We start from the raw sequence: 72089 nt of genomic DNA, 5'->3' as shown, positions 1-72089 counted from the left end.
TCGTCTGCAAAGCTATGTCGCGTGCTGCGGTATGCGGAGACACTAAAAGCACCATAGTAGAACACAGAAGAAGCTTCTAAGTTGATGTAATAGCCAGTAAGAAGTAGTACAATTCAAGTTTTAGGTATCGATTATTGACTTTTTACCCTCCTTTGGTGCCTTGGACATGAGCTAGGAACTTAAGATTTTGCATGAAAGGAGGACTAGCAGCCGCGTTGCACGGGAGAATGTGAAAAGCGTTCATATGTAGTAAAAACCTGAGAAATCCGTCCGTTTTCGTCATTTGTTATCGAATCGACTTAAAGCCAGATTGGCACATTGGCCGCTCTTCTCTCTGAAACGGTTACATTTATCGTCTGCAAAGCTATGTCGCGTGCTGCGGTATGTGGAGTCACAAAAAGCACCGTAGTAGAACGCAGAAGAAACTTCTAAGTTGATGTAATAGCCAGTAAGATGTAGTACAATTCAAGTTTTAGGTATCGATTATTGACTTCTTACCCTTCTTTGGTGCCTTGGACATGAGCTGGGAACTTAAGATTTTGCATGAAAGGAGGACTAGCAGCCGCGTTGCACGGGAGAATGTGAAAAGAGTTCATATGTAGTAAAAACCTGAGAAATCCGTCCGATTTCCTCATTTGTTATCGAATCGACTTAAAGCCAGATCGTCACATTGGCCGCTCTTCTGTCTGAAACGGTTACATTTATCGCCTGCAAAGCTATGTCGCGTGCTGCGGTATGCGGATACACTAAAAGCACCATAGTAGAACACAGATGAGGCTTCTAAGTTGATGTAGTAGCCAGTAAGAAGTAGTACAATTCAAGTTTTACTTATGGATTATTGACTTTTTACCCTTCTTTGGTGCCTTGGACATGAGCTAGGAACTTAAGATTTTGCATGAAATGAGGACTAGCAGCCGAGTTGCACGGGAGAATGTGAAAAGTATTCATATGTAGTAAAAACCTGAGAAATCCGTCCGTTTTCGTCATTTGTTATCGAATCTACTTAAAGCCAGATCGTCATATTGGCCGCTCTTCTCTCTGAAACGGTTGTACTTATCGTCTGCCAAGATATGTCGCGTGCTGCGGTATGCGGAGACTCTAAAAGCACCATAGCAGAACACAGATAAAGCTTCTAAGTTGATGTAATAGCCAGTAAGAAGTAGTACAATTCAAGTTTTAGTTATGGATTATTGACTTTTTACCCTTCTTTGGTGCCTTGGACATGAGCTAGGAACTTAAGATTTTGCATGAAATGAGGACTAGCAGCCGGGTTGCACGGGAGAATGTGAAAAGTGTTCATATGTAGTAAAAACCTGAGAAATCCGTCCTTGTTCGTCATTTGTTATCGAATCGACTTAAAGCCAGATCGTCACATCGACCGCTCTTCTCTCTGAAACGGTTGTACTTATCGTCTGCAAAGCTATGTCGCGTGCTGCGGTATGCGGAGACACTAAAAGCACCATAGTAGAACACAAATGAAGCTTCTAAGTTGATGTATTAGCCAGTAAGAAGTAGTACAATTCAAGTTTTAGTTATGGATTATTGACTTTTTCCCTTTCTTTGGTTCTTTACATGAGCTAGGAACTTAAGATTTAGCATGAGGGAGGACTAGCAGCCGCGTTGCAAGGGAGATTGTGAAAAGTGTTCATATGTTGTAAATACCTGAGAAATCCGTACGTGTTCGTCGTTTGTTATCGAATCGACTTAAAGCCAGGTCGTCACATTGGCCGCTCTTCTCTCTGAATCGGTTACATTTATCGCCTGCAAAGCTATGTCGCGTGCTGCGGTATGCGGATACACTAAAAGCACCATAGTAGAACACAGATGAAGTTTCTAAGTTGATGTAGTAGCCAGTAAGAAGTAGTACAATTCAGGTTTTACTTGTGGATTATTGACTATTTACCCTTCTTTGGTGCATTGGACATGAGCTAGGAGCTTAAGATTTTGCATGAAAGGAGGACTAGCAGCCGCGTTGCACGGGAGAATGTGAAAAGTTTTCTTATGTAGTAAAAACCTGAGAAATCCGTCCGTTTTCGTCAATTGTTATCGAATCGACTTAAAGCCTGATCGTCACATTGGCCGCTCTTCTCTCCGAAATGGTTACACTTATCGTCTGCAAAGCTATGTCGCGTGCTGTGGTATCTGGAGTTACAAAAGCACCATAGTAGAACATAGATGAAGCTTCTAAGTTGATGTAATAGCCAGTAAGAAGTAGTACAATTCAAGTTTAAGTATCGATTATTGACATTTTACCCTTCTTTGGTGCCTTGGACATGAGCTGGGAACTTAAGATTTTGCATGAAAGGAGGACTAGCAGCCGCGTTGCACGGGAGAATGTGATAGGTGTTCATATGTAGTAGAAACCTTAGAAAACCGTCCGTTTTCTTCATTTGTTATCGAATCGACTTGAAGCCAGATCGTCACATTGGCCGCTCTTCTGTCTGAAACGGTTACATTTATCGCCTGCAAAGCTATGTCGCGTGCTGCGGTATGCGGATACACTAAAAGCACCATAGTAGAACACTGATGAAGCTTCTAAGTTGATGTAGTAGCCAGTAAGAAGTAGTAGAATTCAAGTTTTAGTTATGGATTATTGACTATTTACCCCTCTTTGGTGCCTTGGACATGAGCTAGGAACTCAAGACTTTGCATGAAAGGAGGACTAGCAGCCGCGTTGCACGGGAGAATGTGAAAAGTTTTCATACGTAGTAAAAACCTGAGAAATCCGTCCGTTTTCGTCAGTTGTTATCGAATCGACTTAAAGCCAGATCGTCACATTGGCCGCTCTTCTCTCTAAAACGGTTGTACATATCGTCTGCAAAGCTATGTCGCGTGCTGCGGCATGCGAAGACACTAAAAGCACCGTAGTAGAACACAGATGAAGCTTCGAAGTTGATGTAATAGCCAGTAGGAAGTAGTACAATTCAAGTTTTAGTTATGGATTATTGACTTTTTACCTTTCTTTGGTGCCTTGGACATGAGCTAGGAACTTAAGATTTTGCATGAAAGGAGGACTAGCAGCCGTGTTGCAAGGGAGAATGTGGAAAGTGTTCATATGTAGTAAAAACCTGAGAAATCCGTCCGTGTTCGTCACTTGTTTAACGAATCGACTTAAAGCCAGATCGTCACATTCGCCGCTCTTCTCTCTGAAACGGTTGTACTTATCGTCTGCAATGCTATGTCGCGTGCTGCGGTATGCGGAGACACTAAAAGCACCATAGTAGAACACAGATGAAGCTTCGAAGTTGATGTAATAGCCAGTAAGAAGTAGTACAATTCAAGTTTTAGTTATGGATTATTGACTATTTAACCTTCTTTGGTGCCTTGGACATGAGCTAGGAACTTAAGATTTTGCATGAAAGGAGGACTAGCAGCCGCGTTGCACGGGAGAATGTGAAAAGTGTTCATATGTAGTAAAAACCTGAGAAATCCGTCCGTTTTCGTCATTTATTATCGAATCGACTTAAAGCCAGATCGTCACATTGGCCGCTCTTCTCTCTGAAACGGTTACATTTATCGTCTGCAAAGCTATGTCGCGTGCTGCGGTATGTGGAGTCACTAAAAGCTCCATAGTAGAACACAGATGAAGCATCTAAGTTGATGTAATAGCCAGTAAGAAGTAGTACAATTCAAGTTTTAGGTATCTATTATTGACTTTTTCCCTTCTTTGGTGCCTTGGACATGAGCTACGAAATTAAGATTTTGCATGAAATGAGGACTAGCAGCTGCGTGGCACGGGAGAATGTGAAAAGTGTTCATATGTAGTAAAAACCTGAGAAATCCGTCCGTTTTCGTCAGTTGTTATCGAATCGACTTATGGCCAGATCGTCACATTGGCCGCTCTTCTCTCTGAAACGGTTGTACTTATCGTCTGCAAAGCTATGTCGCGTGCAGCGGTATGCGGATATACAAAAAGCACCACAGTAGAACACAGATGAAGCCTCTAATTTGATGTAATAGCCAGTAAGAAGTAGTACAATTCAAGTTTTAGGTATCGATTATTGACTTTTTACCCTTCTTTGGTGCCTTGGACATGAGAAAGGAACCTAAGATTTTGCATGAAAGCATGACTAGCAGACCCGTTGCACGGGAGAATGTGAAAAGTGTTCATATGTAGTAAAAACCTTAGAAATCCGTCCGTGTTCGTCATTTGTTATCGAATCGACTTAAAGCCAGATCGTCACATTGGCGGTTCTTCTCTCTGAAACGATTGTACTTATCGTCTGCAAAGCTATGTCGCGTGCTGCGGTGTGCGGGGACACTAAACGCACCATAGTAGAACACAGATGAAGCCTCTAAGTTGATGTAATAGCCAGTAAGAAGTAGTACAATTCATGTTTTAGGTATCGATTATTGATTTTTTAGATGGCTTTGGTGCCTTGGACATGAGATAGGAACTTAAGATTTTGCATGAAAGGAGGACTAGCAGCCGCGTTGCACGGGAGAATGTAAAAAGTGTTCATATGTAGTAAAAACTAGAGAAACCCGTCCGATTTCGTCATTTGTTATCGAATCGACTTAAAGCCAGATCGTCACATTGGCCGCTCTTCTGTCTGAAACGGTTACATTTATCGTCTGCAAAGCTATGTCGCGTGCTGCGGTATGCGAATACACTAAAAGCACCATAGTAAAACACAGATGAAGCTTCTAAGTTGATGTAATAGCCAGTAAGAAGTAGTAAAATTCAAGTTTTAGGTATCGATTATTGACTTTTTACCCTTCTTTGGTGCCTTGGACATGGGTTAGGAAAGTAAGATTTTGCATGAAATGAGGACTAGCAGCCGCGTTGCACGGTAAAATGTGAAAAGTGTTCATTTGTAGTAAAAACCTGAGAAATACGTCCGTGTTCGTCATTTGTTATCGAATCGACTTAAAGCCAGATCGTCACATTGACCGCTCTTCTCTCTGAAACGGTTGTACTTATTGTCTGCAAAGCTATGTCGGGTGCTGCGGTGTGCGGGGACAGTAAAAACACCATAGTAGAACACAGATGAAGCCTCTAAGTTGATGTAATAGCCAGTAAGAAGTAGTACAATTCAAGTTTTAGGTATCGATTATTGACTTTTTAGCTGGCTTTGGTGCCTTGGACATGAGCAAGGAACTTAAGATTTTGCATGAAAGCAGGACTAGCAGCCGCGTTGCACGTGAGAATGTGAAAAGTGTTCATATGTAGTAAAAACATGAGAAATCCGTCCGTGTTCGTCATTTGTTATCGAATCGACTTAAAGCCAGATCGTCACATTTGCCGCTCTTCTGTCTGAAACGGTTACATTTATCGTCTGCAAAGCTATGTCGCGTGCTGCGGCATGCGGAGACACTAAAAGCACCATAGTAGAACACAGATGAAGCTTCTAAGTTGATGTAATAGCCAGTAAGAAGTAGTACAATTAAAGTTTTAGTTGTGGATTATTGACTATTTACCCTTCTTTGGTGCCTTGGACATGAGCTAGGAACTTAAGATTTTGCATGAAAGGAGGACTAGCAGCCTCGTTGCACAAGAGAATGTGAAAAGCGTTCATATGTAGTAAAAACCTGAGAAATCCGTCCGTTTTCGTCATTTGTTATCGAATCGACTTAAAGCCAGATCGTCACATTGGCCGCTCTTCTGTCTGAAACGGTTACATTTATCGCCTGCAAAGCTATGTCGCGTGCTGCGGTATGCGGATACACTAAAAGCACCATAGTAGAACACAGATGAGGCTTCTAAGTTGATGTAGTAGCCAGTAAGAAGTAGTACAATTCAAGTTTTACTTATGGATTATTGACTTTTTACCCTTCTTTGGTGCTTTGGACATGAGCTAGGAACTTAAGATTTTGCATGAAATGAGGACTAGCAGCCGAGTTGCACGGGAGAATGTGAAAAGATTTCATATGTAGTAAAAACCTGAGAAATCCGTCCGTGTTCGTCATTTGTTATCGAATCTACTTAAAGCCAGATCGTCATATTGGCCGCTCTTCTCTCTGAAACTGTTGTACTTATCGTCTGCCAAGATATGTCGCGTGCTGCGGTATGCAGAGACTCTAAAAGCACCATAGTAGAACACAGATAAAGCTTCTAAGTTGATGTAATAGCCAGTAAGAAGCAGTACAATTCAAGTTTTAGTTATGGATTATTGACTTTTTACTCTTCTTTGGTGCCTTGGACATGAGCTAGGAACTTAAGATTTTGCATGAAAGGAGGACTAGCAGCCGCGTTGCACGGGAGAATGTGAAAAGTGTTCATATGTAGTAAAAACCAGAGAAATCCGTCCGATTTCGTCATTTGTTATCGAATCGACTTAAAGCCAGATCGTCACATTAACCGCTCTTCTCTCTGAAACGGTTGTACCTATCGTCTGCAAAGCTATGTCGGTTGCTGCGGTGTGCGGGGACAGTAAAAACAGGATAGTAGAACACAGATGAAACCTCTAAGTTGATGTAATAGCCAGTAAGAAGTAGTACAATTCAAGTTTTAGGTATCGATTATTGACTTTTTAGCTAGCTTTGGTGCCTTGGACATGAGCAAGGAACTTAAGATTTTGCATGAAAGCAGGACTAGCAGCCGCGTTTCACGGGAGAATGTGAAAAGTGTTCATATGTAGTAAAAACCTTTGAAATCCGTCCGTGTTCTTCATTTGTTATCGAATCGACTTAAAGCCAGATCGTCTCAGTGGCCGCACTTCTCTCTGAAACGGTTGTACTTATCGTCTGCAAAGCTATGTCTCGTGCTGCGGTATGCGGATACACTAAAAGCACCATAGTAGAACACAGATGAAGCTTCTAAGTTGATGTAGTAGCCAGTAAGAAGTAGTACAATTCAGGTTTTACTTGTGGATTATTGACTATTTACCCTTCTTTGGTGCATTGGACATGAGAAAGGAACTTAAGATTTTGCATGAAAGCATGACTAGCAGACCCGTTGCACGGGAGAATGTGAAAGGTGTTCATATGTAGTAAAAACCTTAGAAATCCGTCCGTGTTCGTCATTTGTTATCGAATCGACTTAAAGCCAGATCGTCACATTGGCGGCTCTTCTCTCTGAAACGATTGTACTTATCGTCTGCCATGCTTTGTCGCGTGCTGCGGTATGCGGGGACACTAAACGCACCATAGTAGAACACAGATGAAGCCTCTAAGTTGATGTAATAGCCAGTAAGAAGTAGTACAATTCAATTTTAGGTATCGATTATTGATTTTTTAGATGGCTTTGGTGCCTTGGACATGAGATAGGAACTAAAGATTTTGCATGAAAGGAGGACTAGCAGCCGCGTTGCACGGGAGAATGTGAAAAGTGTTCATATGTAGTAAAAACCAGAGAAACCCGTCCGATTTCGTCATTTGTTATCGAATCGACTTAAAGCCAGATCGTCACATTGGCCGCTCTTCTGTCTGAAACGGTTACATTTATCGTCTGCAAAGCTATGTCGCGTGCTGCGGTATGCGGATACACTAAAAGCACCATAGTAGAACACAGATGAAGCTTCTAAGTTGATGTAATAGCCAGTAAGAAGTAGTACAATTCAAGTTTTAGGTATCGATTATTGACTTTTTAGCTGGCTTTGGTGCCTTGGACATGAGCAAGGAACTTAAGATTTTGCATGAAAGCAGGACTAGCAGCCGCGTTGCACGTGAGAATGTGAAAAGTGTTCATATGTAGTAAAAACCTGAGAAATCCGTCCGTGTTCGTCATTTGTTATCGAATCGACTTAAAGCCAGATCGTCACATTGGCCGCTCTTCTCTCTAAAACGGTTGTACTTATCGTCTGCAAAGCTATGTCGCTTGCTGCGCCATGCGGAGACACTAAAAGCACCATAGTAGAACACAGATGAAGCCTCTAAGTTGATGTAATAGCCAGTAAGATGTAGTACAATTCAAGTTTTAGGTATCGATTATTGACTTTTTAGATGGCTTTGGGTGCCTTGGACATGAGATAGGAACTTAAGATTTTGCATGAAAGGAAGACTAGCAGCCGCGTTTCACGGGAGAATGTGAAAAGTGTTCATACGTAGTAAAAACCTGAGAAATCCGTCCGTTTTCGTCATTTGTTATCGAATAGACTTAATGGCCGCTCTTCTTTTTGAAACGGTTACATTTATCGTCTGCAAAGCTATGTCGCGTGTTGCGGTATGCGGAGACACTAAAAGCACCGTAGTATAACACAGATGAAGCTTCTAAGTTGATGTAATAGCCAGTAAGAAGTAGTACAATTCAAGTTTTAGGTATCGATTATTGACTTTTTACCCTTCTTTGGTGCTTTGGACATGGGTTAGGAAAATAAGATTTTGCATGAAATGAGGACTAGTAACCGCGTTGCACGGTAGAATGTGAATAGTGTTCATATGTAGTAAAAACCTGAGAAATACGTCCGTGTTCGTCATTTGTTATCGAATCGACTTAAAGCCAGATCGTCACATTGACCGCTCTTCTCTCTGAAACGTTTATACTTATCGTCTGCAAAGCAATGTCGGGTGCTGCGGTGTGCGGGGACAGTAAAAACACCATAGTAGAACACAGATGAAGCCTCTAAGTTGATGTAATAGCCAGTAAGAAGTAGTACAATTCAAGTTTTAGGTATCGATTATTGACTTTTTAGCTGGCTTTGGTGCCTTGGACATGAGCAAGGAACTTAAGATTTTGCATGAAAGCAGGACTAGCAGCCGCGTTGCACGTGAGAATGTGAAAAGTGTTCATATGTAGTAAAAACCTGAGAAATCCGTCCGTGTTCGTCATTTGTTATGGAATCGACTTAAAGCCAGATCGTCACATTGGCCGCTCTTCTCTCTGAAACGGTTACATTTATCGTCTGCAAAGCTATGTCGAGTGCTGCGGCATGCGGAGACACTAAAAGCACCATAGTAGAACACAGATGAAGCTTCTAAGTTGATGTAATAGCCAGTAAGAAGTAGTACAATTCAAAATTTAGGTATCGATTATTGTCTTTTTACCCTTCTTTGGGGCCTTGGACATGAGCTAGGAACTTAAGATTTTGCATGAAAGGAGGACTAGCAGCTGCGTTGCACGTGATAATGTGAAAAGTGTTCATATGTAGTAAAAACCAGAGAAATCCGTCCGTTTTCTTCATTTGTTATCGAATCGACTTAAAGCCAGATCTCTTCTGTCTGAAACGGTTACATTTATCGTCTGCAAAGCTATGTCGCGTGCTGCGGTATGTGGAGTCACTAAAAGCACCATAGTAGAACACAGATGAAGCTTCAAAGTTGATGTTATAGCCAGTAAGAAGTTGTAGAATTCAAGTTTTAGTTATGGATTATTGACTATTTACCCTTCTTTGGTGCCTTGGACATGAGCTAGGAACTTAAGATTTTGCATGAAATGAGGACTAGCAGCTGCGTGGCACTGTAGAATGTGAAAAGTGTTCATATGTAGTAAAAACCTGAGAAATCCGTCCGTTTTCGTCAGTTGTTATCGAATCGACTTAAGGCCAGGTCGTCACATTGGCCGCTCTTCTCTCTGAAACGGTTGTACTTATCGTCTGCAAAGCTATGTCGCGTGCAGCGGTATGCGGATATACAAAAAGCACCACAGTAGAACACAGATGAAGCATCTAAGTTGATGTAATAGCCAATAAGAAGTAGCACAATTCAAGATTTAGGTATCGATTATTGACTTTTTACCCTTCTTTGGTGCCTTGGACATGAGCTAGGAACTTAAGATTTTGCATGAAAGGAGGACTAGCAGCCGCGTTGCACGGGAGAATGTGAAAAGTGTTCATATGTATTGTAAACCTGAGAAATCCGTCCGTTTACGTCATTTGTTATCGAATCGACTTCAAGCCAGATCGTCACATTGGCCGCTCTTCTGTCTGAAACGGTTACATTTATCGTCTGCAAAGGTATGTCGCGAGCTGCGGTATGCGGATACACTAAAAGCACCATAGTAGAACACAGATGAAGCTTCTAAGTTGATGTAATAGCCAGTAAGAAGTAGTAAAATTCAAGTTTTATGTATCGATTATTGACTTTTTACCCTTCTTTGGTGCATTGGACATGAGCTAGGAACTTAAGATTTTGCATGAAATGAGGGCTAGCAGCCGCGTTGCACGGGAGAATGTGAAAAGTGTTCATATGTAGTAAAAACCTGAGAAATACGTCCGTGTCCGTCATTTGTTATCGACTCGACTTAAAGCCAGATCGTCACTTTAACCGCTCTTCTCTCTGAAACGGTTGTACCTATCGTCTGCAAAGCTATGTCGGGTGCTGCGGTGTGCGGGGACAGTAAAAACACGATAGTAGAACACAGATGAAGCCTCTAAGTTGATGTAATAGCCAGTAAGAAGTAGTACAATTCAAGTTTTAGGTATCGATTATTGACTTTTTAGCTGGCTTTGGTGCCTTGGACATGAGCAAGGAACTTAAGATTTTGCATGAAAGCAGGACTAGCAGCCGCGTTGCACGTGAGAATGTGAAAAGTGTTCATATGTAGTAAAAACCTGAGAAATCCGTCCGTGTTCGTCATTTGTTATGGAATCGACTTAAAGCCAGATCGTCACATCGACCGCTCTTCTCTCTGAAACGGTTGTACTTATCGTCTGCAAAGCTATGTCGCGTGCTGCGGTATGCGGAGACACTAAAAGCACCATAGTAGAACACAAATGAAGCTTCTAAGTTGATGTATTAGCCAGTAAGAAGTAGTACAATTCAAGTTTTAGTTATGGATTATTGACTTTTTCCCTTTCTTTGGTTCTTTACATGCGCTAGGAACTTAAGATTTAGCATGAGGGAGGACTAGCAGCCGCGTTGCAAGGGAGATTGTGAAAAGTGTTCATATGTAGTAAATACCTGAGAAATCCGTACGTGTTCGTCGTTTGTTATCGAATCGACTTAAAGCCAGGTCGTCACATTGGCCGCTCTTCTCTCTGAATCGGTTACATTTATCGCCTGCAAAGCTATGTCGCGTGCTGCGGTATGCGGATACACTAAAAGCACCATAGTAGAACACAGATGAAGTTTCTAAGTTGATGTAGTAGCCAGTAAGAAGTAGTACAATTCAGGTTTTACTTGTGGATTATTGACTATTTACCCTTCTTTGGTGCATTGGACATGAGCTAGGAGCTTAAGATTTTGCATGAAAGGAGGACTAGCAGCCGCGTTGCACGGGAGAATGTGAAAAGTTTTCTTATGTAGTAAAAACCTGAGAAATCCGTCCGTTTTCGTCAATTGTTATCGAATCGACTTAAAGCCAGATCGTCACATTGGCCGCTCTTCTCTCCGAAATGGTTACACTTATCGTCTGCAAAGCTATGTCGCGTGCTGTGGTATCTGGAGTCACAAAAGCACCATAGTAGAACATAGATGAAGCTTCTAAGTTGAAGTAATAGCCAGTAAGAAGTAGTACAATTCAAGTTTAAGTATCGATTATTGACATTTTACCCTTCTTTGGTGCCTTGGACATGAGCTGGGAACTTAAGATTTTGCATGAAAGGAGGACTAGCAGCCGCGTTGCACGGGAGAATGTGAGAAGTGTTCATATGTAGTAGAAACCTTAGAAAACCGTCCGTTTTCTTCATTTGTTATCGAATCGATTTGAAGCCAGATCGTCACATTGGCCGCTCTTCTGTCTGAAACGGTTACATTTATCGCCTGCAAAGCTATGTCGCGTGCTGCGGTATGCGGATACACTAAAAGCACCATAGTAGAACACTGATGAAGCTTCTAAGTTGATGTAGTAGCCAGTAAGAAGTAGTAGAATTCAAGTTTTAGTTATGGATTATTGACTATTTACCCTTCTTTGGTGCCTTGGACATGAGCTAGGAACTTAAGACTTTGCATGAAAGGAGGACTAGCAGCCGTGTTGCAAGGGAGAATGTGGAAAGTGTTCATATGTAGTAAAAACCTGAGAAATCCGTCCGTGTTCGTCACTTGTTTAACGAATCGACTTAAAGCCAGATCGTCACATTCGCCGCTCTTCTCTCTGAAACGGTTGTACTTATCGTCTGCAATGCTATGTCGCGTGCTGCGGTATGCGGAGACACTAAAAGCACCATAGTAGAACACAGATGAAGCTTCGAAGTTGATGTAATAGCCAGTAAGAAGTAGTACAATTCAAGTTTTAGTTATGGATTATTGACTATTTAACCTTCTTTGGTGCCTTGGACATGAGCTAGGAACTTAAGATTTTGCATGAAAGGAGGACTAGCAGCCGCGTTGCACGGGAGAATGTGAAAAGTGTTCATATGTAGTAAAAACCTGAGAAATCCGTCCGTTTTCGTCATTTGTTATCGAATCGACTTAAAGCCAGATCGTCACATTGGCCGCTCTTCTCTCTGAAACGGTTACATTTATCGTCTGCAAAGCTATGTCGCGTGCTGCGGTATGTGGAGTCACTAAAAGCTCCATAGTAGAACACAGATGAAGCATCTAAGTTGATGTAATAGCCAGTAAGAAGTAGTACAATTCAAGTTTTAGGTATCTATTATTGACTTTTTCCCTTCTTTGGTGCCTTGGACATGAGCTACGAAATTAAGATTTTGCATGAAATGAGGACTAGCAGCTGCGTGGCACGGGAGAATGTGAAAAGTGTTCATATGTAGTAAAAACCTGAGAAATCCGTCCGTTTTCGTCAGTTGTTATCGAATCGACTTATGGCCAGATCGTCACATTGGCCGCTCTTCTCTCTGAAACGGTTGTACTTATCGTCTGCAAAGCTATGTCGCGTGCAGCGGTATGCGGATATACAAAAAGCACCACAGTAGAACACAGATGAAGCCTCTAATTTGATGTAATAGCCAGTAAGAAGTAGTACAATACAAGTTTTAGGTATCGATTATTGACTTTTTACCCTTCTTTGGTGCCTTGGACATGAGCAAGGAACCTAAGATTTTGCATGAAAGCATGACTAGCAGACCCGTTGCACGGGAGAATGTGAAAAGTGTTCATATGTAGTAAAAACCTTAGAAATCCGTCCGTGTTCGTCATTTGTTATCGAATCGACTTAAAGCCAGATCGTCACATTGGCGGCTCTTCTCTCTGAAACGATTGTACTTATCGTCTGCAAAGCTATGTCGCGTGCTGCGGTGTGCGGGGACACTAAACGCACCATAGTAGAACACAGATGAAGCCTCTAAGTTGATGTAATAGCCAGTAAGAAGTAGTACAATTCATGTTTTAGGTATCGATTATTGATTTTTTAGATGGCTTTGGTGCCTTGGACATGAGATAGGAACTTAAGATTTTGCATGAAAGGAGGACTAGCAGCCGCGTTGCACGGGAGAATGTAAAAAGTGTTCATATGTAGTAAAAACTAGAGAAACCCGTCCGATTTCGTCATTTGTTATCGAATCGACTTAAAGCCAGATCGTCACATTGGCCGCTCTTCTGTCTGAAACGGTTACATTTATCGTCTGCAAAGCTATGTCGCGTGCTGCGGTATGCGAATACACTAAAAGCACCATAGTAAAACACAGATGAAGCTTCTAAGTTGATGTAATAGCCAGTAAGAAGTAGTAAAATTCAAGTTTTAGGTATCGATTATTGACTTTTTACCCTTCTTTGGTGCCTTGGACATGGGTTAGGAAAGTAAGATTTTGCATGAAATGAGGACTAGCAGCCGCGTTGCACGGTAGAATGTGAAAAGTGTTCATTTGTAGTAAAAACCTGAGAAATACGTCCGTGTTCGTCATTTGTTATCGAATCGACTTAAAGCCAGATCGTCACATTGACCGCTCTTCTCTCTGAAACGGTTGTACTTATTGTCTGCAAAGCTATGTCGGGTGCTGCGGTGTGCGGGGACAGTAAAAACACCATAGTAGAACACAGATGAAGCCTCTAAGTTGATGTAATAGCCAGTAAGAAGTAGTACAATTCAAGTTTTAGGTATCGATTATTGACTTTTTAGCTGGCTTTGGTGCCTTGGACATGAGCAAGGAACTTAAGATTTTGCATGAAAGCAGGACTAGCAGCCGCGTTGCACGTGAGAATGTGAAAAGTGTTCATATGTAGTAAAAACATGAGAAATCCGTCCGTGTTCGTCATTTGTTATCGAATCGACTTAAAGCCAGATCGTCACATTTGCCGCTCTTCTGTCTGAAACGGTTACATTTATCGTCTGCAAAGCTATGTCGCGTGCTGCGGCATGCGGAGACACTAAAAGCACCATAGTAGAACACAGATGAAGCTTCTAAGTTGATGTAATAGCCAGTAAGAAGTAGTACAATTAAAGTTTTAGTTGTGGATTATTGACTATTTACCCTTCTTTGGTGCCTTGGACATGAGCTAGGAACTTAAGATTTTGCATGAAAGGAGGACTAGCAGCCTCGTTGCACAAGAGAATGTGAAAAGCGTTCATATGTAGTAAAAACCTGAGAAATCCGTCCGTTTTCGTCATTTGTTATCGAATCGACTTAAAGCCAGATCGTCACATTGGCCGCTCTTCTGTCTGAAACGGTTACATTTATCGCCTGCAAAGCTATGTCGCGTGCTGCGGTATGCGGATACACTAAAAGCACCATAGTAGAACACAGATGAGGCTTCTAAGTTGATGTAGTAGCCAGTAAGAAGTAGTACAATTCAAGTTTTACTTATGGATTATTGACTTTTTACCCTTCTTTGGTGCTTTGGACATGAGCTAGGAACTTAAGATTTTGCATGAAATGAGGACTAGCAGCCGAGTTGCACGGGAGAATGTGAAAAGATTTCATATGTAGTAAAAACCTGAGAAATCCGTCCGTGTTCGTCATTTGTTATCGAATCTACTTAAAGCCAGATCGTCATATTGGCCGCTCTTCTCTCTGAAACGGTTGTACTTATCGTCTGCCAAGATATGTCGCGTGCTGCGGTATGCAGAGACTCTAAAAGCACCATAGTAGAACACAGATAAAGCTTCTAAGTTGATGTAATAGCCAGTAAGAAGCAGTACAATTCAAGTTTTAGTTATGGATTATTGACTTTTTACTCTTCTTTGGTGCCTTGGACATGAGCTAGGAACTTAAGATTTTGCATGAAAGGAGGACTAGCAGCCGCGTTGCACGGGAGAATGTGAAAAGTGTTCATATGTAGTAAAAACCAGAGAAATCCGTCCGATTTCGTCATTTGTTATCGAATCGACTTAAAGCCAGATCGTCACATTAACCGCTCTTCTCTCTGAAACGGTTGTACCTATCGTCTGCAAAGCTATGTCGGTTGCTGCGGTGTGCGGGGACAGTAAAAACACGATAGTAGAACACAGATGAAACCTCTAAGTTGATGTAATAGCCAGTAAGAAGTAGTACAATTCAAGTTTTAGGTATCGATTATTGACTTTTTAGCTAGCTTTGGTGCCTTGGACATGAGCAAGGAACTTAAGATTTTGCATGAAAGCAGGACTAGCAGCCGCGTTTCACGGGAGAATGTGAAAAGTGTTCATATGTAGTAAAAACCTTTGAAATCCGTCCGTGTTCTTCATTTGATATCGAATCGACTTAAAGCCAGATCGTCTCAGTGGCCGCTCTTCTCTCTGAAACGGTTGTACTTATCGTCTGCAAAGCTATGTCTCGTGCTGCGGTATGCGGATACACTAAAAGCACCATAGTAGAACACAGATGAAGCTTCTAAGTTGATGTAGTAGCCAGTAAGAAGTAGTACAATTCAGGTTTTACTTGTGGATTATTGACTATTTACCCTTCGTTGGTGCATTGGACATGAGCAAGGAACTTAAGATTTTGCATGAAAGCAGGACTAGCAGCCGCGTTTCACGGGAGAATGTGAAAAGTGTTCATATGTAGTAAAAACCTTTGAAATCCGTCCGTGTTCTTCATTTGATATCGAATCGACTTAAAGCCAGATCGTCTCAGTGGCCGCACTTCTCTCTGAAACGATTGTACTTATCGTCTGCAAAGCTTTGTCGCGTGCTGCGGTATGCGGGGACACTAAACGCACCATAGTAGAACACAGATGAAGCCTCTAAGTTGATGTAATAGCCAGTAAGAAGTAGTACAATTCAATTTTAGGTATCGATTATTGATTTTTTAGATGGCTTTGGTGCCTTGGACATGAGATAGGAACTAAAGATTTTGCATGAAAGGAGGACTAGCAGCCGCGTTGCACGGGAGAATGTGAAAAGTGTTCATATGTAGTAAAAACCAGAGAAACCCGTCCGATTTCGTCATTTGTTATCGAATCGACTTAAAGCCAGATCGTCACATTGGCCGCTCTTCTGTCTGAAACGGTTACATTTATCGTCTGCAAAGCTATGTCGCGTGCTGCGGTATGCGGATACACTAAAAGCACCATAGTAGAACACAGATGAAGCTTCTAAGTTGATGTAATAGCCAGTAAGAAGTAGTACAATTCAAGTTTTAGGTATCGATTATTGACTTTTTAGCTGGCTTTGGTGCCTTGGACATGAGCAAGGAACTTAAGATTTTGCATGAAAGCAGGACTAGCAGCCGCGTTGCACGTGAGAATGTGAAAAGTGTTCATATGTAGTAAAAACCTGAGAAATCCGTCCGTGTTCGTCATTTGTTATCGAATCGACTTAAAGCCAGATCGTCACATTGGCCGCTCTTCTCTCTAAAACGGTTGTACTTATCGTCTGCAAAGCTATGTCGCTTGCTGCGGCATGCGGAGACACTAAAAGCACCATAGTAGAACACAGATGAAGCCTCTAAGTTGATGTAATAGCCAGTAAGATGTAGTACAATTCAAGTTTTAGGTATCGATTATTGACTTTTTAGATGGCTTTGGGTGCCTTGGACATGAGATAGGAACTTAAGATTTTGCATGAAAGGAAGACTAGCAGCCGTGTTGCACGGGAGAATGTGAAAAGTGTTCATACGTAGTAAAAACCTGAGAAATCCGTCCGTTTTCGTCATTTGTTATCGAATAGACTTAATGGCCGCTCTTCTTTTTGAAACGGTTACATTTATCGTCTGCAAAGCTATGTCGCGTGTTGCGGTATGCGGAGACACTAAAAGCACCGTAGTATAACACAGATGAAGCTTCTAAGTTGATGTAATAGCCAGTAAGAAGTAGTACAATTCAAGTTTTAGGTATCGATTATTGACTTTTTACCCTTCTTTGGTGCCTTGGACATGGGTTAGGAAAATAAGATTTTGCATGAAATGAGGACTAGTAACCGCGTTGCACGGTAGAATGTGAATAGTGTTCATATGTAGTAAAAACCTGAGAAATACGTCCGTGTTCGTCATTTGTTATCGAATCGACTTAAAGCCAGATCGTCACATTGACCGCTCTTCTCTCTGAAACGTTTATACTTATCGTCTGCAAAGCAATGTCGGGTGCTGCGGTGTGCGGGGACAGTAAAAACACCATAGTAGAACACAGATGAAGCCTCTAAGTTGATGTAATAGCCAGTAAGAAGTAGTACAATTCAAGTTTTAGGTATCGATTATTGACTTTTTAGCTGGCTTTGGTGCCTTGGACATGAGCAAGGAACTTAAGATTTTGCATGAAAGCAGGACTAGCAGCCGCGTTGCACGTGAGAATGTGAAAAGTGTTCATATGTAGTAAAAACCTGAGAAATCCGTCCGTGTTCGTCATTTGTTATGGAATCGACTTAAAGCCAGATCGTCACATTGGCCGCTCTTCTCTCTGAAACGGTTACATTTATCGTCTGCAAAGCTATGTCGAGTGCTGCGGCATGCGGAGACACTAAAAGCACCATAGTAGAACACAGATGAAGCTTCTAAGTTGATGTAATAGCCAGTAAGAAGTAGTACAATTCAAAATTTAGGTATCGATTATTGTCTTTTTACCCTTCTTTGGGGCCTTGGACATGAGCTAGGAACTTAAGATTTTGCATGAAATGAGGACTAGCAGCTGCGTTGCACGTGATAATGTGAAAAGTGTTCATATGTAGTAAAAACCAGAGAAATCCGTCCGTTTTCTTCATTTGTTATCGAATCGACTTAAAGCCAGATCTCTTCTGTCTGAAACGGTTACATTTATCGTCTGCAAAGCTATGTCGCGTGCTGCGGTATGTGGAGTCACTAAAAGCACCATAGTAGAACACAGATGAAGCTTCAAAGTTGATGTTATAGCCAGTAAGAAGTTGTAGAATTCAAGTTTTAGTTATGGATTATTGACTATTTACCCTTCTTTGGTGCCTTGGACATGAGCTAGGAACTTAAGATTTTGCATGAAATGAGGACTAGCAGCTGCGTGGCACTGTAGAATGTGAAAAGTGTTCATATGTAGTAAAAACCTGAGAAATCCGTCCGTTTTCGTCAGTTGTTATCGAATCGACTTAAGGCCAGGTCGTCACATTGGCCGCTCTTCTCTCTGAAACGGTTGTACTTATCGTCTGCAAAGCTATGTCGCGTGCAGCGGTATGCGGATATACAAAAAGCACCACAGTAGAACACAGATGAAGCATCTAAGTTGATGTAATAGCCAATAAGAAGTAGCACAATTCAAGATTTAGGTATCGATTATTGACTTTTTACCCTTCTTTGGTGCCTTGGACATGAGCTAGGAACTTAAGATTTTGCATGAAAGGAGGACTAGCAGCCGCGTTGCACGGGAGAATGTGAAAAGTGTTCATATGTATTGTAAACCTGAGAAATCCGTCCGTTTTCGTCATTTGTTATCGAATCGACTTCAAGCCAGATCGTCACATTGGCCGCTCTTCTGTCTGAAACGGTTACATTTATCGTCTGCAAAGGTATGTCGCGTGCTGCGGTATGCGGATACACTAAAAGCACCATAGTAGAACACAGATGAAGCTTCTAAGTTGATGTAATAGCCAGTAAGAAGTAGTAAAATTCAAGTTTTATGTATCGATTATTGACTTTTTACCCTTCTTTGGTGCATTGGACATGAGCTAGGAACTTAAGATTTTGCATGAAATGAGGGCTAGCAGCCGCGTTGCACGGGAGAATGTGAAAAGTGTTCATATGTAGTAAAAACCTGAGAAATACGTCCGTGTCCGTCATTTGTTATCGACTCGACTTAAAGCCAGATCGTCACTTTAACCGCTCTTCTCTCTGAAACGGTTGTACCTATCGTCTGCAAAGCTATGTCGGGTGCTGCGGTGTGCGGGGACAGTAAAAACACGATAGTAGAACACAGATGAAGCCTCTAAGTTGATGTAATAGCCAGTAAGAAGTAGTACAATTCAAGTTTTAGGTATCGATTATTGACTTTTTAGCTGGCTTTGGTGCCTTGGACATGAGCAAGGAACTTAAGATTTTGCATGAAAGCAGGACTAGCAGCCGCGTTTCACGGGAGTATGTGAAAAGTGTTCATATGTAGTAAAAACCTTTGAAATCCGTCCGTGTTCTTCATTTGTTATCGAATCGACTTAAAGCCAGATCGTCACATTGGCCGCTCTTCTGTCTGAAACGGTTACATTTATCATCTGCAAAGCTATGTCGCGTGCTGCGGTATGCGGATACACTAAACGCTCCATAGTAGAACACAGATGAAGCTTCTAAGTTGATGTAATAGCTAGTAAGAAGTAGTACAATTCAAGTTTTAGTTATGGATTATTGACTTTTTACCCTTCTTTGGTGCCTTGGACGTGAGCTAGGAACTTAAGATTTTGCATGAAATGAGGACTAGCAGCCGCGTTGCACGTGAGAATGTGAAAAGTGTTCATATGTAGTAAAAACCTGAGAAATCCGTCCGTGTTCGTCATTTGTTATCGAATCGACTTAAAGCCAGATCGTCACATTGGCCGCTCTTCTTTTTGAAACGGTTACATTTATCGTCTGCAAAGCTATGTCGCGTGTTGCGGTATGCGGAAACACTAAAAGCACCGTAGTAGAACACAGATGAAGCTTCGAAGTTGATGTAATAGCCAGTAAGAAGTAGTAAAATTCAAGTTTTAGGTATCGATTATTGACTTTTTACCCTTCTTTGGTGCCTTGGACATGGGTTAGGAAAATAAGATTTTGCATGAAATGAGGACTAGTAGCCGCGTTGCACGGTAGAATGTGAATAGTGTTCATATGTAGTAAAAACCTGAGAAATACGTCCGTGTTCGTCATTTGTTATCGAATCGACTTAAAGCCAGATCATCACATTGACCGCTCTTCTCTCTGAAACGTTTGTACTTATCGTCTGCAAAGCAATGTCGGGTGCTGCGGTGTGCGGGGACAGTAAAAACACCATAGTAGAACACAGATGAAGCTTCTAAGTTGATGTAATAGCCAGTAAGAAGTAGTACAATTCAAAATTTAGGTATCGATTATTGTCTTTTTACCCTTCTTTGGGGCCTTGGACATGAGCTAGGAACTTAAGATTTTGCATGAAAGGAGGACTAGCAGCTGCGTTGCACGTGATAATGTGAAAAGTGTTCATATGTAGTAAAAACCAGAGAAATCCGTCCGTTTTCTTCATTTGTTATCGAATCGACTTAAAGCCAGATCTCTTCTGTCTGAAACGGTTACATTTATCGTCTGCAAAGCTATGTCGCGTGCTGCGGTATGTGGAGTCACTAAAAGCACCATAGTAGAACACAGATGAAGCTTCAAAGTTGATGTTATAGCCAGTAAGAAGTTGTAGAATTCAAGTTTTAGTTATGGATTATTGACTATTTACCCTTCTTTGGTGCCTTGGACATGAGCTAGGAACTTAAGATTTTGCATGAAATGAGGACTAGCAGCTGCGTGGCACTGTAGAATGTGAAAAGTGTTCATATGTAGTAAAAACCTGAGAAATCCGTCCGTTTTCGTCAGTTGTTATCGAATCGACTTAAGGCCAGGTCGTCACATTGGCCGCTCTTCTCTCTGAAACGGTTGTACTTATCGTCTGCAAAGCTATGTCGCGTGCAGCGGTATGCGGATATACAAAAAGCACCACAGTAGAACACAGATGAAGCCTCTAAGTTGATGTAATAGCCAATAAGAAGTAGCACAATTCAAGATTTAGGTATCGATTATTGACTTTTTACCCTTCTTTGGTGCCTTGGACATGAGCTAGGAACTTAAGATTTTGCATGAAAGGAGGACTAGCAGCCGCGTTGCACGGGAGAATGTGAAAAGTGTTCATATGTAGTAAAATCCAGAGAAATCCGTCCGATTTCCTCATTTGTTATCGAATCGACTTCAAGCCAGATCGTCACATTGGCCGCTCTTCTGTCTGAAACGGTTACATTTATCGTCTGCAAAGGTATGTCGCGTGCTGCGGTATGCGGATACACTAAAAGCACCATAGTAGAACACAGATGAAGCTTCTAAGTTGATGTAATAGCCAGTAAGAAGTAGTAAAATTCAAGTTTTATGTATCGATTATTGACTTTTTACCCTTCTTTGGTGCATTGGACATGAGCTAGGAACTTAAGATTTTGCATGAAATGAGGGCTAGCAGCCGCGTTGCACGGGAGAATGTGAAAAGTGTTAATATGTAGTAAAAACCTGAGAAATACGTCCGTGTCCGTCATTTGTTATCGACTCGACTTAAAGCCAGATCGTCACTTTAACCGCTCTTCTCTCTGAAACGGTTGTACCTATCGTCTGCAAAGCTATGTCGGGTGCTGCGGTGTGCGGGGACAGTAAAAACACGATAGTAGAACACAGATGAAGCCTCTAAGTTGATGTAATAGCCAGTAAGAAGTAGTACAATTCAAGTTTTAGGTATCGATTATTGACTTTTTAGCTGGCTTTGGTGCCTTGGACATGAGCAAGGAACTTAAGATTTTGCATGAAAGCAGGACTAGCAGCCGCGTTTCACGGGAGTATGTGAAAAGTGTTCATATGTAGTAAAAACCTTTGAAATCCGTCCGTGTTCTTCATTTGTTTTCGAATCGACTTAAAGCCAGATCGTCACATTGGCCGCTCTTCTGTCTGAAACGGTTACATTTATCATCTGCAAAGCTATGTCGCGTGCTGCGGTATGCGGATACACTAAACGCTCCATAGTAGAACACAGATGAAGCTTCTAAGTTGATGTAATAGCCAGTAAGAAGTAGTACAATTCAAGTTTTAGTTATGGATTATTGACTTTTTACCCTTCTTTGGTGCCTTGGACGTGAGCTAGGAACTTAAGATTTTGCATGAAATGAGGACTAGCAGCCGCGTTGCACGTGAGAATGTGAAAAGTGTTCATATGTAGTAAAAACCTGAGAAATCCGTCCGTGTTCGTCATTTGTTATCGAATCGACTTAAAGCCAGATCGTCACATTGGCCGCTCTTCTTTTTGAAACGGTTACATTTATCGTCTGCAAAGCTATGTCGCGTGTTGCGGTATGCGGAAACACTAAAAGCACCGTAGTAGAACACAGATGAAGCTTCGAAGTTGATGTAATAGCCAGTAAGAAGTAGTAAAATTCAAGTTTTAGGTATCGATTATTGACTTTTTACCCTTCTTTGGTGCCTTGGACATGGGTTAGGAAAATAAGATTTTGCATGAAATGAGGACTAGTAGCCGCGTTGCACGGTAGAATGTGAATAGTGTTCATATGTAGTAAAAACCTGAGAAATACGTCCGTGTTCGTCATTTGTTATCGAATCGACTTAAAGCCAGATCATCACATTGACCGCTCTTCTCTCTGAAACGTTTGTACTTATCGTCTGCAAAGCAATGTCGGGTGCTGCGGTGTGCGGGGACAGTAAAAACACCATAGTAGAACACAGATGAAGCCTCTAAGTTGATGTAATAGCCAGTAAGAAGTAGTACAATTCAAGTTTTAGGTATCGATTATTGACTTTTTAGCTGGCTTTGGTGCCTTGGACATGAGCAAGGAACTTAAGATTTTGCATGAAAGCAGGACTAGCAGCCGCGTTGCACGTGAGAATGTGAAAAGTGCTCATATGTAGTAAAAACCTGAGAAATCCGTCCGTTTTCGTCATTTGTTATCGAATCGACTTAAAGCCAGATCGTCACATTGGCCGCTCTTCTCTCTGAAACGGTTACATTTATCGTCTGCAAAGCTATGTCGCGTGCTGCGGCATGCGGAGACACTAAAAGCACCATAGTAGAACACAGATGAAGCTTCTAAGTTGATGTAATAGCCAGTAAGAATTAGTACAATTCAAGATTTAGGTATCGATTATTGTCTTTTCACCCTTCTTTGGTGCCTTGGACATGAGCTAGGAACTTAAGATTTTGCATGAAAGGAGGACTAGCAGCTGCGTTGCACGTGATAATGTGAAAAGTGTTCATATGTAGCAAAACCCAGAGAAATCCGTCCGTTTTCTTGATTTGTTATCGAATCGGCTTAAAGCCAGATCTCTTCTCTCTGAAACGATTACATTTATCGTCTGCAAAGCTATGTCGCGTTCTGCGGTATGTGGAGTCACTAAAAGCACCATAGTAGAACACAGATGAAGCTTCAAAGTTGATGTAATAGCCAGTAAGACGTAGTAGAATTCAAGTTTTAGGTATCGATTATTGACTTTTTACCCTTCTTTGGTGCCTTGGACATAAGCTAGGAACTTAAGATTTTGCATAAAATGAGGACTAGCAGCCGCGTTGCACGTGAGAATGTGAAAAGTGTTCATATGTAGTAAAAACCTGAGAAATCCGTCCGTTTTCGTCAATTGTTATCGAATCGACTTAAAGCCAGATCGTCACATTGGCCGCTCTTCTCTCCGAAATGGTTACATTTATCGTCTGCAAAGCTATGTCGCGTGCTGCGGTATCTGGAGTCACAAAAGCACCATAGTAGAACATAGATGAAGCTTCTAAGTTGATGTAATAGCCAGTAAGAAGTAGTACAATTCAAGTTTAAGTATCGATTATTGACATTTTACCCTTCTTTGGTGCCTTGGACATGAGCTGGGAACTTAAGATTTTGCATGAAAGGAGGACTAGCAGCCGCGTTGCACGGGAGAATGTGAAAAGTGTTCATATGTAGTAAAAACCAGAGAAATCCGTCCGTTCTCGTCATTTGTTATCGAATCGACTTGAAGCCAGATCGTCACATTGGCCGTTCTTCTTTCTGAAACTGTTACATTTATCGTCTGCAAAGCTATGTCGCGTGTTGCGGTATGCGGATACACTAAAAACACCATACTAGAACACAGATGAAGCTTCTAAGTTGATGTAGTAGCCAGTAAGAAGTAGTACAATTCAAGTTTTAGTTAAGGATTACTGACTTTTTAAACTTCTTTGGTGCCTTGGACATGAGCTAGGAACTTAAGATTTTGCATGAAAGGAGGACTAGCAGCCGCGATGCACGGGAGAATGTGAGAAGTGTTCATATGTAGTAGAAACCTTAGAAAACCGTCCGTTTTCTTCATTTGTTATCGAATCGACTTGAAGCCAGATCGTCACATTGGCCGCTCTTCTGTCTGAAACGGTTACATTTATCGCCTGCAAAGCTATGTCGCGTGCTGCGGTATGCGGATACACTAAAAGCACCATAGTAGAACACTGATGAAGCTTCTAAGTTGATGTAATAGCCAGTAAGAAGTAGTACAATTCAAGTTTTTGTTATGGATTATTGACTATTTACCCTTCTTTGGTGCCTTGGACATGAGCTAGGAACTTAAGACTTTGCATGAAAGGAGGACTAGCAGCCGCGTTGCAAGGGAGAATGTGAAAAGTTTTCATATGTAGTAAAAACCTGAGAAATCCGTCCGTTTTCGTCAATTGTTATCGAATCGACTTAAAGCCAGATCGTCACATTGGCCGCTCTTCTCTCCGAAATGGTTACATTTATCGTCTGCAAAGCTATGTCGCGTGCTGCGGTATCTGGAGTCACAAAAGCACCATAGTAGAACACAGATGAAGCTTCTAAGTTGATGTAAAAGCCAGTAAGATGTAATACAATTCAAGTTTTAGGTATCGATTATTGACTTTTTACCCTTCTTTGGTGCCTTGGACATGAGCTGGGAACTTAAGATTTTGCATGAAAGGAGGACTAGCAGCCGCGTTGCACGGGAGAATGTGAAAAGTGTTCATATGTAGTAAAAACCAGAGAAATCCGTCCGTTCTCGTCATTTGTTATCGAATCGACTTGATGCCAGATCGTCACATTGGCCGTTCTTCATTCTGAAACGGTTACATTTATCGTCTGCAAAGGTATGTCGCGTGTTGCGGTATGCGGAGACACTAAAAGCACCTTAGTAGAACACAGATGAAGTTTCCAAGCTGAGGTAATAGCCAGTAAGAAGTAGTACAATTCAAGTTTTAGTTAAGGATTATTGACTTTTTACCCTTCTTTGGTGCCTTGGACATGAGCTACGAACTTGAGATTTTGCATGAAAGGAGGACTAGCAGCCGAGTTGCACGGGAGAATGTGAGAAGTGTTCATATGTAGCAGAAACCTTAGAAAAACGTCCGTTTTCTTCATTTGTTATCAAATCGACGTAAAGCCAGATCGTCACATTGGCCGCTCTTCTGTCTGAAACGGTTACATTTATCGCCTGCAAAGCTATGTCGCGTGCTGCGGTATGCGGATACACTTAAAGCACCATAGTAGAACACAGATGAAGCTTCTAAGTTGATGTAGTAGCCAGTAAGAAGTAGTACAATTCAAGTTTTAGTTATGGATTTTTGACTATTTACCCTTCTTTGGTGCCTTGGACATGAGCTAGGAACTTAAGATTTTGCATGAAAGGAGGACTAGCAGCCGCGTTGCACGGGAGAATGTGAGAAGTGTTCATATGTAGTAGAAACCTTAGAAAACCGTCCGTTTTCTTCATTTGTTATCGAATCGACTTAAAGCCAGATCGTCACATTGGCCGCTCTTCTGTCTGAAACGGTTACATTTATCGCCTGCAAAGCTATGTCGCGTGCTGCGGTATGCGGATATACTAAAAGCACCATAGTAGAACACTGATGAAGCTTCTAAGTTGATGTAGTAGCCAGTAAGAAGTAGTACAATTCAAGTTTTACTTATGGATTATTGACTTTTTACCCTTCTTTGGTGCCTTGGAAATGAGCTAGGAACTTAAGATTTTGCATGAAATGAGGACTAGCAGCCGTGTTGCACGGGAGAATGTGAAAAGTGTTCATATGTAGTAAAAACCTGAGAAATCCGTCCGTTTTCGTCATTTGTTATCGAATCGACTTAAAGCCAGATCGTCACATTGGCCGCTCTTCTCTCTGAAACGGTTGTACTTATCGTCTGCCAAGATATGTCGCGTGCTGCGGTATGCGGAGACTCTAAAAGCAATATAGTAGAACACAGATAAAGCTTCTAAGTTGATGTAATAGCCAGTAAGAAGTAGTACAATTCAAGTTTTAGTTATGGATTATTGACTATTTACCCTTCTTTGGTGCCTTGGACATGAGCTAGGAACTTAAGATTTTGCATGAAAGGAGGACTAGCAGCCGCGTTGCATGGGAGAATGTGAAAAGTTTTCATATGTATTAAAAACCTGGGAAATCCGTCCGTTTTCGTCAATTGTTATCGAATCGACTTAAAGCCAGATCGTCACATTGGCCGCTCTTCTCTCCGAAATGGTTACATTTATCGTCTGCAAAGCTATGTCGCGTGCTGCGGTATCTGGAGTCACATAAGCACCATAGTAGAACACAGATGAAGCTTCTAAGTTGATGTAATAGCCAGTAAGAAGTAGTACAAATCAAGTTTTAGGTACCGATTATTGACTTTTTACCCTTCTTTGGTGCCTTGGACATGAGCTAGGAACTTAAGATTTTGCATGAAAGGAGGACTAGCAGCCGCGTTGCACGGGAGAATGTAAAAAGTGTTCAATTGTAGTAAAAAACTGAGAAATCCGTCCGTTTTCGTCATTTGTTTTCGAATCGACTTAAAGCCAGATCGTCACATTGGCCGCTCTTCTATCTGAAACGGTTGTACTTATCGTCTGCAAAGCTATGTCGCGTGCTGCGGTATGCGGAGACACTAAAAGCATCATAGTAGAACACAGATGAAGCTTCTAAGTTGATGTAATAGCCAGTAAGAAGTAGTACAATTCAAGTTTTAGTTATGGATTATTGAGTTTTTACTCTTCTTTGGTGCTTTGGAAATTAGCTAGGACCTTAAGATTTTGCATGAAAGGGGGACTAGCAGCCGCGTTGCACGGGAGAATGTGAAAAGTGTTCGTCTGTAGTAAAAACCTTAGAAATCCGTCCTTCTTCGTCATTTGTTATCGAATCGACTTAAAGCCAGATCGTCACATTGGCCGCTCTTCTGTCTGAAACGGTTACATTTATCGTGTGCAAAGCTATGTCGCGTGCTGCGGTATGTGGAGACACTAAAAGCAAAATAGTAGAACACAGATGAAGCTTCTAAGTTGATGTAATAGCCAGTAAGAAGTAGTACAATTCAAGTTTTATGTATCGATTATTGACTTTTTACCATTCTTTGGTGCCTTGGACATGAGCAAGGAACTTAAGATTTTGCATGAAAGGAGGAGTAGCAGCCGCGTTTCACGTGAGAATGTGAAAAGTGTTCATATGTAGTAAAAACCTGAGAAATCCGTCCGTTTTCGTCATTTGTTATCGAATCGACTTAAAGCCAGATCGTCACATTGGCCGCTCTTTTTTCTGAAACGGTTACATTTATCGTCTGGAAAGCTATGTCGCGTGCTGCGGTATGCGGAGACACTAAAAGCACCGTAGTAGAACACAGTTGAAGCTTCTAAGTTGATGTAATAGCCAGTAAGAAGTACTACAATTCAAGTTTTACTTATGGATTATTGACTTTTACCCTTCTTTGGTGCCTTGGACATGAGCTAGGAACTTAATATTTTGCATGAAATAAGGACTAGCAGCCGCGTTGCACGGGAGAATGTGAAAAGTGTTCATCTGTAGTAATAACCTGAGAAATCTGTCCGTTTTCGTCATTTGTTATCGAATCGACTTAAAGCCAGATCGTCACATTGGCCGCTCTTCTGTCTGAAACGGTTACATTTATCGTCTGAAAAGCTATGTCGCGTGCTGTGGTATGCGGAGACACTAAAAGCAACATAGTAGAACACAGATGAAGCTTCTAAGTTGATGTAATAGCCAGTAAGAAGTAGTACAAATCAAGTTTTAGGTATCGATTATTGACTTTTTACACTTCTTTGGTGCCTTGGACATGAGCTAGGAACTTAAGGTTTTGCATGAAAGGAGGACTATCAGCCGCGTTGCACGGGAGAATGTGAAAAGTGTTCATATGTAGTAAAAACCTGAGAAATCCGTCCGTGTTCGTCATTTGTTATCGAATCGACATAAAGCCAGATCGCCACATTGTTCGCTCTTCTCTCTGTAACGGTTTAACCTATCGTCTGCAAAGCTATGTAGCGTGCTGCGGTATGCGGAGACACTAAAAGCACCATAGTAGAACACAGATGATGCTTCTAAGTTGATGTAATAGCCAGTAAGAAGTAGTACAATTCAAGTTTTCGTTATGGATTATTGACTTTTTACCCTTCTTTCGTGCCTTGGACATGAGCTAGGAACTTAAGATTTTGCATGAAAGGAGGACTAGCAGCCGCGTTGCACGGGAGAATGTGAAAAGTGTTCATATGTAGTAAAAAACTGAGAAATCCGTCCGTTTTCGTCATTTGTTATCGAATCGACTTCAAGCCAGATCGTCACATTGTTCGCTCTTCTCTCTGAAACGGTTGTACTTTTCGTCTGCAAAGCTATGTCGCGTGCTGCGGTATGCGGAGACACTAAAAGCACCATAGTAGAACACAGATGAAGCTTCTAAGTTGATGTAATAGAGAGTAAGAAGTAGTACAATTCAAGTTTTAGGTATCGATTATTGACTTTTTACCCTTCTTTGGTGCCTTGAACATGAGCTAGGAACTTAAGATTTTGCATGAAAGGAGGACTAGCAGCCGCGTTGCACGGGAGAATGTGAGAAGTGTTCATATGTAGTAAAAACCTGAGAAATCCGTCCGTTTTCGTCATTTGTTATCGAATCGACTTAAAGCCAGATCGTCACATTGGCCGCTCTGCTCTCTGAAACGGTTACATTTATCGCCTGCAAAGCTATGTCGCGTGCTGCGGTATGCAGATACACAAAAAGCACCATAGTAGAACACAGATGAGGCTTCTAAGTTGATGTAGTAGCCAGTAAGAAGTAGTACAATTCAAGTTTTAGGTATCGATTATTGACTTTTTACCTGGCTTTGGTGCCTTGGACATGAACTAGGAACTTAAGATTTTGCATGAAAGGAGGAGTAGCAGCCGCGTTGCACGGGAGAATGTGAAAAGTGCGCGTATGTAGTAAAAACCTGAGAAATCCGCCCGTTTTTGTCATTTGTTATCGAGTCGACTTAAAGCCAGATCGTCACATTGGCCGCTCTTCTCTCTGAAACGGTTGTACTTATCGTCTGCAAAGCTATGTCGCGTGCTGCGGTATGCGGAGACACTAAAAGCACCATAGTAGAACACAGAAGAAGCTTCTAAGTTGATGTAATAGCCAGTAAGAAGTAGTACAATTCAAGTTTTAGGTATCGATTATTGACTTTTTACCCTCCTTTGGTGCCTTGGACATGAGCTAGGAACTTAAGATTTTGCATGAAAGGAGGACTAGCAGCCGCGTTGCACGGGAGAATGTGAAAAGCGTTCATATGTAGTAAAAACCTGAGAAATCCGTCCGTTTACGTCATTTGTTATCGAATCGACTTAAAGCCAGATTGGCACATTGGCCGCTCTTCTCTCTGAAACGGTTACATTTATCGTCTGCAAAGCTATGTCGCGTGCTGCGGTATGTGGAGTCACAAAAAGCACCGTAGTAGAACGCAGATGAAGCTTCTAAGTTGATGTAATAGCCAGTAAGATGTAGTACAATTCAAGTTTTAGGTATCGATTATTGACTTCTTACCCTTCTTTGGTGCCTTGGACATGAGCTGGGAACTTAAGATTTTGCATGAAAGGAGGACTAGCAGCCGCGTTGCACGGGAGAATGTGAAAAGTGTTCATATGTAGTAAAAACCTGAGAAATCCGTCCGATTTCCTCATTTGTTATCGAATCGACTTAAAGCCAGATCGTCACATTGGCCGCTCTTCTGTCTGAAACGGTTACATTTATCGCCTGCAAAGCTATGTCGCGTGCTGCGGTATGCGGATACACTAAAAGCACCATAGTAGAACACAGATGAGGCTTCTAAGTTGATGTAGTAGCCAGTAAGAAGTAGTACAATTCAAGTTTTATTTATGGATTATTGACTTTTTACCCTTCTTTGGTGCCTTGGACATGAGCTAGGAACTTAAGATTTTGCATGAAATGAGGACTAGCAGCCGAGTTGCACGGGAGAATGTGAAAAGTATTCATATGTAGTAAAAACCTGAGAAATCCGTCCGTTTTCGTCATTTGTTATCGAATCTACTTAAAGCCAGATCGTCATATTGGCCGCTCTTCTCTCTGAAACGGTTGTACTTATCGTCTGCCAAGATATGTCGCGTGCTGCGGTATGCGGAGACTCTAAAAGCACCATAGCAGAACACAGATAAAGCTTCTAAGTTGATGTAATAGCCAGTAAGAAGTAGTACAATTCAAGTTTTAGTTATGGATTATTGACTTTTTACCCTTCTTTGGTGCCTTGGACATGAGCTAGGAACTTAAGATTTTGCATGAAATGAGGACTAGCAGCCGCGTTGCACGGGAGAATGTGAAAAGTGTTCATATGTAGTAAAAACCTGAGAAATCCGTCCTTGTTCGTCATTTGTTATCGAATCGACTTAAAGCCAGATCGTCACATCGACCGCTCTTCTCTCTGAAACGGTTGTACTTATCGTCTGCAAAGCTATGTCGCGTGCTGCGGTATGCGGAGACACTAAAAGCACCATAGTAGAACACAAATGAAGCTTCTAAGTTGATGTATTAGCCAGTAAGAAGTAGTACAATTCAAGTTTTAGTTATGGATTATTGACTTTTTCCCTTTCTTTGGTTCTTTACATGAGCTAGGAACTTAAGATTTAGCATGAGGGAGGACTAGCAGCCGCGTTGCAAGGGAGATTGTGAAAAGTGTTCATATGTTGTAAATACCTGAGAAATCCGTACGTGTTCGTCGTTTGTTATCGAATCGACTTAAAGCCAGGTCGTCACATTGGCCGCTCTTCTCTCTGAATCGGTTACATTTATCGCCTGCAAAGCTATGTCGCGTGCTGCGGTATGCGGATACACTAAAAGCACCATAGTAGAACACAGATGAAGTTTCTAAGTTGATGTAGTAGCCAGTAAGAAGTAGTACAATTCAGGTTTTACTTGTGGATTATTGACTATTTACCCTTCTTTGGTGCATTGGACATGAGCTAGGAACTTAAGATTTTGCATGAAAGGAGGACTAGCAGCCGCGTTGCACGGGAGAATGTGAAAAGTTTTCTTATGTAGTAAAAACCTGAGAAATCCGTCCGTTTTCGTCAATTGTTATCGAATCGACTTAAAGCCAGATCGTCACATTGGCCGCTCTTCTCTCCGAAATGGTTACACTTATCGTCTGCAAAGCTATGTTGCGTGCTGCGGTATCTGGAGTCACAAAAGCACCATAGTAGAACATAGATGAAGCTTCTAAGTTGATGTAATAGCCAGTAAGAAGTAGTACAATTCAAGTTTAAGTATCGATTATTGACATTTTACCCTTCTTTGGTGACTTGGACATGAGCTGGGAACTTAAGATTTTGCATGAAAGGAGGACTAGCAGCCGTGTTGCACGGGAGAATGTGGAAAGTGTTCATATGTAGTAAAAACCTGAGAAATCCGTCCGTGTTCGTCACTTGTTTAACGAATCGACTTAAAGCCAGATCGTCACATTCGCCGCTCTTCTCTCTGAAACGGTTGTACTTATCGTCTGCAATGCTATGTCGCGTGCTGCGGTATGCGGAGACACTAAAAGCACCATAGTAGAACACAGATGAAGCTTCGAAGTTGATGTAATAGCCAGTAAGAAGTAGTACAATTCAAGTTTTAGTTATGGATTATTGACTATTTAACCTTCTTTGGTGCCTTGGACATGAGCTAGGAACTTAAGATTTTGCATGAAAGGAGGACTAGCAGCCGCGTTGCATGGGAGAATGTGAAAAGTGTTCATATGTAGTAAAAACCTGAGAAATCCGTCCGTTTTCGTCATTTGTTATCGAATCGACTTAAAGCCAGATCGTCACATTGGCCGCTCTTCTCTCTGAAACGGTTACATTTATCGTCTGCAAAGCTATGTCGCGTGCTGCGGTATGTGGAGTCACTAAAAGCTCCATAGTAGAACACAGATGAAGCATCTAAGTTGATGTAATAGCCAGTAAGAAGTAGTACAATTCAAGTTTTAGGTATCTATTATTGACTTTTTCCCTTCTTTGGTGCCTTGGACATGAGCTACGAAATTAAGATTTTGCATGAAATGAGGACTAGCAGCTGCGTGGCACGGGAGAATGTGAAAAGTGTTCATATGTAGTAAAAACCTGAAAAATCCGTCCGTTTTCGTCAGTTGTTATCGAATCGACTTATGGCCAGATCGTCACATTGGCCGCTCTTCTCTCTGAAACGGTTGTACTTATCGTCTGCAAAGCTATGTCGCGTGCAGCGGTATGCGGATATACAAAAAGCACCACTGTAGAACACAGATGAAGCCTCTAATTTGATGTAATAGCCAGTAAGAAGTAGTACAATTCAAGTTTTAGGTATCGATTATTGACTTTTTACCCTTCTTTGGTGCCTTGGACATGAGCAAGGAACCTAAGATTTTGCATGAAAGCATGACTAGCAGACCCGTTGCACGGGAGAATGTGAAAAGTGTTCATATGTAGTAAAAACCTTAGAAATCCGTCCGTGTTCGTCATTTGTTATCGAATCGACTTAAAGCCAGATCGTCACATTGGCGGCTCTTCTCTCTGAAACGATTGTACTTATCGTCTGCAAAGCTATGTCGCGTGCTGCGGTGTGCGGGGACACTAAACGCACCATAGTAGAACACAGATGAAGCCTCTAAGTTGATGTAATAGCCAGTAAGAAGTAGTACAATTCATGTTTTAGGTATCGATTATTGATTTTTTAGATCGCTTTGGTGCCTTGGACATGAGATAGAAACTTAAGATTTTGCATGAAAGGAGGACTAGCAGCCGCGTTGCACGGGAGAATGTAAAAAGTGTTCATATGTAGTAAAAATCAGAGAAACCCGTCCGATTTCGTCATTTGTTATCGAATCGACTTAAAGCCAGATCGTCACATTGGCCGCTCTTCTGTCTGAAACGGTTACATTTATTGTCTGCAAAGCTATGTCGCGTGCTGCGGTATGCGAATACACTAAAAGCACCATAGTAAAACACAGATGAAGCTTCTAAGTTGATGTAATAGCCAGTAAGAAGTAGTAAAATTCAAGTTTTAGGTATCGATTATTTACTTTTTACCCTTCTTTGGTGCCTTGGACATGGGTTAGGAAAGTAAGATTTTGCATGAAATGAGGACTAGCAGCCGCGTTGCACGGTAGAATGTGAAAAGTGTTCATTTGTAGTAAAAACCTGAGAAATACGTCCGTGTTCGTCATTTGTTATCGAATCGACTTAAAGCCAGATCGTCACATTGACCGCTCTTCTCTCTGAAACGGTTGTACTTATTGTCTGCAAAGCTATGTCGGGTGCTGCGGTGTGCGGGGACAGTAAAAACACCATAGTAGAACACAGATGAAGCCTCTAAGTTGATGTAATAGCCAGTAAGAAGTAGTACAATTCAAGTTTTAGGTATCGATTATTGACTTTTTAGCTGGCTTTGGTGCCTTGGACATGAGCAAGGAACTTAAGATTTTGCATGAAAGCAGGACTAGCAGCCGCGTTGCACGTGAGAATGTGAAAAGTGTTCATATGTAGTAAAAACATGAGAAATCCGTCCGTGTTCGTCATTTGTTATCGAATCGACTTAAAGCCAGATCGTCACATTTGCCGCTCTTCTGTCTGAAACGGTTACATTTATCGTCTGCAAAGCTATGTCGCGTGCTGCGGCATGCGGAGACACTAAAAGCACCATAGTAGAACACAGATGAAGCTTCTAAGTTGATGTAATAGCCAGTAAGAAGTAGTACAATTAAAGTTTTAGTTGTGGATTATTGACTATTTACCCTTCTTTGGTGCCTTGGACATGAGCTAGGAACTTAAGATTTTGCATGAAAGGAGGACTAGCAGCCTCGTTGCACAAGAGAATGTGAAAAGCGTTCATATGTAGTAAAAACCTGAGAAATCCGTCCGTTTTCGTCATTTGTTATCGAATCGACTTAAAGCCAGATCGTCACATTCGCCGCTCTTCTGTCTGAAACGGTTACATTTATCGCCTGCAAAGCTATGTCGCGTGCTGCGGTATGCGGATACACTAAAAGCACCATAGTAGAACACAGATGAGGCTTCTAAGTTGATGTAGTAGCCAGTAAGAAGTAGTACAATTCAAGTTTTACTTATGGATTATTGACTTTTTACCCTTCTTTGGTGCCTTGGACATGAGCTAGGAACTTAAGATTTTGCATGAAATGAGGACTAGCAGCCGAGTTGCACGGGAGAATGTGAAAAGATTTCATATGTAGTAAAAACCTGAGAAATCCGTCCGTTTTCGTCATTTGTTATCGAATCTACTTAAAGCCAGATCGTCATATTGGCCGCTCTTCTCTCTGAAACGGTTGTACTTATCGTCTGCCAAGATATGTCGCGTGCTGCGGTATGCAGAGACTCTAAAAGCACCATAGTAGAACACAGATAAAGCTTCTAAGTTGATGTAATAGCCAGTAAGAAGTAGTACAATTCAAGTTTTAGTTATGGATTATTGACTTTTTACTCTTCTTTGGTGCCTTGGACATGAGCTAGGAACTTAAGATTTTGCATGAAAGGAGGACTAGCAGCCGCGTTGCACGGGAGAATGTGAAAAGTGTTCATATGTAGTAAAAACCAGAGAAATCCGTCCGATTTCGTCATTTGTTATCGAATCGACTTAGAGCCAGATCGTCACATTAACCGCTCTTCTCTCTGAAACGGTTGTACCTATCGTCTGCAAAGCTATGTCGGTTGCTGCGGTGTGCGGGGACAGTAAAAACACGATAGTAGAACACAGATGAAGCCTCTAAGTTGATGTAATAGCCAGTAAGAAGTAGTACAATTCAAGTTTTAGGTATCGATTATTGACTTTTTAGCTGGCTTTGGTGCCTTGGACATGAGCAAGGAACTTAAGATTTTGCATGAAAGCAGGACTAGCAGCCGCGTTTCACGGGAGAATGTGAAAAGTGTTCATATGTAGTAAAAACCTTTGAAATCCGTCCGTGTTCTTCATTTGTTATCGAATCGACTTAAAGCCAGATCGTCTCAGTGGCCGCACTTCTCTCTGAAACGGTTGTACTTATCGTCTGCAAAGCTATGTCTCGTGCTGCGGTATGCGGATACACTAAAAGCACCATAGTAGAACACAGATGAAGCTTCTAAGTTGATGTAGTAGCCAGTAAGAAGTAGTACAATTCAGGTTTTACTTGTGGATTATTGACTATTTACCCTTCTTTGGTGCCTTGGACATGAGAAAGGAACTTAAGATTTTGCATGAAAGCATGACTAGCAGACCCGTTGCACGGGAGAATGTGAAAGGTGTTCATATGTAGTAAAAACCTTAGAAATCCGTCCGTGTTCGTCATTTGTTATCGAATCGACTTAAAGCCAGATCGTCACATTGGCGGCTCTTCTCTCTGAAACGATTGTACTTATCGTCTGCAAAGCTATGTCGCGTGCTGCGGTATGCGGGGACACTAAACGCACCATAGTAGAACACAGATGAAGCCTCTAAGTTGATGTAATAGCCAGTAAGAAGTAGTACAATTCAATTTTAGGTATCGATTATTGATTTTTTAGATGGCTTTGGTGCCTTGGACATGAGATAGGAACTAAAGATTTTGCATGAAAGGAGGACTAGCAGCCGCGTTGCACGGGAGAATGTGAAAAGTGTTCATATATAGTAAAAACCAGAGAAACCCGTCCGATTTCGTCATTTGTTATCGAATCGACTTAAAGCCAGATCGTCACATTGGCCGCTCTTCTGTCTGAAACGGTTACATTTATCGTCTGCAAAGCTATGTCGCGTGCTGCGGTATGCGGATACACTAAAAGCACCATAGTAGAACACAGATGAAGCTTCTAAGTTGATGTAATAGCCAGTAAGAAGTAGTATAATTCAAGTTTTAGGTATCGATTATTGACTTTTTAGCTGGCTTTGGTGCCTTGGACATGAGCAAGGAACTTAAGATTTTGCATGAAAGCAGGACTAGCAGCCGCGTTGCACGTGAGAATGTGAAAAGTGTTCATATGTAGTAAAAACCTGAGAAATCCGTCAGTCTTCGTCATTTGTTATCGAATCGACTTAAAGCCAGATCGTCACATTGGCCGCTCTTCTGTCTGAAACGGTTACATTTATCGTCTGCAAAGCTATGTCGCGTGCTGCGGCATGCGGAGACACTAAAAGCACCGTAGTAGAACACAGATGAAGCTTCTAAGTTGATGTAATAGCCAATAAGAAGTAGCACAATTCAAGATTTAGGTATCGATTATTGACTTTTTACCCTTCTTTGGTGCCTTGGACATGAGCTAGGAACTTAAGATTTTGCATGAAAGGAGGACTAGCAGCCGCGTTGCACGGGAGAATGTGAAAAGTGTTCATATGTAGTAAAAACTTTTGAAATCCGTCCGTGTTCTTCATTTGTTATCGAATCGACTTAAAGCCAGATCGTCACATTGGCCGCTCTTCTGTCTGAAACGGTTACATTTATCATCTGCAAAGCTATGTCGCGTGCTGCGGTATGCGGATACACTAAACGCTCCATAGTAGAACACAGATGAAGCTTCTAAGTTGATGTAATAGCCAGTAAGAAGTAGTACAATTCAAGTTTTAGTTATGGATTATTGACTTTTTACCCTTCTTTGGTGCCTTGGACGTGAGCTAGGAACTTAAGATTTTGCATGAAATGAGGACTAGCAGCCGCGTTGCACGTGAGAATGTGAAAAGTGTTCATATGTAGTAAAAACCTGAGAAATCCGTCCGTGTTCGTCATTTGTTATCGAATCGACTTAAAGCCAGATCGTCACATTGGCCGCTCTTCTCTCTAAAACGGTTGTACTTATCGTCTGCAAAGCTATGTCGCTTGCTGCGGCATGCGGAGACACTAAAAGCACCATAGTAGAACACAGATGAAGCCTCTAAGTTGATGTAATAGCCAGTAAGATGTAGTACAATTCAAGTTTTAGGTATCGATTATTGACTTTTTAGATGGCTTTGGGTGCCTTGGACATGAGATAGGAACTTAAGATTATGCATGAAAGGAAGACTAGCAGCCGCGTTGCACGGGAGAATGTGAAAAGTGTTCATATGTAGTAAAAACCTGAGAAATCCGTCCGTTTTCGTCATTTGTTATCGAGTAGACTTAAAGCCAGATCGTTACATTGGCCGCTCTTCTTTTTGAAACGGTTACATTTATCGTCTGCAAAGCTATGTCGCGTGTTGCGGTATGCGGAGACACTAAAAGCACCGTAGTATAACACAGATGAAGCTTCTAAGTTGATGTAATAGCCAGTAAGAAGTAGTACAATTCAAGTTTTAGGTATCGATTATTGACTTTTTACCCTTCTTTGGTGCCTTGGACATGGGTTAGGAAAATAAGATTTTGCATGAAATGAGGACTAGTAGCCGCGTTGCACGGTAGAATGTGAATAGTGTTCATATGTAGTAAAAACCTGAGAAATACGTCCGTGTTCGTCATTTGTTATCGAATCGACTTAAAGCCAGATCGTCACATTGACCGCTCTTCTCTCTGAAACGTTTATACTTATCGTCTGCAAAGCAATGTCGGGTGCTGCGGTGTGCGGGGACAGTAAAAACACCATAGTAGAACACAGATGAAGCCTCTAAGTTGATGTAATAGCCAGTAAGAAGTAGTACAATTCAAGTTTTAGGTATCGATTATTGACTTTTTAGCTGGCTTTGGTGCCTTGGACATGAGCAAGGAACTTAAGATTTTGCATGAAAGCAGGACTAGCAGCCGCGTTGCACGTGAGAATGTGAAAAGTGTTCATATGTAGTAAAAACCTGAGAAATCCGTCCGTGTTCGTCATTTGTTATCGAATCGACTTAAAGCCAGATCGTCACATTGGCCGCTCTTCTCTCTGAAACGGTTACATTTATCGTCTGCAAAGCTATGTCGCGTGCTGCGGCATGCGGAGACACTAAAAGCACCATAGTAGAACACAGATGAAGCTTCTAAGTTGATGTAATAGCCAGTAAGAAGTAGTACAATTCAAAATTTAGGTATCGATTATTGTCTTTTTACCCTTCTTTGGGGCCTTGGACATGAGCTAGGAACTTAAGATTTTGCATGAAGGGAGGACTAGCAGCTGCGTTGCACGTGATAATGTGAAAAGTGTTCATATGTAGTAAAAACCAGAGAAATCTGTCCGTTTTCTTCATTTGTTATCGAATCGACTTAAAGCCAGATCTCTTCTGTCTGAAACGGTTACATTTATCGTCTGCAAAGCTATGTCGCGTGCTGCGGTATGTGGAGTCACTAAAAGCACCATAGTAGAACACAGATGAAGCTTCAAAGTTGATGTAATAGCCAGTAAGAAGTTGTAGAATTCAAGTTTTAGTTATGGATTATTGACTATTTACCCTTCTTTGGTGCCTTGGACATGAGCTAGGAACTTAAGATTTTGCATGAAATGAGGACTAGCAGCTGCGTGGCACTGTAGAATGTGAAAAGTGTTCATATGTAGTAAAAACCTGAGAAATCCGTCCGTTTTCGTCAGTTGTTATCGAATCGACTTAAGGCCAGGTCGTCACATTGGCCGCTCTTCTCTCTGAAACGGTTGTACTTATCGTCTGCAAAGCTATGTCGCGTGCAGCGGCATGCGGATATACAAAAAGCACCACAGTAGAACACAGATGAAGCCTCTAAGTTGATGTAATAGCCAATAAGAAGTAGCACAATTCAAGATTTAGGTATGGATTATTGACTTTTGACCCTTCTTTGGTGCCTTGGACATGAGCTAGGAACTTAAGATTTTGCATGAAAGGAGGACTAGCAGCCGCGTTGCACGGGAGAATGTGAAAAGTGTTCATATGTAGTAAAAACCTGAGAAATACGTCCGTGTCCGTCATTTGTTATCGACTCGAATTAAAGCCAGATCGTCACTTTAACCGCTCTTCTCTCTGAAACGGTTGTACCTATCGTCTGCCAAGCTATGTCGGGTGCTGCGGTGTGCGGGGACAGTAAAAACACGATAGTAGAACACAGATGAAGCCTCTAAGTTGATGTAATAGCCAGTAAGAAGTAGTACAATTCAAGTTTTAGGTATCGATTATTGACTTTTTAGCTGGCTTTTGTGCCTTGGACATGAGCAAGGAACTTAAGATTTTGCATGAAAGCAGGACTAGCAGCCGCGTTTCACGGGAGTATGTGAAAAGTGTTCATATGTAGTAAAAACCTGAGAAATCCGTCCGTTTTCGTCAATTGTTATCGAATCGACTTAAAGCCAGATCGTCACATTGGCCGCTCTTCTCTCTGAAACGGTTGTACTTATCGTCTGCCAAGATATGTCGCGTGCTGCGGTATGCGGAGACTCTAAAAGCACCATAGTAGAACACAGATGAAGCTTCGAAGTTGATGTAATAGCCAGTAAGAAGTAGTACAATTCAAGTTTTTGTTATAGATTATTGACTATTTACCGTTCTTTGGTGCCTTGGACATGAGCTAGGAACTTAAGATTTTGCATGAAAGGAGGACTAGCAGCCGCGTTGCACGTGAGAATGTGAGAAGTTTTCATATGTAGTAAAAACCTGAGAAATCCGTCCGTTTTCGTCAATTGTTATCGAATCGACTTAAAGCCAGATCGTCACATTGGCCGCTCTTCTCTCCGAAATGGTTACATTTATCGTCTGCAAAGCTATGTCGCGTGCTGCGGTATCTGGAGTCACAAAAGCACCATAGTAGAACATAGATGAAGCTTCTAAGTTGATGTAATAGCCAGTAAGAAGTAGTACAATTCAAGCTTAAGTATCGATTATTGACATTTTACCCTTCTCTGGTGCCTTGGACATGAGCTGGGAACTTAAGATTTTGCATGAAAGGAGGACTAGCAGCCGCGTTGCACGGGAGAATGTGAAAAGTGTTCATATGTAGTAAAAACCAGAGAAATCCGTCCGTTCTCGTCATTTGTTATCGAATCGACTTGATGCCAGATCGTCACATTGGCCGTTCTTCTTTCTGAAACGGTTACATTTATCGTCTGCAAAGCTATGTCGCGTGTTGCGGTATGCGGAGACACTAAAAGCACCGTAGTAGAACACAGATGAAGTTTCCAAGCTGAGGTAATAGCCAGTAAGAAGTAGTACAATTCAAGTTTTAGTTAAGGATTATTGACTTTTACCCTTCTTCGGTGCCTTGGACATGAGCTACGAACTTAAGATTTTGCATGAAAGGAGGACTAGCAGCCGCGTTGCACGGGAGAATGTGAGAAGTGTTCATATGTAGCAGAAACCTTAGAAAAACGTCCGTTTTCTTCATTTGTTATCGAATCGACGTAAAGCCAGATCGTCACATTGGCCGCTCTTCTGTCTGAAACGGTTACATTTATCGCCTGCAAAGCTATGTCGCGTGCTGAGGTATGCGGATACACTAAAAGCACCATAGTAGAACACAGATGAGGCTTCTAAGTTGATGTAGTAGCCAGTAAGAAGTAGTACAATTCAAGTTTTACTTATGGATTATTGACTTTTTACCCTTCTTTGGTGCCTTGGACATGAGCTAGGAACTTAAGATTTTGCATGAAATGAGGACTAGCAGCCTAATTGCACGGGAGAATGTGAAAAGATTTCATATGTAGTAAAAACCTGAGAAATACGTCCGTTTTCGTCATTTGTTATCGAATCTACTTAAAGCCAGATCGTCATATTGGCCGCTCTTCTGTCTGAAACGGTTGTACTTATCGTCTGCAATGCTATGTCGCGTGCTGCGGTATGCGGAGACTCTAAAAGCACCATAGTAGAACACAGATGAAGCTTCGAAGTTGATGTAATAGCCAGTAGGAAGTAGTACAATTCAAGTTTTAGGTATCGATTATTGACTTTTTACCCTTCTTTAGTGCTTTGGCCATGAGCTAGGAACTAAAGATTTTGCATGAAAGGAGGACTAGCAGCCGCGTTGCACGGGAGAATGTGAAAACATGTGTAGTAAGAACCTGAGAAATCCGTACGTGTTCGTCGTTTGTTATTGAATCGACTTAAAGCCAGATTGTCACAGGGGCCGCACTTCTCTCTGAATCGGTTGTACTTCTCGCCAGCAATGCTATGTCGCGTGCTACGGTATGCTGAGACACTAAAAGCACCATAGTAGAACACAGATGAAGCTTCGAAGTTGATGTAATAGCCAGTAAGAAGAAGTACAATTCAAGTTTTATTTATCGGTTATTGACTTTTCACCCTTCTTTGGTGCCTTGGACATGAGCTAGGAACTTAAGATTTTGCATGAAAGGAGGACTAGCAGCCGCGTTGCACGGGATAATGTGGAAAGTGTTCATATGTAGTAAAAACCTGAGAAATCCGTCCGTGTTCGTCACTTGTTTAACGAATCGACTTAAAGCCAGATCTCTTCTGTCTGAAACGGTTACATTTATCGTCTGCAAAGCTATGTCGCGTGCTGCGGTATGTGGAGTCACTAAAAGCACCATAGTAGAACACAGATGAAGCTTCAAAGTTGATGTAATAGCCAGTAAGAAGTTGTAGAATTCAAGTTTTAGTTATGGATTATTGACTATTTACCCTTCTTTGGTGCCTTGGACATGAGCTAGGAACTTAAGATTTTGCATGAAATGAGGACTAGCAGCTGCGTGGCACTGTAGAATGTGAAAAGTGTTCATATGTAGTAAAAACCTGAGAAATCCGTCCGTTTTCGTCAGTTGTTATCGAATCGACTTAAGGCCAGGTCGTCACATTGGCCGCTCTTCTCTCTGAAACGGTTGTACTTATCGTCTGCAAAGCTATGTCGCGTGCAGCGGCATGCGGATATACAAAAAGCACCACAGTAGAACACAGATGAAGCCTCTAAGTTGATGTAATAGCCAATAAGAAGTAGCACAATTCAAGATTTAGGTATGGATTATTGACTTTTTACCCTTCTTTGGTGCCTTGGACATGAGCTAGGAACTTAAGATTTTGCATGAAAGGAGGACTAGCAGCCGCGTTGCACGGGAGAATGTGAAAAGTGTTCATATGTAGTAAAAACCTGAGAAATACGTCCGTGTCCGTCATTTGTTATCGACTCGAATTAAAGCCAGATCGTCACTTTAACCGCTCTTCTCTCTGAAACGGTTGTACCTATCGTCTGCCAAGCTATGTCGGGTGCTGCGGTGTGCGGGGACAGTAAAAACACGATAGTAGAACACAGATGAAGCCTCTAAGTTGATGTAATAGCCAGTAAGAAGTAGTACAATTCAAGTTTTAGGTATCGATTATTGACTTTTTAGCTGGCTTTTGTGCCTTGGACATGAGCAAGGAACTTAAGATTTTGCATGAAAGCAGGACTAGCAGCCGCGTTTCACGGGAGTATGTGAAAAGTGTTCATATGTAGTAAAAACCTGAGAAATCCGTCCGTTTTCGTCAATTGTTATCGAATCGACTTAAAGCCAGATCGTCACATTGGCCGCTCTTCTCTCTGAAACGGTTGTACTTATCGTCTGCCAAGATATGTCGCGTGCTGCGGTATGCGGAGACTCTAAAAGCACCATAGTAGAACACAGATGAAGCTTCGAAGTTGATGTAATAGCCAGTAAGAAGTAGTACAATTCAAGTTTTTGTTATAGATTATTGACTATTTACCGTTCTTTGGTGCCTTGGACATGAGCTAGGAACTTAAGATTTTGCATGAAAGGAGGACTAGCAGCCGCGTTGCACGTGAGAATGTGAGAAGTTTTCATATGTAGTAAAAACCTGAGAAATCCGTCCGTTTTCGTCAATTGTTATCGAATCGACTTAAAGCCAGATCGTCACATTGGCCGCTCTTCTCTCCGAAATGGTTACATTTATCGTCTGCAAAGCTATGTCGCGTGCTGCGGTATCTGGAGTCACAAAAGCACCATAGTAGAACATAGATGAAGCTTCTAAGTTGATGTAATAGCCAGTAAGAAGTAGTACAATTCAAGCTTAAGTATCGATTATTGACATTTTACCCTTCTCTGGTGCCTTGGACATGAGCTGGGAACTTAAGATTTTGCATGAAAGGAGGACTAGCAGCCGCGTTGCACGGGAGAATGTGAAAAGTGTTCATATGTAGTAAAAACCAGAGAAATCCGTCCGTTCTCGTCATTTGTTATCGAATCGACTTGATGCCAGATCGTCACATTGGCCGTTCTTCTTTCTGAAACGGTTACATTTATCGTCTGCAAAGCTATGTCGCGTGTTGCGGTATGCGGAGACACTAAAAGCACCGTAGTAGAACACAGATGAAGTTTCCAAGCTGAGGTAATAGCCAGTAAGAAGTAGTACAATTCAAGTTTTAGTTAAGGATTATTGACTTTTACCCTTCTTCGGTGCCTTGGACATGAGCTACGAACTTAAGATTTTGCATGAAAGGAGGACTAGCAGCCGCGTTGCACGGGAGAATGTGAGAAGTGTTCATATGTAGCAGAAACCTTAGAAAAACGTCCGTTTTCTTCATTTGTTATCGAATCGACGTAAAGCCAGATCGTCACATTGGCCGCTCTTCTGTCTGAAACGGTTACATTTATCGCCTGCAAAGCTATGTCGCGTGCTGAGGTATGCGGATACACTAAAAGCACCATAGTAGAACACAGATGAGGCTTCTAAGTTGATGTAGTAGCCAGTAAGAAGTAGTACAATTCAAGTTTTACTTATGGATTATTGACTTTTTACCCTTCTTTGGTGCCTTGGACATGAGCTAGGAACTTAAGATTTTGCATGAAATGAGGACTAGCAGCCTAATTGCACGGGAGAATGTGAAAAGATTTCATATGTAGTAAAAACCTGAGAAATACGTCCGTTTTCGTCATTTGTTATCGAATCTACTTAAAGCCAGATCGTCATATTGGCCGCTCTTCTGTCTGAAACGGTTGTACTTATCGTCTGCAATGCTATGTCGCGTGCTGCGGTATGCGGAGACTCTAAAAGCACCATAGTAGAACACAGATGAAGCTTCGAAGTTGATGTAATAGCCAGTAGGAAGTAGTACAATTCAAGTTTTAGGTATCGATTATTGACTTTTTACCCTTCTTTAGTGCTTTGGCCATGAGCTAGGAACTAAAGATTTTGCATGAAAGGAGGACTAGCAGCCGCGTTGCACGGGAGAATGTGAAAACATGTGTAGTAAGAACCTGAGAAATCCGTACGTGTTCGTCGTTTGTTATTGAATCGACTTAAAGCCAGATTGTCACAGGGGCCGCACTTCTCTCTGAATCGGTTGTACTTCTCGCCAGCAATGCTATGTCGCGTGCTACGGTATGCTGAGACACTAAAAGCACCATAGTAGAACACAGATGAAGCTTCGAAGTTGATGTAATAGCCAGTAAGAAGAAGTACAATTCAAGTTTTATTTATCGGTTATTGACTTTTCACCCTTCTTTGGTGCCTTGGACATGAGCTAGGAACTTAAGATTTTGCATGAAAGGAGGACTAGCAGCCGCGTTGCACGGGATAATGTGGAAAGTGTTCATATGTAGTAAAAACCTGAGAAATCCGTCCGTGTTCGTCACTTGTTTAACGAATCGACTTAAAGCCAGATCGTCACATTCGCCGCTCTTCTCTCTGAAACGGTTGTACTTATCGTCTGCAATGCTATGTCGCGTGCTGCGGTATGCGGAGACACTAAAAGCACCATAGTAGAACACAGATGAAGCTTCTAAGTTGATGTAATAGCCAGTAAGAAGTAGTATAATTCAAGTTTTAGTTATTGATTATTGACTATTTACCCTTCTTTGGTGCCTTGGACATGAGCTAGGAACTTAAGCTTTTGCATGAAAGGAGGACTAGCAGCCGCGTTGCACGGGAGAATGTGAAAAGTGTTCATATGTAGTAACAACCTGAGAAATCCGTCCGTTTTCGTCATTTGTTATCGAATCGACTTAAAGCCAGATCGTCACATTGGCCGCTCTTCTCTGTGAAACGGTTACATTTATCGTCTGCAAAGCTATGTCGCGTGCTGCGGTATGTGGAGTCACTAAAAGCTCCATAGTAGAACACAGATGAAGCATCTAAGTTGATGTAATAGCCAGTAAGATGTAGTACAATTCAAGTTTTAGGTATCTATTATTGACTTTTTCCCTTCTTTGGTGCCTTGGACATGAGCTACGAAATTAAGATTTTGCATGAAATGCGGACGAGCAGCTGCGTGGCACGGGAGAATGTGAAAAGTGTTCATATGTAGTAAAAACCTGAGAAATCCGTCCGTTTTCGTCAGTTGTTATCGAATCGACTTAAGGCCAGATCGTCACATTGGCCGCTCTTCTCTCTGAAACGGTTGTACTTATCGTCTGCAAAGCTATGTCGCGTGCTGCGGTGTGCGGGGACACTAAACGCACCATAGTAGAACACAGATGAAGCCTCTAAGTTGATGTAATAGCCAGTAAGAAGTAGTACAATTCAAGTTTTAGGTATCGATTATTGATTTTTTAGATGGCTTTGGTGCCTTGGACATGAGATAGGAACTTAAGATTTTGCATGAAAGGAGGACTAGCAGCCGCGTTGCACGGGAGAATGTGAAAAGTGTTCATATGTAGTAAAAACCAGAGAAACCCGTCCGATTTCGTCATTTGTTATCGAATCGACTTAAAGCCAGATCGTCACATTGGCCGCTCTTCTGTCTGAAACGGTTACATTTATCGTCTGCAAAGCTATGTCGCGTGCTGCGGTATGCGGATACACTAAAAGCACCATAGTAGAACACAGATGAAGCTTCTAAGTTGATGTAATAGCCAGTAAGAAGTAGTAAAATTCAAGTTTTAGGTATCGATTATTGACTTTTTACCCTTCTTTGGTGCCTTGGACATGGGTTAGGAAAATAAGATTTTGCATGAAATGAGGACTAGCAGCCGCGTTGCACGGTAGAATGTGAAAAGTGTTCATATGTAGTAAAAACCTGAGAAATACGTCCGTGTTCGTCATTTGTTATCGAATCGACTTAAAGCCAGATCGTCACATTGACCGCTCTTCTCTCTGAAACGGTTGTACTTATCGTCTGTAAAGCTATGTCGGGTGCTGCGGTGTGCGGGGACAGTAAAAACACCATAGTAGAACACAGATGAAGCCTCTAAGTTGATGTAATAGCCAGTAAGAAGTAGTACAATTCAAGTTTTAGGTATCGATTATTGACTTTTTAGCTGGCTTTGGTGCCTTGGACATGAGCAAGGAACTTAAGATTTTGCATGAAAGCAGGACTAGCAGCCGCGTTGCACGTGAGAATGTGAAAAGTGTTCATATGTAGTAAAAACCTGAGATTCCGTCCGTGTTCGTCATTTGTTATCGAATCGACTTAAAGCCAGATCGTCACATTGGCCGCTCTTCTGTCTGAAATGGTTTCATTTATCGTCTGCAAAGCTATGTCGCGTGCTGCGGCATGCGGAGACACTAAAAGCACCATAGAAGAACACAGATGAAGCTTCTAAGTTGATGTAATAGCCAGTAAGAAGTAGTACAATTCAAGTTTTAGGTATCGATTATTGACTTTTTACCCTTCTTTGGTGCCTTGGACATGAGCTAGGAACTTAATATTTTGCATGAATGGAGGACTAGCAGCCACGTTGCACGGGAGAATGTGAAAAGCGTTCATATGTAGTAAAAACCTGAGAAATCCGTCCGTTTTCGTCATTTGTTATCGAATCGACTTAAAGCCAGATTGGCACATTGGCCGCTCTTCTCTCTGAAACGGTTACATTTATCGCCTGCAAAGCTATGTCGCGTGCTGCGGTATGCGGATACACTAAAAGCACCATAGTAGAACACAGATGATGCTTCTAAGTTGATGTAGTAGCCAGTGAGAAGTAGTACAATTCAAGTTTTACTAATGGATTATTGACTTTTTACCCTTCTTTGGTGCCTTGGACATGAGCTAGGAACTTAAGATTTTGCATGAAATGAGGACTAGCAGCCGAGTTGCACGGGAGAATGTGAAAAGATTTCATATGTAGTAAAAACCTGAGAAATCCGTCCGTTTTCGTCATTTGTTATCGAATCTACTTAAAGCCAGATCGTCATATTGGCCGCTCTTCTCTCTGAAACGGTTGTACTTATCGCGTGCCAAGATATGTCGCGTGCTGCGGTATGCGGAGACTCTAAAAGCAATATAGTAGAACACAGATAAAGCTTCTAGGTTGATGTAATAGCCAGTGAGAAGTAGTACAATTCAAGTTTTAGTTATGGATTATTTACTTTTTACCCTTCTTTGGTGCCTTGGACATGAGCTAGGAACTTAATATTTTGCATGAAATGAGGACTAGCAGCCGCGTTGCACGGGAGAATGTGAAAAGTGTTCATATGTAGTAAAAACCTGAGAAATCCGTCCGTGTTCGTCATTTGTTATCGAATCGACTTAAAGCCAGATCGTCACATCGACCGCTCTTCTCTCTGAAACGGTTGTACTTATCGTCTGCAAAGCTATGTCGCGTGCTGCGGTATGCGGAGACACTAAAAGCACCATCGTAGAACACAGATGAAGCTTCTAAGTTGATGTATTAGCCAGTAAGAAGTAGTACAATTCAAGTTTTAGTTATGGATTATTGACTTTTTCCCTTTCTTTGGTTCTTTACATGAGCTAGGAACTTAAGATTTAGCATGAAAGGAGGACTAGCAGCCGCGTTGCACGGGAGATTGTGAAAAGTGTTCATATGTTGTAAATACCTGAGAAATCCGTACGTGTTCGTCGTTTGTTATCGAATCGACTTAAAGCCAGATCGTCACAGTGGCCGCACTTCTCTCTGAAACGGCTGTACTTACCGCCTGCAATGCTATGTCGCGTGCTACGGTATGCGGAGACACTAAAAGCACCATAGTAGAACACAGATGAAGCTTCGAAGTTGATGTAATAGCCAGTAAGAAGTAGTACAATTCAAGTTTTAGTTATGGAATATTGACTATTTACCCTTCTTTGGTGCCTTGGACATGAGCTAGGAACTTAAGATTTTGCATGAAAGGAGGACTAGCAGCCGCGTTGCACGGGAGAATCTGAGAAGTGTTCATATGTAGTAGAAACCTTAGAAAACCGTCCGTTTTCTTCATTTGTTATCGAATCGACTTAAAGCCAGATCGTCACATTGGCCGCTCTTCTGTCTGAAACGGTGACATTTATCGCCTGCAAAGCTATGTCGCGTGCAGCCGTATGCGGATACACTAAAAGCACCATAGTAGAAAACTGATGAAGCTTCTAAGTTGATGTAGTAGCCAGTAAGAAGTAGTACAATTCAAGTTTTACTTATGGATTATTGACTTTTTAGCCTTCTTTGGTGCCTTGGACATGAGCTAGGAACTTAAGATTTTGCATGAATTGAGGACTAGGAGCCGCGTTGCACGGGAGAATGTGAAAAGTGTTCATATGTAGTAAAAACCTGAGAAATCCGTCCGTTGTCGTCATTTGTTATCGAATCGACTTAAAGCCAGATCGTCACATTGGCCGCTTTTCTCTCTGAAACGGTTGTACTTATCGTCTGCCAAGATATGTCGCGTGCTGCAGTATGCGGAGACTCTAAAAGCAATATAGTAGAACACAGATAAAGCTTCTAAGTTGATGTAATTGCCAGTAAGAAGTAGTACAATTCAAGTTTTAGTTATGGATTATTGACTATTTACCCTTCTTTGGTGCCTTGGACATGAGCTAGGAACATAAGATTTTGCATGAAAGGAGGACTAGCAGCCGCGTTGCACGGGAGAATGTGAAAAGTTTTCATATGTAGTAAAAACCTGAGAAATCCGTCCGTTTTCGTCAATTGTTATCGAATCGACTTAAAGCCAGATCGTCACATTGGCCGCTCTTCTCTCCGAAATGGTTACATTTATCGTCTGCAAAGCTATGTCGCGTGCTGCGGTATCTGGAGTCACAAAAGCACCATAGTAGAACATAGATGAAGCTTCTAAGTTGATGTAATAGCCAGTAAGAAGTAGTACAATTCAAGTTTAAGTATCGATTATTGACTTTTTACCCTTCTTTGGTGCCTTGGACATGAGCTAGGAACTTAAGATTTTGCATGAAATGAGGACTAGCAGCCGCGTTGCACGTTAGAATGTGAAAAGTGTTCATTTGTAGTAAAAACCTGAGAAATACGTCCGTGTTCGTCATTTGTTATCGAATCGACTTAAAGCCAGATCGTCACATTGGCCGCTCTTCTCTCTAAAACGGTTGTACATATCGTCTGCAAAGCTATGTCGCGTGCTGCGGCATGCGGAGACACTAAAAGCACCATAGTAGAACACAGATGAAGCTTCGAAGTTAATGTAATAGCCAGTAGGAAGTTGTACAATTCAAGTTTTAGTTATGGACTATTGGCTTTTTACCCTTCTTTAGTGCTTTGGACATGAGCTAGGAACTAAAGATTTTGCATGAAAGGAGGACTAGCAGCCGCGTTGCACGGGAGAATGTGAAAACATGTGTAGTAAGAACCTGAGAAATCCGTACATGTTCGTCGTTTGTTATTGAATCGACTTAAAGCCAGATTGTCACAGGGGCCGCACTTCTCTCTGAAACGGTTGTACTTCTCGACTGCAATGCTATGTCGCGTGCTACGGTAAGCTGAGACACTAAAAGCACAATAGTAGAACACAGATGAAGCTTCGAAGTTGATGTAATAGCCAGTAAGAAGTAGTACAATTCAAGTTTTATTTATTGATTATTGACTTTTACCCTTCTTTGGTGCCTTGGACATGAGCTAGGAACTTAAGATTTTGCATGAAAGGAGGACTAGCAGCCGCGTTGCACGGGAGAATGTGGAAAGTGTTCATATGTAGTAAAAACCTGAGAAATCCGTCCGTGTTCGTCACTTGTTTAACGAATCGACTTAAAGCCAGATCGTCACATTCGCCGCTCTTCTCTCTGAAACGGTTGTACTTATCGTCTGCAATGCTATGTCGCGTCCTGCGGTATGCGGAGACACTAAAAGCACCATAGTAGAACACAGATGAAGCTTCTAAGTTGATGTAATAGCCAGTAAGAAGTAGTACAATTCAAGTTTCAGTTATGGATTATTGACTATTTACCATTCTTTGGTGCCTTGGACTTGAGCTAGGAATTTAAGATTTTGCATGAAAGGAGGACTAGCAGCCGCGTTGCACGGGAGAATGTGAAAAGTGTTCATATGTAGTAAAAACCTGAGAAATCCGTCCGTTTTCGTCATTTGTTATCGAATCGACTTAAAGCCAGATCGTCACATTGGCCGCTCTTCTCTCTGAAACGGTTACATTTATCGTCTGCAAAGCTATGTCGCGTGCTGCGGTATGTGGAGTCACTAAAAGCTCCATAGTAGAACACAGATGAAGCATCTAAGTTGATGTAATAGCCAGTAAGAAGTAGTACAATTCAAGTTTTAGGTATCTATTATTGACTTTTTCCCTTCTTTGGTGCCTTGGACATGAGCTACGAAATTAAGATTTTGCATGAAATGAGGACTAGCAGCTGCGTGGCACGGGAGAATGTGAAAAATGTTCATATGTAGTAAAAACCTGAGAAATCCGTCCGTTTTCGTCAGTTGTTATCGAATCGACTTAAGGCCAGATCGTCACATTGGCCGCTCTTCTCTCTGAAACGGTTGTACTTATCGTCTGCAAAGCTATGTCGCGTGCAGCGGTATGCGGATATACAAAAAGCACCACAGTAGAACACAGATGAAGCCTCTAAGATGATGTAATAGCCAGTAAGAAGTAGTACAATTCAAGTTTTAGGTATCGATTATTGACTTTTTACCCTTCTTTGGTGCATTGGACATGAGCAAGGAACTTAAGATTTTGCATGAAAGCATGACTAGCAGACCCGTTGCACGGAAGAATGTGAAAAGTGTTCATATGTAGTAAAAACCAGAGAAATCCGTCCGTTGTCGTCATTTGTTATCGAATCGACTTGAAGCCAGATCGTCTCATTGGCCCTTCTTCTTTCTGAAACGGTTACATTTATCGTCTTCAAAGCTATGTCGCGTGTTGCGGTATGCGGATACACTAAAAACACCATACTAGAACACAGATGAAGGTTCTAAGTTGATGTAGTAGCCAGTAAGAAGTAGTACAATTCAAGTTTTAGGTATCGATTATTGACTTCTTACCCTTCTTTGGTGCCTTGGACATGAGCTAGGAACTTAAGATTTAGCATGAAAGGAGGACTAGCAGCTGCGTGGCACGGGAGAATGTGAAAAGTGTTCATATGTAGTAAAAACCTGAGAAATCCGTCCGTTTTCGTCAGTTGTTATCGAATCGACTTAAGGCCAGATCGTCACATTGGCCGCTCTTCTCTCTGAAACGGTTGTACTTATCGCCTGCAATGCTATGTCGCGTGCTACGGTATGCGGAGACACTAAAAGCACCATAGTAGAACACAGATGAAGCTTTGTAGTTGATGTAATAGCCAGTAAGAAGTAGTACAATTCAAGTTTTAGTTATGGAATATTGACTATTTACCCTTCTTTGGTGCCTTGGACATGAGCTAGGAACTTAAGATTTTGCATGAAAGGAGGACTAGCAGCCGCGTTGCACGGGAGAATGTGAGAAGTGTTCATATGTAGTAAAAACCTGAGAAATCCGTCCGTTTTCGTCATTTGTTATCGAATCGACTTAAAGCCAGGTCGTCACATTGGTCGCTCTTCTCTCTGAAACGGTTACATTTATCGCCTGCAAAGCTATGTCGCGTGCTGCGGTATGCGGATACACCAAAAGCACCATAGTAGAACACAGATGAAGCTTCTAAGTTGACGTAATAGCCAGTAAGAAGTAGTACAATTCAAGTTTTAGTTATGGATTATTGACTATTTACCCTTCTTTGGTGCCTTGGACATGAGCTAGGAACTAAAGATTTTGCATGAAAGGAGGACTAGCAGCCGCGTTGCACGGGAGAATGTGAAAACATGTGTAGTAAGAACCTGAGAAATCCGTACGTGTTCGTCGTTTGTTATTGAATCGACTTAAAGCCAGATTGTCACAGGGGCCGCACTTCTCTCTGAAACGGTTGTACTTCTCGACTGCAATGCTATGTCGCGTGCTACGGTATGCTGAGACCCTAAAAGCACAATAGTAGAACACAGATGAAGCTTCGAAGTTGATGTAATAGCCAGTAAGAAGTAGTACAATTCAAGTTTTATTTATTGATTATTGACTTTTACCCTTCTTTGGTGCCTTGGACATGAGCTAGGAACTTAAGATTTTGCATGAAAGGAGGACTAGCAGCCGCGTTGCACGGGAGAATGTGAAAAGATTTCATATGTAGTAAAAACCTGAGAAATCCGTCCGTTGTCGTCATTTGTTATCGAATCGACTTGAAGCCAGATCGTCACATTGGCCGTTCTTCTTTCTGAAACGGTTACATTTATCGTCTTCAAAGCTATGTCGCGTGTTGCGGTATGCGGATACACTAAAAACACCATACTAGAACACAGATGAAGGTTCTAAGTTGATGTAGTAGCCAGTAAGAAGTAGTACAATTCAAGTTTTAGGTATCGATTATTGACTTTTTACCCTTCTTTGGTGCCTTGGACATGAGCTAGGAACTTAAGAATTTGCATGAAAGGAGGACTAGCAGCCGCGTTGCACGGGAGAATGTGAAAAGTGTTGATATGTAGTAGAAACCTTAGAAAACCGTCCGTTTTCTTCATTTGTCATCGAATCGACTTGAAGCCAGATCGTCACATTGGCCGCTCTTCTGTCTGAAACGGTTACATTTATCGTCTGCAAAGCTATGTCGCGTGCTGCGGTATGCGAATACACTAAAAGCTCCATAGTAGAACACAGATGAAGCTTCTAAGTTGATGTAATAGCCAGTAAGAAGTAGTACAATTCAAGTTTTAGGTATCGATTATTGACTTTTTACCCTTCTTTGGTGCCTTGGACATGAGCTAGGATCTTAAGATTTTGCATGAAATGAGGACTAGCAGCCGCGTTGCACGTTAGAATGTGAAAAGTGTTCATTTGTAGTAAAAACCTGAGAAATACGTCCGTGTTCGTCATTTGTTATCGAATCGACTTAAAGCCAGATCGTCACATTGGCCGCTCTTCTCTCTAAAACGGTTGTACATATCGTCTGCAAAGCTATGTCGCGTGCTGCGGCATGCGGAGACACTAAAAGCACCATAGTAGAACACAGATGAAGCTTCGAAGTTGATGTAATAGCCAGTAAGAAGTAGTACAATTCAAGTTTTATTTATTGATTATTGACTTTTTACCCTTCTTTGGTGCCTTGGACATGAGCTAGGAACTTAAGATTTTGCATGAAAGGAGGACTAGCAGCCGCGTTGCACGGGAGAATGTGGAAAGTGTTCATATGTAGTAAAAACCTTAGAAATGCGTCCGTGTTCGTCATTTGTTATCGAATCGACGTAAAGCCAGATCGTCACATTGGCGGCTCTTCTCTCTGAAACGACTGTACTTATCGTCTGCAAAGCTATGTCGCGTGCTGCGGTATGCGGGGACACTAAACGCACCATAGTAGAACACAGATGAAGCCTCTAAGTTGATGTAATAGCCAGTAAGAAGTAGTACAATTCAAGTTTTAGGTATCGATTATTGATTTTTTAGATGGCTTTGGTGCCTTGGACATGAGATAGGAACTTCAGATTTTGCATGAAAAGAGGACTAGCAGCCGCGTTGCACGGGAGAATGTGAAAAGTGTTCATATGTAGTAAAAACCTGAGAAATCCGTCCGTTTTCGTCAGTTGTTATCGAATCGACTTAAGGCCCGATCGTCACATTGGCCGCTCTTCTCTCTGAAACGGTTGTACTTATCGTCTGCAAAGCTACGTCGCGTGCAGCGGTATGCGGATATACAATAAGCACCACAGTAGAACACAGATGAAGCCTCTAAGTTGATGTAATAGCCAGTAAGAAGTAGTACAATTCAAGTTTTAGGTATCGATTATTGACTTTTTACCCTTCTTTGGTGCCTTGGACATGAGCAAGGAACTTAGGATTTTGCATGAAAGCATGACTAGCAGACCCGTTGCACGGGAGAATGTGAAAAGTGTTCATATGTAGTAAAAACCTTGGAAATCCGTCCGTGTTCGTCATTTGTTATCGAATCGACTTAAAGCCAGATCGTCACATTGGCCGCTCTTCTCTCTGAAACGATTGTACTTATCGTCTGCAAAGCTATGTCGCGTGCTACAGTGTGCGGGGACACTAAACGCACCATAGTAGAACACAGATGAAGCCTCTAAGTTGATGTAATATCCAGTAAGAAGTAGTACAATTCAAGTTTTAGGTATCGACTATTGATTTTTTAGATGGCTTTGGTGCCTTGGACATGAGCTAGGAACTTAAGATTTTGCATGAAAGGAGGACTAGCAGCCGCGTTGCACGGGAGAATGTGGAAAGTGTTCATATGTAGTAAAAACCTGAGAAATCCGTCCGTTTTCGTCATTTGTTATCGAATCGACTTAAAGCCAGATCGTCACGTTGGCCGCTCTTCTCTCTGAAACGATTGTACTTATCGTCTGCAAAGCTATGTCGCGTGCTGCGGTATGCGGAGACACTAAAAGCACCATAGTAGAACACAGATGAAGCTTCTAAGTTGATGTATTAGCCAGTAAGAAGTAGTACAATTCAAGTTTTAGTTATGGATTATTGACTTTTTCCCTTTCTTTGGTTCTTTACATGATGTAGGAACTTAAGATTTAGCATGAAAGGAGGACTAGCAGCCGCGTTGCACGGGAGATTGTGAAAAGTGTTCATATGTTGTAAATACCTGAGAAATCCGTACGTGTTCGTCGTTTGTTATCGAATCGACTTAAAGCCAGATCGTCACAGTGGCCGCACTTCTCTCTGAAACGGTTACATTTATCGCCTGCAAAGCTATGTCGCGTGCTGCGGTATGCGGATACACTAAAAGCACCATAGTAGAACACAGATGAAGCTTCTAAGTTGATGTAATAGCCAGTAAGAAGTAGTACAATTCAGGTATAACTTGTGGATTATTGACTATTTACCCTTCTTTGGTGCCTTGGACATGAGCTAGGAACTTAAGATTTTGCATGAAAGGAGGACTAGCAGCCGCGTTGCACGGGAGAATGTGAGAAGTGTTCATTTGTAGTAAAAACCTGAGAAATCCGTCCGTTTTCGTCATTTGTTATCGAATCGACTTAAAGCCAGGTCGTCACATTGGCCGCTCTTCTCTCTGAAACGGTTACATTTATCGCCTGCAAAGCTATGTCGCGTGCTGCGGTATGCGGATACACTAAAAGCACCATAGTAGAACACAGATGAAGCTGCTAAGTTGATGTAATAGCCAGTAAGAAGTAGTACAATTCAGGTATAACTTGTGGATTATTGACTATTTACCCTTCTTTGGTGCCTTGGACATGAGCTGGGAACTTAAGATTTTGCATGAAAGGAGGACTAGTAGCCGCGTTGCACGGGAGAATGTGAAAAGTGTTCATATGTAGTAAAAACCAGAGAAATCCGTCCGTTGTCGTCATTTGTTATCGAATCGACTTGAAGCAACATCGTCACATTGGCCGTTCTTCTTTCTGAAACGGTTACAATTATCGTCTTCAAAGATATGTCGCGTGTTGTGGTATGCGGATACACTAAAAACACCATACTAGAACACAGATGAAGCTTCTAAGTTGATGTAATAGCCAGTAAGAAGTAGTACAATTCAAGTTTTAGTTAAGGATTATTGACTTTTTACCCTTCTTTGGTGCCTTGGACATGAGCTAGGAACGTAAGATTTTGCATGAAAGGAGGACTAGCAGCCGCGTTGCACGGGAGATTGTGAAAAGTGTTCATATGTTGTAAATACCTGAGAAATCCGTACGAGTTCGTCGTTTGTTATCGAATCGCCTTAAAGCCAGATCGTCACATTGGCCGTTTTTTTCTCTGAAACGGTTACATTTATCGTCTGCAAAGCTATGTCGCGTGCTGCGGTATGTGGAGTCACTAAAAGCTCCATAGTAGAACACAGACGAAGCATCTACGTTGATGTAATAGCCAGTAAGAAGTAGTACAATTCAAGTTTTAGGTATCTATTATTGACTTTTTCCCTTCTTTGGTGCCTTGGACATGAGCTACGAAATTAAGATTTTGCATGAAATGAGGACTAGCAGCTGCGTTGCACGGGAGAATGTGAAAAGTGTTCATATGTAGTAAAAACCTGAGAAATCCGTCCGTTTTCGTCATTTGTTATCGAATCGACTTAAAGCCAGATCGTCACATTGGCCGCTCTTCTCTCTGAAACGGTTGTACTTATCGTCTGCAAAGCTATGTCGCGTGCAGCGGTATGCGGATATACAAAAAGCACCACAGTAGAACACAGATGAAGCCTCTAAGTTGATGTAATAGCCAGTAAGAAGTAGTACAATTCAAGTTTTAGGTATCGATTATTGACTTTTTACCCTTCTTTGGTGCCTCGGACATGAGCAAGGAACATAGGATTTTGCATGAAAGCATGACTAGCAGACCCGTTGCACGGGAGAATGTGAAAAGTGTTCAAATGTAGTAAAAACCTTAGAAATCCGTCCGTGTTCGTCATTTGTTATCGAATCGACTTAAAGCCAGATCGTCACATTGGCGGCTCTTCTCTCTGAAACGATTGTACTTATCGTCTGCAAAGCTATGTCGCGTGCTGCGGTGTGCGGGGACACTAAACGCACCATAGTAGAACACAGATGAAGCCTCTAAGTTGATGTAATAGCCAGTAAGAAGTAGTACAATTCAAGTTTTAGGTATCGATTATTGATTTTTTAGATGGCTTTGGTGCCTTGGACATGAGATAGGAACTTAAGATTTTGCATGAAAGGAGGACTAGCAGCCGCGTTGCACGGGAGAATGTGAAAAGTGTTCAAATGTAGTAAAAACCAGAGAAACCCGTCCGATTTCGTCATTTGTTATCGAATCGACTTAAAGCCAGATCGTCACATTGGCCGCTCTTCTGTCTGAAACGGTTACATTTATCGTCTGCAAAGCTATGTCGCGTGCTGCGGTATGCGGATACACTAAAAGCACCATAGTAGAACACAGATGAAGCTTCTAAGTTGATGTAATAGCCAGTAAGAAGTAGTACAATTCAAGTTTTAGTTATGGATTATTGACTATTTACCCTTCTTTGGTGCCTTGGACATGAGCTAGGAACTTAAGATTTTGCATGAAAGGAGGACTAGCAGCCGCGTTGCACGGCAGAATGTGAGAAGTGTTCATATGTAGTAGAAACCTTAGAAAACCGTCCGTTTTCTTCATTTGTTATCGAATCGACTTAAAGCCAGATCGTCACATTGGCCGCTCTTCTGTCGGAAACGGTTACATTTATCGCCTGCAAAGCTATGTCGCGTGCTGCGGTATGCGGATACACTAAAAGCACCATAGTAGAACACTGATGAAGCTTCTAAGTTGATGTAGTAGCCAGTAAGATGTTGTACAATTCAAGTTTTACTTATGGATTATTGACTTTTTAGCCTTCTTTGGTGCCTTGGACATGAGCTAGGAACTTAAGATTTTGCATGAATTGAGGACTAGCAGCCGCGTTGTACGGGAGAATGTGAAAAGTGTTCATATGTAGTAAAAACCTGAGAAATCCGTCCGTTTTCGTCATTTGTTATCGAAACGACTTAAAGCCAGATCGTCATATTGGCCGCTCTTCTCTCTGAAACGGTTGTACTTATCGTCTGCCAAGATATGTCGCGTGCTGCGGTATGCGGAGACTCTAAAAGCAATATAGTAGAACACAGATAAAGCTTCTAAGTTGATGTAATAGCCAGTAAGAAGTAGTACAATTCAAGTTTTAGTTATGGATTATTGACTATTTACCCTTCTTTGGTGCCTTGGACATGAGCTAGGAACTTAAGATTTTGCATGAAAGGAGGACTAGCAGCCGCGTTGCACGGGAGAATGTGAAAAGTTTTCATATGTAGTAAAAACCTGAGAAATCCGTCCGTTTTCGTCAATTGTTATCGAATCGACTTAAAGCCAGATCGTCACATTGGCCGCTCTTCTCTCCGAAATGGTTACATTTATCGTCTGCAAAGCTATGTCGCGTGCTGCGGTATCTGGAGTCACAAAAGCACCATAGTAGAACATAGATGAAGCTTCTAAGTTGATGTAATAGCCAGTAAGAAGTAGTACAATTCAAGTTTAAGTATCGATTATTGACTTTTTACCCTTCTTTGGTGCCTTGGACATGAGCTGGGAACTTAAGATTTTGCATGAAAGGAGGACTAGCAGCCGCGTTGCACGGGAGAGTGTGAAAAGTGTTCATATGTAGTAAAAACCAGAGAAATCCGTCCGTTGTCGTCATTTGTTATCGAATCGACTTGAAGTCACATCGTCACATTGGCCGTTCTTCTTTCTGAAACGGTTACATTTATCTTCTTCAAAGATATGTCGCGTGTTGCGGTATGCGGATACACTAAAAACACCATACTAGAACACAGATGAAGCTTCTAAGTTGATGTAGTAGCCAGTAAGAAGTAGTACAATTCAAGTTTTATTTATTGATTATTGACTTTTTACCCTTCTTTGGTGCCTTGGACATGAGCTAGGAACTTAAGATTTTGCATGAAAGGAGGACTAGCAGCCGCGTTGCACGGGAGAATGTGAGAAGTGTTCATATGTAGTAGAAACCTTAGAAAACCGTCCGTTTTCTTCATTTGTTATCGAATCGACTTGAAGCCAGATCGTCACATTGGCCGCTCTTCTGTCTGAAACGGTTACATTTATCGTCTGCAAAGCTATGTCGCGTCTGCGGTATGCGGATACACTAAAAGCTCCATAGTAGAACACAGATGAAGCTTCTAAGTTGATGTAATAGCCAGTAAGAAGTAGTACAATTCAAGTTTTAGGTATCGATTATTGACTTTTTACCCTTCTTTGGTGCCTTGGACATGAGCTAGGAACTTAAGATTTTGCATTTAATGAGGACTAGCAGCCGCGTTGCACGTTAGAATGTGAAAAGTGTTCATTTGTAGTAAAAACCTGAGAAATACGTCCGTGTTCGTCATTTGTTATCGAATCGACTTAAAGCCAGATCGTCATATTGGCCGCTCTTCTCTCTAAAACGGTTGTACATATCGTCTGCAAAGCTATGTCGCGTGCTGCGGCATGCGGAGGCACTAAAAGCACCATAGTAGAACACAGATGAAGCTTCGAAGTTGATGTAATAGCCAGTAGGAAGTTGTACAATTCAAGTTTTAGTTATGGATTATTGACTTTTTACCCTTCTTTAGTGCTTTGGACATGAGCTAGGAACTAAAGATTTTGCATGAAAGGAGGACTAGCAGCCGCGTTGCACGGGAGAATGTGAAAACATGTGTAGTAAGAACCCGAGAAAACCGTACGTGTTCGTCGTTAGTTATTGAATCGACTTAAAGCCAGATTGTCACAGGGGCCGCACTTCTCTCTGAAATGGTTGTACTTCTCGCCTGCAATGCTATGTCGCGTGCTACGGTATGCTGAGACACTAAAAGCACCATAGTAGAACACAGATGAAGCTTCGAAGTTGATGTAATAGCCAGTAAGAAGTAGTACAATTCAAGTTTTATTTATTGATTATTGACTTTTTACCCTTCTTTGGTGCCTTGGACATGAGCTAGGAACTTAAGATTTTGCATGAAAGGAGGACTAGCAGCCGCGTTGCACGGGAGAATGTGGAAAGTGTTCATATGTAGTAAAAACCTTAGAAATCCGTCCGTGTTCGTCATTTGTTATCGAATCGACTTAAAGCCAGATCGTCACATTGGCCGCTCTTCTCTCTGAAACGGTTGTACTTATCGTCTGCAAAGCTATGTCGCGTGCAGCGGTATGCGGATATAAATAAAGCACCACAGTAGAACACAGATGAAGCCTCTAAGTTGATGTAATAGCCAGTAAGAAGTAGTACAATTCAAGTTTTAGGTATCGATTATTGACTTTTTACCCTTCTTTGGTGCCTTGGACATGAGCAAGGAACTTAGGATTTTGCATGAAAGCATGACTAGCAGACCCGTTGCACGGGAGAATGTGAAAAGTGTTCATATGTAGTAAAAACCTTAGAAATGCGTCCGTGTTCGTCATTTGTTATCGAATCGACGTAAAGCCAGATCGTCACATTGGCGGCTCTTCTCTCTGAAACGACTGTACTTATCGTCTGCAAAGCTATGTCGCGTGCTGCGGTGTGCGGGGACACTAAACGCACCATAGTAGAACACAGATGAAGCCTCTAAGTTGATGTAATAGCCAGTAAGAAGTAGTACAATTCAAGTTTTAGGTATCGATTATTGATTTTTTAGATGGCTTTGGTGCCTTGGACATGAGATAGGAACTTCAGATTTTGCATGAAAAGAGGACTAGCAGCCGCGTTGCACGGGAGAATGTGAAAAGTGTTCATATGTAGTAAAAACCTGAGAAATCCGTCCGTTTTCGTCAGTTGTTATCGAATCGACTTAAGGCCCGATCGTCACATTGGCCGCTCTTCTCTCTGAAACGTTTGTACTTATCGTCTGCAAAGCTACGTCGCGTGCAGCGGTATGCGGATATACAATAAGCACCACAGTAGAACACAGATGAAGCCTCTAAGTTGATGTAATAGCCAGTAAGAAGTAGTACAATTCAAGTTTTAGGTATCGATTATTGACTTTTTACCCTTCTTTGGTGCCTTGGACATGAGCAAGGAACTTAGGATTTTGCATGAAAGCATGACTAGCAGACCCGTTGCACGGGAGAATGTGAAAAGTGTTCATATGTAGTAAAAACCAGAGAAATCCGTCCGTGTTCGTCACTTGTTTAACGAAACGACTTAAAGCCAGATCGTCACATTCGCCGCTCTTCTCTCTGAAACGGTTGTACTTCTCGGCTGCAATGCTATGTCGCGTGCTACGGTATGCTGAGACACTAAAAGCACCATAGTAGAACACAGATGAAGCTTCGAAGTTGATGTAATAGCCAGTAAGAAGTAGTACAATTCAAGATTTATTTATTGATTATTGACCTTTTACCCTTCTTTGGTGCCTTGGACATGAGCTAGGAACTTAAGATTTTGCATGAAAGGAGGACTAGCAGCCGCGTTGCACGGGAGAATGTGGAAAGTGTTCATATGTAGTAAAAACCTGAGAAATCCGTCCGTGTTCGTCACTTGTTTAACGAAACGACATAAAGCCAGATCGTCACATTCGCCGCTCTTCTCTCTGAAACGGTTGTACTTATCGTCTGCAATGCTATGTCGCGTGCTCCGGTATGCGGAGACACTAAAAGCACCATAGTAGAACACAGATGAAGCTTCGAAGTTGATGTAATAGCCAGTAAGAAGTAGTACAATTAAAGTTTTAGTTATGGATTATTGACTATTTACCCTTCTTTGGTGCCTTGGACTTGAGCTAGGAACTTAAGATTTTGCATGAAACGAGGACTAGCAGCCGCGTTGCACGGGAGAATGTGAAAAGTGTTCATATGTAGTAAAAACCTGAGAAATCCGTCCGTTTTCGTCATTTGTTATCGAATCGACTTAAAGCCAGATCGTCACATTGGCCGCTCTTCTCTCTGAAACGGTTACATTTATCGTCTGCAAAGCTATGTCGCGTGCTGCGGTATGTGGAGTCACTAAAAGCTCCAAAGTAGAACACAGATGAAGCATCTAAGTTGATGTAATAGCCAGTAAGAAGTAGTACAATTCAAGTTTTAGGTATCTATTATTGACTTTTTCCCTTCTTTGGTGCCTTGGACATGAGCTACGAAATTAAGATTTTGCATGAAATGAGGACTAGCAGCTGCGTGGCACGGGAGAATGTGAAAAGTGTTCATATGTAGTAAAAACATGAGAAATCCGTCCGTTTTCGTCAGTTGTTATCGAATCGACTTAAGGCCAGATCGTCACATTGGCCGCTCTTCTCTCTGAAACGGTTGTACTTGTCGTCTGCAAAGCTATGTCGCGTGCAGCGGTATGCGGATATACAAAAAGCACAACAGTAGAACACAGATGAAGCCTCTAAGTTGATGTAATAGCCAGTAAGAAGTAGTACAATTCTAGTTTTAGGTATCGATTATTGACTTTTTACACTTCTTTGGTGCCTTGGACATGAGCAAGGAACTTAGGATTTTGCATGAAAGCATGACTAGCAGACCCGTTGCACGGGAGAATGTGAAAAGTGTTCATATGTAGTAAAAACCTTAGAAATCCGTCCGTGTTCGTCATTTGTTATCGAATCGACTTAAAGCCAGATCGTCACATTGGCGGCTCTTCTCTCTGAAACGATTGTACTTATCGTCTGCAAAGCTATGTCGCGTGCTGCGGTGTGCGGGGACACTAAACGCACCATAGTAGAACACAGATGAAGCCTCTAAGTTGATGTAATAGCCAGTAAGAAGTAGTACAATTCAAGTTTTAGGTATCGATTATTGATTTTTTAGATGGCTTTGGTGCCTTGGACATGAGATAGGAACTTAAGATTTTGCATGAAAGTAGGACTAGCAGCCGCGTGGCACGGGAGAATGTGAGAAGTGTTCATATGTAGTAAAAACCAGAGAAACCCGTCCGATTTCGTCGTTTGTTATCGAATCGACTTAAAGCCAGATCGTCACATTGGCCGCTCTTCTGTCTGAAACGGTTACATTTATCGTCTGCAAAGCTATGTCGCGTGCTGCGGTATGCGGATACACTAAAAGCACCATAGTAGAACACAGATGAAGCTTCTAAGTTGATGTAATAGCCAGTAAGAAGTAGTAAAATTCAAGTTTTAGGTATCGATTATTGACTTTTTACCCTTCTTTGGTGCCTTGGACATGGGTTAGGAAAATAAGATTTTGCATGAAATGAGGACTAGCAGCTGCGTTGCACGGTAGAATGTGAAAAGTGTTCATATGCAGTAAAAACCTGAGAAATACGTCCGTGTTCGTCATTTGTTATCGAATCGACTTAAAGCCAGATCGTCACATTGACCGCTCTTCTCTCTGAAACGGTTGTACTTATCGTCTGCAAAGCTATGTCGGGTGCTGCGGTGTGCGGGGACAGTAAAAACACCATAGTAGAACACAGATGAAGCCTCAAAGTTGATGTAATAGCCAGTAAGAAGTAGTACAATTCAAGTTTTAGGTATCGATTATTGACTTTTTAGCTGGCTTTGGTGCCTTGGACATGAGCAAGGAACTTAAGATTTTGCATGAAAGCAGGACTAGCAGCCGCGTTGCACGTGAGAATGTGAAAAGTGTTCATATGTAGTAAAAACCTGAGAAATCCGTCCGTGTTCGTCATTTGCTATCGAATCGACTTAAAGCCAGATCGTCACATTGGCCGCTCATCTGTCGGAAACGGTTACATTTATCGTCTGCAAAGCTATGTCGCGTGCTGCGGCATGCGGAGACACTAAAAGCAATATAGTAGAACAGAGATAAAGCTTCTAAGTTGATGTAATAGCCAGTAAGAAGTAGTACAATTCAAGTTTTAGTTATGGATTATTGACTTTTTACCCTTCTTTAGTGCTTTGGACATGAGCTAGGAACGAAAGATTTTGCATGAAAGGAGGACTAGCAGCCGCGGTGCACGGGAGAATGTGAGAAGTGTTCATATGTAGTAGAAACCTTGGAAAACCGTCCGTTTTCTTCATTTGTTATCGAGTCGACTTGAAGCCAGATCGTCACATTGGCCGCTCTTCTGTCTGAAACGGTTACATTTATCGTCTGCAAAGCTATGTCGCGTGCTGCGGTATGCGGATACACTAAAAGCTCCATAGTAGAACACAGATGAAGCTTCTAAGTTGATGTAATAGCCAGTAAGAAGTAGTACAATTCAAGTTTTAGGTATCGATTATAGACTTTTTACCCTTCTTTGGTGCCTTGGACATGAGCTAGGAACTTAAGATTTTGCATTAAATGAGGACTAGCAGCCGCGTTGCACGTTAGAATGTGAAAAGTGTTCATTTGTAGTAAAAACCTGAGAAATACGTCCGTGTTCGTCATTTGTTATCGAGTCGACTTAAAGCCAGATCGTCACATTGGCCGCTCTTCTGTCTGAAACGGTTACATTTATCGTCTGCAAAGCTATGTCGCGTGCTGCGGTATGCGGATACACTAAAAGCTCCATAGTAGAACACAGATGAAGCTTCTAAGTTGATGTAATAGCAAGTAGGAAGTTGTACAATTCAAGTTTTAGTTATGGATTATTGACTTTTTACCCTTCTTTAGTGCTTTGGACATGAGCTAGGAACTAAAGATTTTGCTTGAAAGGAGGACTAGCAGCCGCGTTGCACGGGAGAATGTGAAAACATGTGTAGTAAGAACCTGAGAAAACCGTACGTGTTCGTCGTTTGTTATTGAATCGACTTAAAGCCAGATTGTCACAGGGGCCGCACTTCTCTCTGAAATGGTTGTATTTCTCGCCTGCAATGCTATGTCGCGTGCTACGGTATGCTGAGACACTAAAAGCACCATAGTAGAACACAGATGAAGCTTCGAAGTTGATGTAATAGCCAGTAAGAAGTAGTACAATTCAAGTTTTATTTATTGATTATTGACTTTTTACCCTTCTTTGGTGCCTTGGACATGAGCTAGGAACTTAAGATTTTGCATGAAAGGAGGACTAGCAGCCGCGTTGCACGGGAGAATGTGGAAAGTGTTCATATGTAGTAAAAACCTGAGAAATCCGTCCGTGTTCGTCACTTGTTTAACGAAACGACTTAAAGCCAGATCGTCACATTCGCCGCTCTTCTCTCTGAAACGGTTGTACTTATCGTCTGCAATGCTATGTCGCGTGCTCCGGTATGCGGAGACACTAAAAGCACCATAGTAGAACACAGATGAAGCTTCGAAGTTGATGTAATAGCCAGTAAGAAGTAGTACAATTAAAGTTTTAGTTATGGATTATTGACTATTTACCCTTCTTTGGTGCCTTGGACTTGAGCTAGGAACTTAAGATTTTGCATGAAAGGAGGACTAGCAGCCGCGTTGCACGGGAGAATGTGAAAAGTGTTCATATGTAGTAAAAACCTGAGAAATCCGTCCGTTTTCGTCATTTGTTATCGAATCGACTTAAAGCCAGATCGTCACATTGGCCGCTCTTCTCTCTGAAACGGTTACATTTATCGTCTGCAAAGCTATGTCGCGTGCTGCGGTATGTGGAGTCACTAAAAGCTCCAAAGTAGAACACAGATGAAGCATCTAAGTTGATGTAATAGCCAGTAAGAAGTAGTACAATTCAAGTTTTAGGTATCTATTATTGACTTTTTCCCTTCTTTGGTGCCTTGGACATGAGCTACGAAATTAAGATTTTGCATGAAATGAGGACTAGCAGCTGCGTGGCACGGGAGAATGTGAAAAGTGTTCATATGTAGTAAAAACATGAGAAATCCGTCCGTTTTCGTCAGCTGTTATCGAATCGACTTAAGGCCAGATCGTCACATTGGCCGCTCTTCTCTCTGAAACGGTTGTACTTGTCGTCTGCAAAGCTATGTCGCGTGCAGCGGTATGCGGATATACAAAAAGCACAACAGTAGAACACAGATGAAGCCTCTAAGTTGATGTAACAGCCAGTAAGAAGTAGTACAATTCAAGTTTTAGGTATCGATTATTGACTTTTTACACTTCTTTGGTGCCTTGGACATGAGCAAGGAACTTAGGATTTTGCATGAAAGCATGACTAGCAGACCCGTTGCACGGGAGAATGTGAAAAGTGCTCATATGTAGTAAAAACCTTAGAAATCCGTCCGTGTTCGTCATTTGTTATCGAATCGACTTAAAGCCAGATCGTCACATTGGCGGCTCTTCTCTCTGAAACGATTGTACTTATCGTCTGCAAAGCTATGTCGCGTGCTGCGGTGTGCGGGGACACTAAACGCACCATAGTAGAACACAGATGAAGCTTCTAAGTTGATGTAATAGCCAGTAAGAAGTAGTACAATTCAAGTTTTAGGTATCGATTATAGACTTTTTACCCTTCTTTGGTGCCTTGGACATGAGCTAGGAACTTAAGATTTTGCATTAAATGAGGACTAGCAGCCGCGTTGCACGTTAGAATGTGAAAAGTGTTCATTTGTAGTAAAAACCTGAGAAATACGTCCGTGTTCGTCATTTGTTATCGAGTCGACTTAAAGCCAGATCGTCACATTGGCTGCTCTTCTGTCTGAAACGGTTACATTTATCGTCTGCAAAGCTATGTCGCGTGCTGCGGTATGCGGATACACTAAAAGCTCCATAGTAGAACACAGAGGAAGCTTCTAAGTTGATGTAATAGCAAGTAGGAAGTTGTACAATTCAAGTTTTAGTTATGGATTATTGACTTTTTACCCTTCTTTAGTGCTTTGGACATGAGCTAGGAACTAAAGATTTTGCTTGAAAGGAGGACTAGCTGCCGCGTTGCACGGGAGAATGTGAAAACATGTGTAGTAAGAACCTGAGAAAACCGTACGTGTTCGTCGTTTGTTATTGAATCGACTTAAAGCCAGATTGTCACAGGGGCCGCACTTCTCTCTGAAATGGTTGTACTTCTCGCCTGCAATGCTATGTCGCGTGCTACGGTATGCTGAGACACTAAAAGCACCATAGTAGAACACAGATGAAGCCTCTAAGTTGATGTAATAGCCAGTAAGAAGTAGTACAATTCAAGTTTTATTTATTGATTATTGACTTTTTACCCTTCTTTGGTGCCTTGGACATGAGCTAGGAACTTAAGATTTTGCATGAAAGGAGGACTAGCAGCCGCGTTGCACGGGAGAATGTGGAAAGTGTTCATATGTAGTAAAAACCTGAGAAATCCGTCCGTGTTCGTCACTTGTTTAACGAATCGACTTAAAGCCAGATCGTCACATTCGCCGCTCTTCTCTCTGAAACGGTTGTACTTATCGTCTGCAATGCTATGTCGCGTGCTGCGATATGCGGAGACACTAAAAGCACCATAGTAGAACACAGATGAAGCTTCGAAGTTGATGTAATAGCCAGTAAGAAGTAGTACAATTAAAGTTTTAGTTATGGATTATTGACTATTTACCCTTCTTTGGTGCCTTGGACTTGAGCTAGGAACTTAAGGTTTTGCATGAAAGGAGGACTAGCAGCCGCGTTGCACGGGAGAATGTGAAAAGTGTTCATATGTAGTAAAAACCTGAGAAATCCGTCTGTTTTCGTCATTTGTTATCGAATCGACTTAAAGCCAGATCGTCACATTGGCCGCTCTTTTCTCTGAAACGGTTACATTTATCGTCTGCAAAGCTATGTCGCGTGCTGCGGTATGTGGAGTCACTAAAAGCTCCATAGTAGAACACAGATGAAGCATCTACGTTGATGTAATAGCCAGTAAGAAGTAGTACAATTCAAGTTTTAGGTATCTATTATTGACTTTTTCCCTTCTTTGGTGCCTTGGACATGGGCAAGGAACTTAGGATTTTGCATGAAAGCATGACTAGCAGACCCGTTGCACGGGAGAATGTGAAAAGTGTTCATATGTAGTAAAAACCTTAGATATCCGTCCGTGTTCGTCATTTGTTATCGAATCGACTTAAAGCCAGATCGTCACATTGGCGGCTCTTCTCTCTGAAACGATTGTACTTATCGTCTGCAAAGCTATGTCGCGTGCAGCGGTATGCGGATATACAAAAAGCACCACAGTAGAACACAGATGAAGCCTCTAAGTTGATGTAATAGCCAGTAAGAAGTAGTACAATTCAAGTTTTAGGTATCGATTATTGACTTTTTAGCTGGCTTTGGTGCCTTGGACATGAGCAAGGAACTTAGAATTTTGCATGAAAGCATGACTAGCAGACCCGTTGCACGGGAGAATGTGAAAAGTGTTCATATGTAGTAAAAACCTTAGAAATCCGTCCGTGTTCGTCATTTGTTATCGAATCGACTTAAAGCCAGATCGTCACATTGGCGGTTCTTCTCTCTGAAACGATTGTACTTATCGTCTGCAAAGCTATGTCGCGTGCTGCGGTGTGCGGGGACACTAAACACACCATAGTAGAACACAGATGAAGCCTCTAAGTTGATGTAATAGCCAGTAAGAAGTAGTACAATTCAAGTTTTACTTATGGATTATTGACTTTTTACCCTTCTTTGGTGCCTTGGACATGAGCTAGGAACTTAAGATTTTGCATGAAACGAGGACTAGCAGCCGCGTTGCACGGGAGAATGTGAAAAGTGTTCATATGTAGTAAAAACCTGAGAAATCCGTCCGTTTTCGTCATTTGTTATCGAATCGACTTAAAGCCAGATCGTCACATTGGCCGCTCTTCTCTCTGAAACGGTTACATTTATCGTCTGCAAAGCTATGTCGCGTGCTGCGGTATGTGGAGTCACTAAAAGCTCCAAAGTAGAACACAGATGAAGCATCTAAGTTGATGTAATAGCCAGTAAGAAGTAGTACAATTCAAGTTTTAGGTATCTATTATTGACTTTTTCCCTTCTTTGGTGCCTTGGACATGAGCTACGAAATTAAGATTTTGCATGAAATGAGGACTAGCAGCTGCGTGGCACGGGAGAATGTGAAAAGTGTTCATATGTAGTAAAAACATGAGAAATCCGTCCGTTTTCGTCAGTTGTTATCGAATCGACTTAAGGCCAGATCGTCACATTGGCCGCTCTTCTCTCTGAAACGGTTGTACTTGTCGTCTGCAAAGCTATGTCGCGTGCAGCGATATGCGGATATACAAAAAGCACAACAGTAGAACACAGATGAAGCCTCTAAGTTGATGTAATAGCCAGTAAGAAGTAGTACAATTCTAGTTTTAGGTATCGATTATTGACTTTTTACACTTCTTTGGTGCCTTGGACATGAGCAAGGAACTTAGGATTTTGCATGAAAGCATGACTAGCAGACCCGTTGCACGGGAGAATGTGAAAAGTGTTCATATGTAGTAAAAACCTTAGAAATCCGTCCGTGTTCGTCATTTGTTATCGAATCGACTTAAAGCCAGATCGTCACATTGGCGGCTCTTCTCTCTGAAACGATTGTACTTATCGTCTGCAAAGCTATGTCGCGTGCTGCGGTGTGCGGGGACACTAAACGCACCATAGTAGAACACAGATGAAGCCTCTAAGTTGATGTAATAGCCAGTAAGAAGTAGTACAATTCAAGTTTTAGGTATCGATTATTGATTTTTTAGATGGCTTTGGTGCCTTGGACATGAGATAGGAACTTAAGATTTTGCATGAAAGTAGGACTAGCAGCCGCGTGGCACGGGAGAATGTGAGAAGTGTTCATATGTAGTAAAAACCAGAGAAACCCGTCCGATTTCGTCGTTTGTTATCGAATCGACTTAAAGCCAGATCGTCACATTGGCCGCTCTTCTGTCTGAAACGGTTACATTTATCGTCTGCAAAGCTATGTCGCGTGCTGCGGTATGCGGATACACTAAAAGCACCATAGTAGAACACAGATGAAGCTTCTAAGTTGATGTAATAGCCAGTAAGAAGTAGTAAAATTCAAGTTTTAGGTATCGATTATTGACTTTTTACCCTTCTTTGGTGCCTTGGACATGGGTTAGGAAAATAAGATTTTGCATGAAATGAGGACTAGCAGCTGCGTTGCACGGTAGAATGTGAAAAGTGTTCATATGCAGTAAAAACCTGAGAAATACGTCCGTGTTCGTCATTTGTTATCGAATCGACTTAAAGCCAGATCGTCACATTGACCGCTCTTCTCTCTGAAACGGTTGTACTTATCGTCTGCAAAGCTATGTCGGGTGCTGCGGTGTGCGGGGACAGTAAAAACACCATAGTAGAACACAGATGAAGCCTCAAAGTTGATGTAATAGCCAGTAAGAAGTAGTACAATTCAAGTTTTAGGTATCGATTATTGACTTTTTAGCTGGCTTTGGTGCCTTGGACATGAGCAAGGAACTTAAGATTTTGCATGAAAGCAGGACTAGCAGCCGCGTTGCACGTGAGAATGTGAAAAGTGTTCATATGTAGTAAAAACCTGAGAAATCCGTCCGTGTTCGTCATTTGCTATCGAATCGACTTAAAGCCAGATCGTCACATTGGCCGCTCATCTGTCGGAAACGGTTACATTTATCGTCTGCAAAGCTATGTCGCGTGCTGCGGCATGCGGAGACACTAAAAGCAATATAGTAGAACAGAGATAAAGCTTCTAAGTTGATGTAATAGCCAGTAAGAAGTAGTACAATTCAAGTTTTAGTTATGGATTATTGACTTTTTACCCTTCTTTAGTGCTTTGGACATGAGCTAGGAACGAAAGATTTTGCATGAAAGGAGGACTAGCAGCCGCGGTGCACGGGAGAATGTGAGAAGTGTTCATATGTAGTAGAAACCTTGGAAAACCGTCCGTTTTCTTCATTTGTTATCGAGTCGACTTGAAGCCAGATCGTCACATTGGCCGCTCTTCTGTCTGAAACGGTTACATTTATCGTCTGCAAAGCTATGTCGCGTGCTGCGGTATGCGGATACACTAAAAGCTCCATAGTAGAACACAGATGAAGCTTCTAAGTTGATGTAATAGCCAGTAAGAAGTAGTACAATTCAAGTTTTAGGTATCGATTATAGACTTTTTACCCTTCTTTGGTGCCTTGGACATGAGCTAGGAACTTAAGATTTTGCATTAAATGAGGACTAGCAGCCGCGTTGCACGTTAGAATGTGAAAAGTGTTCATTTGTAGTAAAAACCTGAGAAATACGTCCGTGTTCGTCATTTGTTATCGAGTCGACTTAAAGCCAGATCGTCACATTGGCCGCTCTTCTGTCTGAAACGGTTACATTTATCGTCTGCAAAGCTATGTCGCGTGCTGCGGTATGCGGATACACTAAAAGCTCCATAGTAGAACACAGATGAAGCTTCTAAGTTGATGTAATAGCAAGTAGGAAGTTGTACAATTCAAGTTTTAGTTATGGATTATTGACTTTTTACCCTTCTTTAGTGCTTTGGACATGAGCTAGGAACTAAAGATTTTGCTTGAAAGGAGGACTAGCAGCCGCGTTGCACGGGAGAATGTGAAAACATGTGTAGTAAGAACCTGAGAAAACCGTACGTGTTCGTCGTTTGTTATTGAATCGACTTAAAGCCAGATTGTCACAGGGGCCGCACTTCTCTCTGAAATGGTTGTATTTCTCGCCTGCAATGCTATGTCGCGTGCTACGGTATGCTGAGACACTAAAAGCACCATAGTAGAACACAGATGAAGCTTCGAAGTTGATGTAATAGCCAGTAAGAAGTAGTACAATTCAAGTTTTATTTATTGATTATTGACTTTTTACCCTTCTTTGGTGCCTTGGACATGAGCTAGGAACTTAAGATTTTGCATGAAAGGAGGACTAGCAGCCGCGTTGCACGGGAGAATGTGGAAAGTGTTCATATGTAGTAAAAACCTGAGAAATCCGTCCGTGTTCGTCACTTGTTTAACGAAACGACTTAAAGCCAGATCGTCACATTCGCCGCTCTTCTCTCTGAAACGGTTGTACTTATCGTCTGCAATGCTATGTCGCGTGCTCCGGTATGCGGAGACACTAAAAGCACCATAGTAGAACACAGATGAAGCTTCGAAGTTGATGTAATAGCCAGTAAGAAGTAGTACAATTAAAGTTTTAGTTATGGATTATTGACTATTTACCCTTCTTTGGTGCCTTGGACTTGAGCTAGGAACTTAAGATTTTGCATGAAAGGAGGACTAGCAGCCGCGTTGCACGGGAGAATGTGAAAAGTGTTCATATGTAGTAAAAACCTGAGAAATCCGTCCGTTTTCGTCATTTGTTATCGAATCGACTTAAAGCCAGATCGTCACATTGGCCGCTCTTCTCTCTGAAACGGTTACATTTATCGTCTGCAAAGCTATGTCGCGTGCTGCGGTATGTGGAGTCACTAAAAGCTCCAAAGTAGAACACAGATGAAGCATCTAAGTTGATGTAATAGCCAGTAAGAAGTAGTACAATTCAAGTTTTAGGTATCTATTATTGACTTTTTCCCTTCTTTGGTGCCTTGGACATGAGCTACGAAATTAAGATTTTGCATGAAATGAGGACTAGCAGCTGCGTGGCACGGGAGAATGTGAAAAGTGTTCATATGTAGTAAAAACATGAGAAATCCGTCCGTTTTCGTCAGTTGTTATCGAATCGACTTAAGGCCAGATCGTCACATTGGCCGCTCTTCTCTCTGAAACGGTTGTACTTGTCGTCTGCAAAGCTATGTCGCGTGCGGCGGTATGCGGATATACAAAAAGCACAACAGTAGAACACAGATGAAGCCTCTAAGTTGATGTAACAGCCAGTAAGAAGTAGTACAATTCAAGTTTTA

This window comes from Schistocerca gregaria, chromosome 11, assembly GCF_023897955.1.
Source record: "Schistocerca gregaria isolate iqSchGreg1 chromosome 11, iqSchGreg1.2, whole genome shotgun sequence".
NCBI classification, from domain to species: Eukaryota; Metazoa; Arthropoda; class Insecta; order Orthoptera; family Acrididae; genus Schistocerca; species Schistocerca gregaria.
This window is presented reverse-complemented; position numbering follows the sequence as displayed.